The sequence below is a fragment of the Musca autumnalis genome, unplaced genomic scaffold, assembly GCF_047663935.1.
Source record: "Musca autumnalis isolate F117 unplaced genomic scaffold, ASM4766393v1 scaffold_4, whole genome shotgun sequence".
NCBI lineage: Eukaryota > Metazoa > Arthropoda > Insecta > Diptera > Muscidae > Musca > Musca autumnalis.
Genome location: NW_027411977.1, coordinates 214,888,853 through 214,960,941, shown reverse-complemented (window position 1 = coordinate 214,960,941; position 72,089 = coordinate 214,888,853). Strand labels below are relative to the sequence as shown.

General features: G+C 36.5%; 1 protein-coding gene across 4 annotated transcripts; it reads right to left on the bottom strand.

The window, feature by feature from the left end:
• Nucleotides 1–26,139: 26,139 nt before the first annotated feature.
• On the bottom strand, nt 26,140–68,433 carry LOC141400999 (ras-GEF domain-containing family member 1B). 4 transcript variants are annotated; one of them, XM_073980759.1, is made up of 6 exons: nt 68,247–68,433; nt 67,061–67,227; nt 32,309–34,393; nt 32,097–32,240; nt 31,826–32,028; nt 26,140–26,877 (listed from the first exon to the last, which is right to left on the bottom strand). In XM_073980759.1, the coding sequence occupies exons 3-6, from the start codon at nt 34,211–34,213 to the stop codon at nt 26,568–26,570; spliced, it is 2,562 nt and encodes an 853-aa protein (XP_073836860.1). In that variant the 5' UTR covers nt 34,214–34,393; nt 67,061–67,227; nt 68,247–68,433; the 3' UTR covers nt 26,140–26,567. The 4 variants fall into 4 exon arrangements, with proteins under 4 accessions (XP_073836860.1, XP_073836859.1, XP_073836858.1 ...); XM_073980758.1 differs by having other exon boundaries at nt 67,932–68,425; XM_073980757.1 differs by having other exon boundaries at nt 67,616–68,420.
• Nucleotides 68,434–72,089: the final 3,656 nt, after the last annotated feature.

Genomic DNA, 72,089 nt, shown 5'->3' with positions numbered 1-72,089 from the left:
AACACCTTCCCTTTGGGGAAGAAGAAGCACCCTTCCCTTTGGAAGTGGTCTATAGAAGCACCCTTTACTTTGGAAAGGGTCTTTAGAAGCACTCTTCGCTTTGAAAAGGGTATTTAGAAGCAACCTTCCCTTTGGAAATGGTATTTAAAAGCACTCTTCCCTTTGTAAAGGGTATTTAGAAGCACCCTTCCCTTTGGAGAGGGTCTTTAGAAGCACCCTTCCCTTTTGAAAGTGTCTTTAGAAGCAAACTTCCCTTTGGAAGGGGACTTTAGAAGCACACTTCCCTTTGGAAGACGTCTTTAGAAGCACCTGTCCCTTTGGAAAGGGACATTAGAAGCACTCTTCCCTTTGGAAAGGGTATTTAGAAGCACCCTTCCCTTTGGAAAGTGTCTTTAGAAGCACTCTTCCGTTGGAAAGGGTCTTTAGAAACACTCTTCCCTATGAAAAGGGTATTTAGAAGCACTCTTCCCTATGAAAAGGGTATTTAGAAGCACTCTTCCCTTTGGAAAGGGTATTTAGAAGCACCCTTCCCTTTGGAAAGGGTATTTAGAAACACCCTTACCTTTGGAAAGGTATTTAGAAGCACCCTTCCCTTTGGAAAGGGTCTTTAGAAGCACCCTTCCCTTTGGAAAGGGTCTTTGGAAGCACCCTTCCCTTTGGAAGGGGTATTTAGAAGCACCCTTTACTTTGGAAAAGGTCTTTAGAAGCACCCTTCCCTTTGGAAGGGGTATTTAGAAGCACCCTTTACTTTGGAAAAGGTCTTTAGAAGCACTCTTCCCTTGGAAAAGGGTCTCTAGAAGCACCCTTACCTTTGGAAGGGGTCTTTAGAAGCACCGTTCCCTTTGGAAAGGGCCTTTAGAAGCACCCTTCCCGTTGGAAAGGGTCTTTAGAAGCACTCTTCGCTTTGAAAAGGGTATTTAGAAGCAACCTTCCCTTTGGAAATGGTATTTAAAAGCACTCTTCCCTTTGTAAAGGGTATTTAGAAGCACCCTTCCCTTTGGAGAGGGTCTTTAGAAGCACCCTTCCCTTTTGAAAGTGTCTTTAGAAGCAAACTTCCCTTTGGAAGGGGACTTTAGAAGCACACTTCCCTTTGGAAGACGTCTTTAGAAGCACCTGTCCCTTTGGAAAGGGACATTAGAAGCACTCTTCCCTTTGGAAAGGGTATTTAGAAGCACCCTTCCCTTTGGAAAGTGTCTTTAGAAGCACTCTTCCGTTGGAAAGGGTCTTTAGAAACACTCTTCCCTATGAAAAGGGTATTTAGAAGCACTCTTCCCTTTGGAAAGGGTATTTAGAAGCACCCTTCCCTTTGGAAAGGGTATTTAGAAACACCCTTCCCTTTGGAAAGGGTCTTTAGAAGCACCCTTCCCTTTGGAAAGGGACTGTAGAAGCACTCTTCCCTTTGGAAAGGGTCTGTAGAAGCACTCTTCACTTTGGAAAGGGTATTTAGAAGCACCCTTCCCTTTGGAAGGGGTCTATAGAAGCACCCTTTACTTTGGAAAGGGTCTTTAGAAGCACTCTTCCCTTTGAAAAGGGTCTCTAGAAGCACCCATACCTTTGGAAAGGGTCTTTAGAAGCACTCTTCCCTTTGGAAAGGGTATTTAGAAGCACCCTTCCCTTTGGAAAGGGTCTTTAGAAGCACCCTTTCCGTTTGGAAAGGGTCCTTAGAAACACTCTTCCCTATGAAAAGGGTATTTAGAAGCAACCTTCCCTTTGGAAGGGGTCTATAGAAGCACCCTTTACTTTGGAAAAGGTCTTTAGAAGCACTCTTCCCTTTGAAAAGGGTCTCTAGAAGCACCCTTACCTTTGGAAGGGGTCTTTAGAAGCACCGTTCCCTTTGGAAAAGGCCTTTAGAAGCACCGTTCCCTTTGGAAAGGGCCTTTAGAAGCACCCTTCCCGTTGGAAAGGGCCTTTAGAAGCACTCTTCCCTTTGGAAATGGTATTTAAAAGCACTCTTCCCTTTGGAAAGTGTCTTTAGAAGCAACCTTACCTTTGGAAAGTGTCTTTAGAAGCAACCTTACCTTTGGAAAGGTATTTAGAAGCACCCTTCCCTTTGGAAAGGGTCTTTAGAAGCACCCTTCCCTTTGGAAAGGGTCTTTGGAAGCACCCTTCCCTTTGGAAGGGGTATTTAGAAGCACCCTTTACTTTGGAAAAGGTCTTTAGAAGCACCCTTCCCTTTGGAAGGGGTATTTAGAAGCACCCTTTACTTTGGAAAAGGTCTTTAGAAGCACTCTTCCCTTGGAAAAGGGTCTCTAGAAGCACCCTTACCTTTGGAAGGGGTCTTTAGAAGCACCGTTCCCTTTGGAAAGGGCCTTTAGAAGCACCCTTCCCTTTGGAAGGGGTCTTTAGAAGCACCCTTCCCTTTGGAAGGGGTCTTTAGAAGCACCCTTCCCTTTGGAAAGGGTCTTTAGAAGCTCCCTTCTCTCCGGAAAGTGTCTTTAGAAGCACCCTTCCCTTTGGAAAGGGTCTACGTAAGCACTCTTCCCTTTGGAAGGGGTCTTTAGGAGCATCCTTTCCTTTGGAAAGGGTCTTCGTAAGCACTCTTCCCTTTGGAAGGGGTCTTTAGAAGCACCCTTCCCTTTGGAAGGGGTCTTTAGAAGCACCCTTCCCATTGGAAGGGGTCTTTAGAAGCACCCTTCCTTTTGGAAAGGGTCTTTAGAAGCACCCTTCCATTTGGAAAGGGTCTTTAGAAGCACCCTTCCCTTTGAAAGGGTATTTAGAAGCACCTTCCCTTTGGAAAGGATCTTTAGAAGCACCCTTCCCTTTGGAAGGGGTATTTAGATCTTGGGATCTCAGCAGCTTGAGAGACATAGACTTTCCCACGGAAAAACTTTATATCGTTGTGATCAGGATAACAAGGACTATCTATTTAATAAAATTTCAAACCGTTGCGATGGACGCACAGTGGTCGAAACCACTGATCTAGCGGCGCGAAATTAATAACTTGGAAGCGAATGAAGATATCTTTCTGAAATTTTGCACAAACTCAATCTGTGTCTTTGGGTAATTATGGACTAAATATGAACAACATAGGCAAATATTTTGCCCATATAACGGTACCTCCTGATATTCGATATTTTGAGGATTTAAGCCACCTTTTCCTTCCAAATTAGTTGTAATTTGGTACTTAGGGTTCCTAGTGATCACTAAACCTTTCGTTTGGGTATAGGCCCCTTATAAGGTACCTGCCGACTTTCAGTAGTTTGGGGATTTAAAGCTACATTTTCTGACCAAATTAGGTGTAATTTTGTATTTGGGGTTCCCAGTGAACACAAAAATTTTCCACCAAAAATTGCGAACATAGGTCTACATTTTGATACAGCCCCCATATAACCGTACCGACAGATTTTGGGTATTTTCAGGATTTAAGCTATTTTTTAAGACCATTTATCAGCCAGATTTGCAGTTATTTGCAGCTAAATTTTGGTTATTCGGAATCTAGGGAGTCCAATTTAATTATTAAAAAAATAACTGGACCGAACCTCGGTGGACCTTTGTAGTTACGCTCCATCCAACAAAAGTATATTGCACTAAAAGCATACAAAAAATAATAATTTTTGAAAATTTATTGCTTTATAACTATGTAACTTCAGGCCCCAAACATTTTATTTTAATCTAACTTAAACCCTCCCCTTTCAATAAAAAATAAACTTTGTTTAGTTTTATTACGAATTTATTTAACAATTAAACAAATATGAGATCAGGTTTTTTAGCAACAATTTTATTAAAATCTGATCCGTCAAAATTTCTTGCACTTGACACTGAATAACTGAGTGAATATTTACAACAACAAAAAAGTAAAAACAAAATCTTAGTCAGCAGAGTGTCTGTAATCGATATAATGGAAAACATTTCGCAATTTTATACTTTGATTTTTTGACTTTCGCGCCGCTAGATCAATGATTTCGTCCTCTGTGGGACGGCCCGAAACAACGTAATGGTGATATATTGAAACATTTTCGAAAAGTCATGATCAATATCTCGGTAACTATGGACTGTATGTCGTTGTGATCAGTATACCAAGAACTATCTATCAGGCATGTCACTGATTCCGATCGAAATAATTTCAATTCCGTAATTTAATTTCGATCGTTTTTGTTTTAGATTCTTCACATTTCGATCGAATTCCTGAATTTCGAAAATCTCATTACTTAGTATAAATATGGCAAAATTAGAGGAATGAAAAGAAACGAAATAGAAAACACTGTAGAAGGGGGTATTGTGAAAATATTATTTTTAAAGAAAGATTGTTTGTGTGAAAATGAAGTTAATTTTTATTGGTATTCAACATTTCTATTGTTTCTGTTATTGAGGCGCAAGGTAATCAACATAACATTGAAAAATACTTTGTGTGAGTTCTTCCTTCTTTGGCTTCCTTTTATTTCTGCTTTAAGCTATCATTCGTAATGTCTGATTATGAAATAATGAAAATTTGCGAATTTTTTAAAAAAAATGATAAAAAAATATGAAATTAAATATGACTTTGTTAATAAAACAATATTGTTATAATTTTTAAGTGTTTTAAAGTGACATGTTTCCAAAATAAGTAAAAAAGGATCAGTCGGCTTTGAATCCAACCGGCCAATGTGAATTGAAACTTTCATCTACGTTCAGATCGAATGTATTTTTAGAATTTTCATTATTTTGCGGCCTTTTTGGACATTTGAACTTGCCGACGAAAATATGGGGAACAAATCTAGTTTAGTAATTTTTGAAATTTTTTCCAGAGGTAGGTATTTTTACGCTGATTACGGGAATATAAAATTTTCTTGGGGGACGGACCCGGTTACCCGGTTATTCGACCCGAAAGTCCGGGTACCCGGTACCCGATAGACCCGGTTCTACTGAACCGATTCTTACAAAATGGGTATCGTTGGAAGACTTTCTCCTATGGACAGGTTCAAATCTAGGGAATGGGAACAACATTTTCTTTTAAATTATAAATTTTCTCTAAGTAGCCGGCCTTCGGCCGGGGATTTAAGACTTTCTCCTATGGACAGGTTCAAATCTAGGGAATGGGAACAACATTTTCTTTTAAAGTATAAATTTTCTCTAAGTAGCCCGTAATCAGCGTAAAAATATCTACCTATGGAAAAAATTTCGAAAAAATCGGAGAGTTTTTACTAAACTAGATTTAAGCCAAATATGGATTAGGATTAAGGATCAAAAGTGTTGCAGAGGAGGTACTTAAAGGAATGGACCGACATAGTCATCGTATAACTAATGTATAACTTATAATACCGTTGTAAGCAGGACAACAACGAACTGCATCGACATACATTTTCAAAGGAGCTTCGAACAGACCTTAAACTGCACTTAGACACAAATGTTGAACTTTTGTGGGGGGGGGGGGGGGGTACCCTGAGGTACCTCCATTTTAGAAGTTAAAGTAAATTTGGCATAAGATGAGCTGACCAACTATGCTCGGATCGAAATGATCTCGTCACCCTGATCACAAATATATATATAACATTTGTTGCGGAAGCCCATACTTCCCGAGATATGGGCCTTTGAAGTTCCAAAAATTCCTTTGTTAAAGTCAAGCTGATAAGAGAAAAAATTTAAATTTAAAAAAAGTTGTTCCCTTGACCTATATTCGCACCTGTCCTTAGGAGAAAGTGTTAAATCCCCGGCCAAAAGCTGGCTACTTAAAAAAATACAATTTAAAATTTTTTGAGCATAGCGCGTCAATCCCACGGCAGGGGTTCTTTCGCACCGGATTGACCCGGAACAACACAAAACCAATGTTCCGGCCAGCGGCTGCCACCTCAGTGTGTACATGTTTGTATTTGTTTCGTTTTTCTGTATTGGGAGCAGCATATCCCGGAATGCCTGCTCCGAATTCTATTGGTCCGAGCCGGGACAGAGGAAAACCCAGGACCAATATATCTGTGCTCAGTTTGTCACATCCGCATCTTCACCCACATCCAACCTTCGGTGAGATGCAATAGATGCCTTTAACACCAGCCGTTGTTGTCCCAATCCCCGAAAATGCAGCCCTTTTGCAATTGAATTGCAATGGACTCCGAGGTAAGATCGAGGAGATAGTAGATTTTATGAGTCGGAAGAACATCAAGGTCGCGGCGGTGCAGGAAACCAAGCTGAACAACAACCACAGCTTAGAGCATTGTGATGGTTACAATGTTCTGAGGAAAGATCGCACCAGAAGTGGAGGTGGGGGATTGGCTTTCCTATTGCACCAGTCTGTCTAATACAGACCTATCTCGCTTGAGCCTGTCTCTAATGACCCGTACATGGAATGTATGGGGGTACCAGTCAGGTGTGGAGCTGCCGAGATAGAGTTGCTGAATGTATACATCCCGCCGAGAAATAGCTGTATCTCTGATTACAGGCCTGACATTAGCCCGCTCTTGCAAGGTCATAATCGTCTGGTCCTGGGGGATTTTAATGCGCATCATGAGATGTGGCATTCGGCCCTCGGAAACGACCAGAGAGGTACAGCGCTGGCTGAGCAGATTGATAGCTCTACGTTTTGCACGGTCAATGAGGACGCCCCGACCAGAATTAGAGAAGAGTGTCACAGTTCGCCTGGCATAACCACCGTGTCACCTGGTCTGACAAATGACGTCACCTGGCAACCCGTCATTTCCCTTGGATCAGACCATCTCCCCATAGTAGTCTCCATTAGCAGACCACCCGACTTCATCACCTCTGAACGCCGCACGTTCGTCAATCATAAAAAAGCTGATTGGCCGAGTTTCAGAGAGTCCTTCCTTCTGATGTTCGGGTAGCGGAAAGGACGTTCCGGGACATCATCACTGCTGCAGCCGCTCGCCATATCCCTGCTGGTCGAATACCCGAAGTAAGACCAAATTTCCCAGCAGAGGCGACGGGATTAGCAAATGAGCGTGATGAGCTTCGCCGTATCAACCCCAATGACCCCAGAGTCAGGGAGCTGACACTGGAAGTTAACAGGCTGGTCGGCGAGCATAAGCGGAACAAATGGTTAAATCATCTGAAGAGCTGCAACATTGGAGCCGGTATAGGTGAATTGTGGGCAACGGTTAAGTCACTCTCGAACCCTGGAAGAAGGGAAGATAGGACCTCAGTCACGTTTGGCGACTTTACGTTGACTGACCCGAAGAGGTGCGCAAGTAATTTCAATCGACAGTTTGTCGAGCACCCCGAGAGTGACAGGGCGAAGGGAAGAGTATTACGTCGCATCAGATCTCTTCCTGCCGAGGATGAACCACCACAATTTACAATGGATGATGTTGCCAATGCCATTAGGAACGCTAAATCATCCAAAGCGTTGGGCCCTGATGGAATATCCATTGTAATGTTGAAGCAGCTGGATGAGCCGGGAGTCGAGTATCTCACCAAAGACTTCAACTTGTCGCTAGCCACCCTCGTTGTTCCCGAAGTCTGGAAAATGGGCAGGGTGGTCCCTCTACGGAAGCCAGGCAAGGATGCCAGCAAAAATGAATCGTACAGACAGATTTCGCTTTTGTCGCCTGTAGCAAAGACACTTGAGGCCTTGGTCCTCCCCAGTAACAGAAATAGCTATCAAGTTGCCGATCATCAGCATGGATTCCGTAAGCAGCACATATTTAACACAGATCCGATGAGTGACCCTAAAGGACATTTAAGCCTAGCTCCTATAGTCAAGACCGATATCTAGAGAAGTATGGACTTTCTCCGGGTAAAGTGTATACCGTTGTGATCAGAATAACAAGGACTACCTATGATACAAAATTTCAAATTATTCCGAATGGTGGTTCTAAAAAATGCAAAGTTTGTAAGGTGAAGCATTTTCTAAAGAAAATCAAGGCCCTTATCTTGGAAAATATGTATTTCCCCCCGGAAAGACGGTATATCTTTGTGATTAAGATAATAAGGACTATCTATTATATAAAATTTCACAGCGATCCGAGGGGTGGCCCTAAAGATATTTAACTCCTAATGGTGAGGTTATGTTGTGCAACAACAAAATGGCTTTCACGCTGAAAGTAGCTCTACGACAGTTCTCTGCGGAGTTATGTTAGGTTTGGGGATGTGTAGTCAATATATATTGAAAAGACAAAAGAAGAGAAAAGAGAGAAAAGTAAAGAAAAGAGGATGGGGTTGGGAAAGTAATAATAGATGGATTATTAAAGATGAAAATGTAATAAGGAAAAGAGGGTGGTTTATTTGGTGATGGTAGAAAACTGTCGGAGATGTTTATGATTGTTGTTTATGATTGTTGGTTCCATGTTTGAGTAGAAGGTTAAGCTTGGAGGAAAGCATACGCCCGAGTTAACATCGGGCAACGACATAAAATATGCTCAATAGTCTCCGTTTCCTCCTCATCTTCTTAGAGCCTGCAATAGTCCACGCCATCATCCTGCCATTTGCCGATAAAAGCTCGGATGTTGCAATGACCGGTAATGACTCCCGTCAATACCCTGATTTCTGACTTGTTCAGATTTAAGAGTGAAGTTGTTCTGTTTGTTGCTAGAGTCAGCCAAATGGCCCTTGACACGTTGCACCTTGGTTCATTATGCCATAGTTCCTTGGCTCGTTCTTCAAAGAACGTATCCACTCTCCGAAAAAGGTGACATATGGGTGGTTTGATTGAGTCAGTGATTGCTAGACTTGTTGATTGAGATCCATGTCTTCGCCAGTTCATCTACCTTCTCATTTCCCAGAATGTCACAGTGTCCCGGTACCCAGCAGAGTCGGACAGCGTTTGTCAGTTTCGCCAAAGCAGTTCTACACTCAAGAACGGCCTCAGACTTGATATTGGAGGATTTGATGGCTTTAAGAGCCGGCTGACTATCAACGAAGATAGCCACCGGTTCAAAGATTTCTGCATCCATACTTTTTATCAACTCTGCGGCCATTTTGATCGCGAAGATTTCTGCTTGGAAAACACTACAGTCGCTGTTCAACCTATATGAGTATTCGAGGCAAAGCTTCTCGCAGTAGACGCCAGCTCCGGTACCTTCTTCCATCTTGGAACCGTCTGTATAGAAAGCCAGACCGTCCAGAGGAGGGTTACTATGGATCCAGTCATCTCTACTAGGGATAACGACCTCAAAATCATCAAATCTATGGATTGGTGATAAGTAGTCGCTGAATTTCTCCTGCTGATTCAACCTAAGGTTTGGCCCTAGCTCCCGAAGAATGCATGCATGACCATAGTTGCTGTCACGCCAACGATTCAATTCATGTAGCCTTAGGGCACTACGTGCTGCTTGACCTTTGATGCTAAGTCTCGTGGGCAAGAGGTTTAGCATCGCGTTCAGATCTGCTTGTGGTGTACTTCTCCAGTTATCAGGATCGAGGCTGCCCTTTACACCTTGTCTATGTTGCCCGAGTTCGATTTATGTCGAAGCGCATGCCACCAGACAAGACATCATAGGATAGGATGGGTCTCACAACAGTATTATACAACCAGTGTATAATAGCTCGATTTAACCCCCAACTTTTCCCAATCGAATTCTTACATGAATAGAGTGCGATCATACCTCTCTTCGTCCGTTCCTGGACGTTCCTTTTCCATCTCAATTGAGAATCCAGGATTGTACCTAGGTATTTGGCCTCAGGAGATAGATGTAACTGCACTCCATCCAATGTTGGTGGTATGAAGTCGCCGAGCTTACGCTTTCTGGTGAACAATACCAGTTCTGTTTTTGTTGGATTTACACAAAGGCCATTTGTGGTGGCCCAACGGGACAGCTTTGATAAGGCTCTTTGCATAAGCTCCGAAATTGATGACAAGAATTTGCCAGTTATTAGTATAACTACATCATTCGCGTATGCGACAACCTTGATGCCCTGATTGTCGAATTCCGCCAAAATATTGTCTATCACAAGTGGCCTCTAGTTACTGTCTTCCTTGTTGTCAACTCCCCAATGCTGGAATTAATGATCCTGCTCTCCAGCATTCTCTTTATCCAGCAGATCAGGGTTTCCGGGGTGTTGACCGCTCTAAGCGAGAGATGAATGGATTCAAGTTTTACGTTGTTGAAGGCTCCTTCTATATCCAGGAAAGCCGCCAAGGTAAAGTTTGAATTCTCCATGTTTCTCAATGAAACCCACGACCTCATGAAGAGCAGTTTCGACAGATTTACCTTTCATGTAGGCATGCTGCGAGTTGCTCAGCGAGGCAGTGTCTACAAAGCTCCTATTCTCCAGATCGATCAGTCGTTCGAGTGTCTTGAGGAGAAAGGAGGATAGGCTAATAGGTCTGTAGTCTTTCGGTGCAGAGTGACTGGCTTTCCCCGCCTTGGGGATATAAGTCACCTTTACCTCTTTCCACAGATCTGGTACGCAGGAAAGAAACAAACAGGCCCTAAAGATCTCGTCCAGAATTTGGTATATCTGCGGTGCGGCAAAATGAAGCATCGCAGGAATTACTCCATCTGGACCAGGTGACTTATAGGGTTTGAATGTACTTACTGCCCACTTTATTTTGTTTCTGATTACAACCTTATCAATGAGGCTCTCGTCCACTGACTCTTGGACTTGGAAGTTATCACATTCATAGTGAAGGTTACTGGCGTCCGTGTAGTCAGGGAAGTGGGTCTCAGCTAGAAGGTTTAGAGTCTCAAGACCTGAGTCTGTCCACGTACCGTCCGGTTTTTTTTTATCTTACGGAATCTGGCAGCGTCATTTACCCCTTCTACAGACTCACAGAAACAAACCCATGACTTCTTTTTGGCGCGCTTGATTTCACTCTTGTATTTGGTGAAATTCGCTTTATACGATTCCCAGTCACTGTCAAGTTTCGTCGAGTGCGCCCTGTTGTACAGCTTTTTGGTGTTTTTCCGCAGTTCGCCAAGATCCTTGTTCCACCACACCGGTTGGGATTTCTTCCCGGGATAAGTTAATGGACAGGCATCCTTATGACAGCGAAGAAGGACTTCTGTTAGGTTGGACACCTTACTGCTAAGCTCAGCAACTGTTTCTATCCTTCCGGAGAGTGACAGTTGATGGTTCGTCAGATCAGTGAACCTGCCCCAGTCCGTCCTTCTCGGGTTCCTATAAGGATTTTGGCGGACTCCGTCGAAAGAGATTTCAAAGTATATCCTCATATGATCCGAAAAGGAACATTCGTTGGATACCCTCCCGTTCTTGACGACAGAATCATCTAAATTTGACAGTGTTAGATGAATGACCTCCTCCCTGTCTCTAATTTTAAAGGTAAGGTCGTTTCCTTTATTACATATTCTTAGATTGTAAGATAATATAAAGTTGAAAATCGACTCACCTCTAGTGTTTGTATCTTTGCTGCCCCAGTGAAAATGGTGGGCGTTGGCGTCACATCCAAGGATTACGTTACAAACGCCCAGGTTCTCCTTTAGCAGCCTGTGTACCCCCTGATTTGGTGGATCAGGGTCCTCTGCCGTTCTCCAGTCGCACCGTGCACATGTCTCCATTACTATAATTAGATAGAAAGGTTAGATTGAGGTTCTTCCTACCTACCACACAGGTCCTCACCTTGTCCCCTTCGGACGATGCGAAGGCATTGTTCAGTCCAGAGACCTTATTTTTGTATATACAAGGTTCCTGGACTTGAACAATGTCTACCTCTGAGTTCGTGAGGGACAGGAGTAGTTCGGCGGCAGCTGCTTTACAATGATGCAGATTAATCTGCAAAATGCGTAGCACCTGCCGCCTACCTACTCCTACTGACTTTCGCGAGGTGGAAACAGTCGGAACCGAACCCATCCTGAACCAAAGTTCAGTTTTCCCTCACAAACCTTAAGGTACTCCTCTCCTGAGGAGTCTATCGCCATCTTGACATCCATCCCCCCATTCTCCTTACAAGGGGTTAGACTCATTACAGTCCAGTCCTTAGTAAGGAGACCTGGGTTCTGGAGCTCCAGCATCCTCAGCAGAAGTTCCTTATCCACGGTAGGTGGGGGAACCCATGCTGGGAATACCTTCCTAGACAGAATCTCCGTTATAGACACAGCAGCAATTTTTGCCCCCTCCCAAAGTTCATCAAAGCCATTAACGGTCTTCTTAAGGTACTCTTGCGAGCTCCTGTTGAGACATTTAATGACTTTAACTCCCTTATGAAGGAAGGCGCCACCAAACTGACGGTCACCCTGGTTCGCCTCAGTGGACACAATGACTAAACGAAGCCGAGTCTCGAAGAGCAACCAGTGACTTTCGCTGATTTTCCCGAAGGGGTCAGCTCGGTCGATGATTGCAACTAGGAGCTCGTCATCGTGTGCCACCGTGGCCGTTTTGGCGTAGGGTTTCCTACGTCCTCGATCACGGGCCTTGGTAGCAGCGTTTCCTGAGGAGGTGGACGCCTTCTCAGTACTGGTGCTACTCCCCTTGGCTTTGTGAGCAAGGACACCAGCATAGGAGTCCGCCGTGTTGACCGTCTGGGAGATCATCGTCTTCTTTGACGAAGGCTGTAGGCCTTCTGAAGAGCGAACACGCTTCACAGTCTTCGACTGCGAGGACTTGTTCGTCTTCTCCGAAGTCGATGGTGTCCCAGTCGATCCACCCGTCGTTGCTCCCGAGTGGCTTGCGCAGGTCTTAGACACCTTCTGTTCGTCCGCTTTACCCTTGTCAGTTGGGGTAGGATCCGGATCGGATTTGGGACAGTCACCTTCTCCAGTTGACTACTCTTACGAGAATCATTTGGTGTCGGATTATGCCCCTTATCCTTTTCCAGTCCTTTCTGGCTCGGGTTCGGCTTCGGAACAGCTTTAGGTTCCACCTTGCTGCCAGAAGCAGCAGGCTTCACCTCCACCTTTTTGCTAGTCGCCGCAGTCTCTTTTGAGTCTTTGGCTGAAGCAGGGTTCGGGAGGAAGATTTTGTCCACCAAGAGCTCGCATCTGGGTGCATCTGGATAAATTCTTTCGAATTTCCTGATGTACTTCAGCTTGCTCTTGATGAACATAATCTCCCTCTTAGTATGCGAGCTCGCGTCCCTTCCCACGAACGCAGATACGAAGCCGCACGTTTATAGTGCCTCGTATCTGAGTCCTCTTTGGCGGAGATTGCGGCTGCGTCGGTGTCCGTCGATGAGGTTTTCTTGGATTCCCCAACGCAGGCCGGAGACTCAGAGTCAGTGGCAATTGTTGGAGTTTCCGTTAATTCCTCCTCGACGGTCATCGACTTAGAGTCAGTGGCATTGACTCCGTGGCAATCTGCCTACGAAGCTTAGTATCGGCTAGTGCCGATACAGGACCAGTCTGGTTTCGACTTGTCTGTGATTGCGAACCAAGGTTCACAACCTCTTCGACCACATCACCGTCAGTGGACATGTCATCGTCAGACCTCCTTGTTGACTCAGCTGGGATCACCGTAATGTCCAGTTCATCGTGAGGGTGAGATTGTTTAGCATGTCCTCTGGTGGTATGGTCGGAACAAGTCTCTCCAGTTGGTCAAGGAGTTCCCTACTCTGTCTCTGAAGACTGTCTCCAATCACTTTGAGGTGTAGGTCGTCCCCGCCCAAAACTCCAGTCCTGTCAGCCGTGGACTGATTAGCACCAGTTTTGGCTGAAACATTATCCTTTTGAAAATCCGGTTCGTCAACAATAGTTCGGGTTGTATTTTCTGCACTTGTAGCAGTTACGGCTGTAGGTGCCAAGGCATCCACACCTGAGACAGCCGGATCACAAACGCTTGATCTCGACGGCACGTGGCTTGTGATCTCACCAACGCTTACCGCCGGTACTGGGTTATTAACTCCCTGCACCGTAACTTTACTCCTTTTTTTCCTTTTACCCATCTTAGTTGATGGGGTGCATCGAAGGATCCATCATTACACAATGTGTGCTTCTAAGGATCCTTCGTTATACAAAGGGTGCTCCGGAGGACCATTTCTTATACAAAGTTATACGTAGTTTGCATCTAAGGATCCATCATTATACAAAGGGTGCTGCTAAAGAGCCTTTGTTATGCAAAAGTTGGTTATACAAAGTGTTAAGGACCCTGTTTAATTCATGTACGGTGTTTTTAAAGTTTAGATCGACAAGTAGCCAAAGTAGGCGGGGCAAGTTCCGCCCATTTCTAGTTTTTTTTTTTTCGAAATATTCGAGTTAAGATATTCTGGAATCCTTGCATTTTAGGTATATAGTGTCTTTGGCAACTTTACAGAGGAGGATGTGGGCAATATTTTTGTTAAAAATGTTAACCCTCATGCGGTTCATCAAAGTGGTATTTTTGGTCCTTTTTCGAAAGTCTTTCAAAAACTCCTTTAAAACGTGATCATATCAAATCCAAATATTCTACAAAATTGTTCGCCACAAAATTTTACTATAGGTCTCAGAATACACCAAATCTGTAAATCTTATCTAATCGCCAGAAATCTCTAAAAATGAAAAACACATTTTAGGGCTAAAGTCGGACTTCCTCTGAGTTTAATCAAAATTGTCCCACAAAATATAATTTTAGACAGATGACGTCAAAGACAAAAATATTCTTCGTGAAATTTCACTGTGGGTCACCAAAGAGACGAAATGTCTATTTACATTATATATCAGTATCATAGCAGTATCAAAAACAAAACCTATATCAAACACAAGGGCTGCTAAGAATGTTATATGATATGGTTAGAGATTTCTTTTATTCAGAGACTCATAATGAAATTTCATTTGGAACATTTCTTTCTTTAACAATATTCCCAAAAAGTAAAGGATTTTGCTAGATTTTGATCCAGTATGGAATTATGTAAAATTAAGAGTCCAAATTTAAAACACATAATTTCATCCTAATATATATTCATTTGGAATCGATTTTTTTTAAGGAAATAGTATACCTAGATATATGGTTTGTTCTGAAACTCATAGTGAAATTTTATGTAGAATTTTTCATCTTTTGACACTTTTCACCTAGAACCGAGTTTCATATTACTTTCATGTATCAACTCGAAAAAAGAAGGAAAAAATTGTCATCAAAAAAATTGGGAAATATTTTAATGTTTTTATACCCTCAGCCTTTAGGCTAAAGAGGGTATTTACACTTTGATACGACCAAAAATGTGCCTCATCGAAATAATGGTTTTAGACCCCAAGTATGTTTGTACGATATCCGTTTCAGACAATTTTGAGTAGATCTAGCAATGTCCGTCCGTCGTCTGTCTGTCTGTCCGTCTGTCTGGCTGGCTGGCTGGTGCGCACGATAACACTCGAACGGATCAATCGATTCGGTTCAAATGTTAGGTATCGAAATATTTTGTCCAGATTCGATTTAAGTTCGAAGATGGGCCATATAGGTCCACTCCTTCAGGTACCTCCCCCACAATTGTTCAAAAATTGTCGCAAAACTTGTCCGCACGATAACTCTTGTAGGGAATAACCGATTTGGTCCATACTTTTCACATCGTGTAATTTCTACCAAACATAGATGAGGTTCCAATATAGACTCAATCGGTCCACTCCTTCGGGTACCTCCCACAAAAAATTTCGGAAAAGTTCGGTTTAGGACCTGATCTCGAATCGCTTTGATTTTTATTTACATAAGTTGTAATCGCTGTCCTCTATACGCCACTGTAAGTTTCATTAGGGGCAAGTCCATACTTCCTGAGCAAATAGCCTGAAAGTTACAAAAAACCCTATGACACAGTGTGTAGTGGTTGGAGCGCAAGATAACTCTCGAACGGATCTGCCGATTCGGTCCAAAATTTGGCTTTCGTAATATTTTGCCTAAACTTAGTTCAAGTTCAAAGATGGATTATATCGGTCCACTCCTTCCGGTACCTCCCCCACAAAAGTTCGAAAATGTTCGGAAAATTTGTGCGAACGATAACTCTTGAAGGAAGTAACCGATTTGGTCCATACTTTGCAAATTATGAAATTTCTACCAGACTTAGATGAGGTTCCAATATAGACTCAGTCGGTAAACTCCTTCGAGTACCTCCCACACAAAATTTCGGAAAAGTTCAGTTTAGGACCTGCTCTCGAATCGCCTTGGTTTTTGTTGTAACATCTTGTATTTTTTCAGGAAGTATGGACTTCCTCAGGGGCAAGTCCATACTTCCTGAAAAAATAGCCTGAAAGTTGAAAAACACACTCTATGACACCATGTTTATTGTCGGTTAATACGACCAACATTTTGAAACCCCCTAAATACATACTTTTTTTGTGAAAAAAGTGTTTCAATTTGCACAGGCTGAGGGTATATCTCTGTCGGCAAAGCCGACTGATACTTTTTTACTTGTTTTTTTTTTTTCAGTAAAATTGATACTGCTGTGATACTGATATATAATGTAAATGGACATTTCGTCTCTTTGGTGACCCATAGTGAAATTTGACGAAGAATATTTTTGTCTCTGACACCATCTCTCTAAAATTATGTTCTGTGGGACAATTTTGAATAAACTCCGATGAAGTCCGACTTTAACCCTATAACGTGTTTTTCATTTTTAGAGATTTCTGGCGATTAAATAAGAGTTACAGATTTGGTGTATTCTGAGACCTATAGTAAAATCTTGTAACGAACAATTTTGTAGAATATTTGGATTTGATATGATCACATTTTAAAGGAGTTTTTGAAAGATTTTCGAAAAAAAGGACAAAAAAGACGCCTTTGATGAACCGCATGAGGGTTAAAATTTTTAAGAAAAATATTGCCCACATTCTCCTCTGTCAAGTTGCCAAAGACACTATATACTTAAAATGCAAGGATTCCATAATATTATAACTCGAATATTTCGAAAAAAAAAGAACTAGAAATGGGAGGAACTTGCCCCGCCTACTTTGGTTACTTTCTGATTTAAACTTTATAGCTCTACTTTCATAATCTACTCAGTTTTTCTTGTCATTTTTTTTGTCGCACAGTGTAGTTAAACCAGATAAAAGGTTGAATCAATGTGCCTCTGCTCTGCAATCCTTCTCTTATATTAAAAATAAAAAAACTAGATAATTTAATATTATTATTTTTTATTTTATTTTATTTTTTTCGTATTTATTACATTTTTCTCGAATTATTATTCTTTTTGTTGTTGATTTTTATCTTTGTTTTGAAAAATATTTTACTTTATAAATTGATGAAGATGATGATGTTGCTGGTGTTGATGATGATGATGATGATTATGAGATTTTAGGTATTTTTTTTATATTCATGATAAGGATGATAAATTAAATATTTACCTTTTTCCGTTTTTTTTTTACTTTTCAAACCAAATATATAATTTTTTTTTACCCAAAAATATATGTATAAATATGTAATGTATGTATATGTTTGCTACCACACAAAATATAAATATGTATGCTTTTTTCTTATGAATTTATTCTCTGTTTTAATTCGGTTTTCGTTTTTTTTTTTTTTGGTTTTGTAATATCAAAAATATTACAAAGTAGATTTATTTTGGAGTATGTTTTTTTGTGTTTATTTATTTTTTCTTTGTAATTTTTTTTGGAAACTTTGGAACTAAATAGGTTGGGAATAAGTCCCAATTTACATTAGGCGAGTTTACTTGCGGCAATTGTCAGTTTGATGGAGAGAGAGGTGAGGCATATGGTAACCCTTTGCCTCTCAACACCCTCTCTCACCCACAAACTGACAATTGCCGCAAGTAAACTCGCCTAATGTAAATTGGGACTAAAGGCGTATAAAATAAAGAATTTTTCATAGACTAATCTCAGCTCTACACCATTTTCACATGTAATTCGATGAATTTTAGTTGTAATTCGAAACATTTCACTTGTAATTTGAGAATTCCAATTGATTTTCTAATTATTTTATTTGTAATTTAAGAATTCCATTTGAAATTCGAATTGTTTCATTTATAATTTGAATGTTTTCATTTTTTATTCGAATTATTTCATTTGTAATTCGATTTTTTTTTTCATTTGTAATTCGAATTTTTTGATTTGTAATTTGAAGTTTTTTCTTTTGAAATTACAAATGGACAACTTCGATTTACGAATAGAAAAAATCAAATTACAAATGGAAAATTTCGAATCATAAATGAAATAATTCGAATTACAAATTAAAAATTCAAATTATAAATGAAATAATTGGAATATCAAATCGAAATCTCAAATTACAAATGAAATAATTCGAAATTCAATTGGAATTTTCAAATTACAACTGAAATTCTTCGAATTACAAGTGAAAATGGTGTAGAAATGTGGGTTTCAAAATTCTCTACCAGATTGATAGGACTTGCGGTTTCTAAGCAAAATCGTGAAAACCTAAACAACCCCTTAAAATGTCAACTTGAATCGCGATTTATTTAAAAAGCGCTCCGGTGATTTTTTTTATTTTTTTTTATTTTTCTCATCTATGAACATTGTAGTTTCAGAATCCGCAAAAACTTTCCAGGTGTAAGCACCTTCCATTTAAATTTGATTCAAGAGCACCGTGGGAAATTAATTAATTCTCATCACAGGAGCTTTGAGAAGTTCACATGAGGCAGCTATAAAAATTGTGCTATTGTTGTTGTTTAAATGACTCTGATTCAATCTCGCGGTCTAGAAATGTGGGTGATTCAACAGGCTGTGACCATAAAGCTTCCCGAAGTTGTTGAGTATGATGCGCTGGCCAGTTAAAAATTCATTGATGATTGGAATCGATGCTTTTATATATGAAGACGGTGGAAGAAGCCGTAGTTTAGTACAAAAAATCCTGTACCTGACATAAGGCTGGCTTCCTACTGTTGCTGGTTGAATATCTGATGTGAGACCAAGGGTGAGAGTTTGAAAAGTGACAATAGCAGAATAATTGGTCAATGAGCACAACCGGGAACATTGGCGAAATCGCTTGTAGTACTGCGACATTGTAGCCGGAATATGAAAATTGTGGGCAACGGGCAAATCACTCTCGAACCATGGAAAAAGGACTTCAGTTACATTTGGCTAATCGAAAATTTGTCAAGCACCCTAAGAATGATAGAACGAAGAGAAGATTGCTTTAGATTGTTGTATAGCTACGAAAGAGAAAAATGCGGCATATAGGGCTATACTGCAACAGGTACCACACTAGAAAGGAATCGGTTGAAAACGAGAGCGGAAAAAGGTTCGAATAAATCGACATGTGCAGGACTTTGAATGCAGATCAAAAATTCCGATAAAAAAATTAAACATCAACCTCATGGTACAAAGCTTTATAAGGTCCTCTTCAATAAAAGACATCTTTAGTAGGTATTTTTCCTAAAGAAATTCCTTAGAGATTACTTCCACCCTAAGAGTAACCCCTCCGAAGGTCTACCATCCAGGAATACCCCTTTGGAAGACTTTTTATGCATCGAAGACCCCTTTAAGGGACTCTCTACCTACAGAGTACCCTTTTACAATGTATTCTATCCATGAAAGATTCCCAAAGGAGGTCTTCCATACATAGTGGACCCCTTTAGGGGGATTTCCAACCATAGAATTCCAATTTAGAGGACACTTTTAGTTCTGAAAGAAAAGGTGCTTTTATAAGAGTGGCCTTCTGCAGGTCTTTCCTGAAAGAAAAGGTGCTTCTATAGATCCTTTACGAAAGAAAGGGTGCTTTTACAGGTCTTTCCTGAAAAAAGAGTGCTTCTATAGATCCTTTCCGAAAAAAGGACGCTTCTGTGGGTCCTTTCTGAAAGAAAGGGTGCTTCTATAGGCCCTTCTTTAAAGAAAGGGTGATTCTATAGGTCCTTTCTGAAAGAAAGGGTGCTTCTATAGGTCCTTTCCGAAAGAAAGGGTGCTTCTATAGGTCCTTCCTGAAAGAAAGGGTGCTTCTGTAGGTCCTTTCTGAAAGAAAGGCTGCTTCTATAGGTCCTTTCTGAAAGAAAGGCTGCTTCTATAGGTCCTTTTTGAAAGAAAGGGTGCTTATATCGGTCTTTCTGAAAGAAAGGCTACTTCTATAGGTCCTTTCTGAAAGAAAGGGTGATTCTATAGGTCCTTTCCGAAAGAAAGTGTGCTTCTATAGGTCCTTTCTGAATGAAAGGGCGCTTCTATAGGTCCTTTCTTAAAGAAAGGGTGCTCCTATAGGTCCTTTCTGAAAGAAATGGTGCTTCTATAGGCACTTCTTTAAAGAAAGGGTGATTCTATAGGTCCTTTCTGAAAGAAAGGGTGCTCCTATAGGTCCTTTCTGAAAGAAATGGTGCTTCTATAGGCACTTCTTTAAAGAAAGGGTGATTCTATAGGTCCTTTCTGAAAGAAAGACTGCTTCTATAGGTCCGTTCTGAAAGCAAGGGTGCTTCTATAGGTTCTTTCTGAAAGCAACGATGCTTCTATAGGTCCTTTTTGAAAGAAAGGGTGCTTATATCGGTCTTTCTGAAAGAAAGGCTACTTCTGAAAGATAGGTTACTTCTATAGGTCCTTTCTGAAAGAAAGACTGCTTCTATAGGTCCGTTCTGAAAGCAAGGGTGCTTCTATAGGTCCTTTCTGAAAGAAAGGGTGCTTCTATAGGTCCTTTCTGAAAGAAAGGCTGCTTCTATAGGTCCTTTCTGAAAGAGAGGGTGCTCCTATAGGTCCCTTCTGAAAGAAAGGGTGCTTCTATAGGTCCTTTCTAAAAGAAAGAGTGATTCTAAAGTCCCTTTCTGAAAGAAAAGGTGCTTCTATAGACCCTTTCTGAAAGAATGGCTGCTTCTATAGGTCCGTTCTGAAAGAAAGGATGCTTCTATAGGTCCTTTCTGAAAGAAAGGATGCTTCTATAGGTCCTTTCTGAAAAATGGATCCTTCTATAGGTCCTTTCTGAAAGATAGGGCGCTTCTATAGGTCATTTCTGAAAGAAAGGGTGCTTCTGTAGGTCCTTTCTGAAAGAAAGGCTGATTCCATTGGTCCTTTCTGAAAGAAAGGATGCTTCTATAGGTCCTTTCTGAAAGAAAGGGTGCTTCTATAGGTCCTTTCTGAAAGAAAGGGTGCTTCTATAGGCCCTTTCTGAAAGAAAGGGTGCTTCTATAGGTCCTTTCTGAAAGAAAGGGTGCTTCTATAGGTCCTTTCTGAAAGAAAGGGTGCTTCTATAGGTCCTTTCTGAAAGAAAGGGTGTTTCTATAGGTCCTTTCTGAAAGAAACACCAATCTGTAGAAACTTCTATACTATTGTTGTGGGAAGCAAGAATTTGAAGCTACTGTCTAATATTCGGCTCTATATATTTAGATGTTGTCTAAGAGAATGTCAAAAGTTTTACAGGATATAACCCCTTTACACCCTTACCTATTTCAGTTCCACAATTCTCAAAAGAACGACTAAAAACTGATTTTAAAAATAATACCATTTTCCCTTCTTTTAGTTGGTTATCCTATCCTGTTGTTTATTTTTGATCTGTATATTATTGCTGTATAAAGGATTATTTATTTGTATAATTGTATATAGTTTTTAAGTGGCTGTGTGTAGGTATGTAGTATTTGACAGTGTATATATAGTTGTTTCCAAATGAAAAATATTTCATATTATTTATTATACCAGAGTGAGGATGTGAGTGTGAGAGGCATGTTAGAGAGACTTATGTATGTTCGCATCTTTCTTGGATTACAATACAAATATACAGGATCATTAGAGTTCGAGGATATTAAAATGGATTAGAATAGAGGAAAACAAGGTTTGTAAAAATCAAATTCGGCTTCGCAATCGAAATTGTGTAATATTCTGTTACAATTTTGAAAAAAAAAAAAAACAAACATTTATTTTGTTGTATTTTTTTAATATTTTACTTTTTTACTTTTGTTGTATTGTTTACATAATATAAATAGTATATAAATACATTTTTGTTGTTGTTGTTGTTTTTATATATAATATAAATACTGACATAACTTATAAGAGAGAGTGAGGGATTCTTATTTGATTTGGGGGTAGGAGGGGAGGATGGGATATGAGATAGGATGGAACAAAGGATGTTGAGGATGATGAGAGTGAGGGGACGTACTTAAACATAGGATGAAATATACAAATATTTATATAGGTATGTAGTAGGATTATTCGAGTTAGGTTGTAGGCATAATAAATAGACACACAGAAATGGTTTTGAGGGTAAACGTTTCTCTTTAATTATTTTAATAATGTCAATAAATTTTGGGAGTTAATTTGAAAATTTTTTTTTTTTTGGATTTTGAAAACGTCTTAATTTCAATTTAAAAATTGGAAGATTTTTTTTTTATTTGTAGTTTTCTTTTTTTAAATAATATTTTTCAAAATTATTCATATCATATTTATTATTTTTGAGAAACATTAAATTAGAAAAAAACTACATATTATTATTATAATTTTTTTTTTTTGAAAATTGTTTATATATAATGCAAAAAAATTAAAAACTCACCATTTTTCAAAATCTGAAAAATAGTACTAATTTTTGAAAATTATGTAAATAATGTCCTATAAAAATTTTTGTGGGAAAATTATTTTTTTCGATATTCAATATAAATTTCTGGAGGAGAATTTTGAAAAATGTTCATATAAAATTAACATTTAAAAAATGTTCAAATCTTGTAAAATAATAATTTAAGGAAAATAAAAACTGCCGGATAATATTAAATTAATAATTTTTTAAAAATATTTAATTAGAAAAATATAGAAAAGCTATAAATTTTTAAATTTTGAATTTTGAAAGTTGTACAAAAATTTGAAAAATTTAGAAGACTTTTTCTATGATGTTTTATATCAAAAAAATATGTTCAAATATTTTAAAATTATTTTTTCAAAATTCGATATAAAGGAAATATTGAAAATGTAACAGCATATTTCAATTTTATTAAGGGAATATTAATTAAATTTCAATATTTTTCGAAAATTTTGTTAGAATATTTGATTTTATTTTTCGATATTCAATTGCTCTGTTCCAGAACCTGCAAGAAGCTACTATTTTTTACTACGATAACATTTTTTCCTTTATGTTATCGGAAAAAATAGTACAAATTAGTAGATTCTATCAGTACTGGAACAGACCTAATATAAATTTTTAAAATGTTTCGGCATTATTTTTTTTTCTAAAATTGAAATTCAAAGAATATTAAAATTTTGGACCCAAAAAAATTATTTTCAGACATTTTGAAAAATACTTAATTAGAAAAAAAACTAGAATTAACTTTTAAAATTTTCGTTTTAAAATTTGTACAAAAACATATAAGAAAAGGTACAATTTAAATTCGAAAAATACCAATTTTAGAAAGATTTTCTCCTGCGACAATTTATATCGAAAAATTATGTTCGAATATGTTAAAATTATTTTTTCTATTTCATTTTAATTTAATTAAAAGAAATGTTTCTTGAATATTAAGATTAATTTCAAAATTTTTCGCAAAAAAACCAAACAACGCTTTTTATAAAAAATCTTTCAATCTTGAAAATCGTACAAATATATACATATTAAAATTTTTAGAAATTCGAAAAAAATTAAAAATTTAGATTATTTTTCCCTATAATAATTTAAATCGAAAAATTTATTTCGAATACTTTAAAATTATTTTGTTCGATATTCTTAAAAAAATGATATTAAATATTTTTATGAAGAAATTTATACCGAAAAAATAACTTTAAATTGCTCGGACTTAATTTTTCAATATAAATTGTTATAGGAAAAAATGTGAAATTGGTAATATATTATTTTTAATTTTAAATTTTATTTTTTAAAATTAAAATTTTTAAAATTAAAAAAAAACGTTCCAATTTTAGGGAGTTAGTGGATTTTATTCCTACTATAACCATTTATATCGAAAAATTGTTCTTCATATAAATTTCTTCAATAAAATATTCGAACATTTCGCAGAACTTGTTTTCAAAATTTTGAATTTAAAATATATTGACATTAAAAAATCCAAATCAAATATTTTAAAATTAGCTTTTTAGGAATGTGATATGAATAATTTTGAAAAAAAAAAAAATAGACTCACCACCAATTATAAAATTGTTTAATATTGAAAATCGTAAAAAATGTAAATTTTAAAATTGTAAATTCGAAAAAAAATAAAAATTCGAAAATGTTCGAATATTTTAACATTATTTGTTTCCGATATAAATGTATACAGGAAAATTCAGAAAATTTTTAAAAAAATATTGTTAATATTGAAAAAAAAAATAAAATCTTTTGAAATTTTAAAATAAATATTACCAATTTTAAGGACATAGTAGATTTTTTCCTATAACAATTTATATCGCAAATTAAGTTCGAATATTAAAAAATATTATTTTTAACAATTTATATCGAAAAATTAAGTTCGAATATTTTAAAAATAGTTCTGTAGCATTTTTTTCAATACTTTTAATTCAAAACACATTGAAATTAAAAAAAAAAACTCAAAAATATGTTAATTGATTTTATTATGCGATTTTAGGATAAATAATTTTGAAAAATAAAAACAGATTAAACAATCATTCTCAAACGTAAAAATTATTCAAAAATATACATTTGAACATTTTTCGAAATTCGGAAAAAACTTGAAAATATAAATGTTCTTTTTCATAATAATTTATATTGAAAATTTATATTCGAATATTTTGAAAATATATTTTTCGATATAAATGTATACAGGAAAATACAGAAAATATAGAAATATTTTAAAATTATTTTTTTGTTTTTTCGATAAAAATATTGAAAATTTCGCAGTATTTTTTTTTCAAAAATATACTTGCAAATATATTTATTTTAAAATGCGATTTTTAGTAGTAATTTTGAGCAAAAAAATTTAATTGAAAAAATCTGAAAAACAAAATTAAAAAAAAAATCTAATTTGAAATGTTTAGAATTTCAATTTTTTTCGAAATTCGAAAAACTTTTCTATTCAAATAAAAAAACCCAAAAAATTACGATTTTTAAATGTATCCCAAAATTTAGTGACATTAACATATGGGTGTTTGAAGAAGTTTTGATAGACATATCAATTCTTAAGTGTGAATTTGCGAAGATGGTGAAACTGTTAAAAGGAATAAAGGACTATTGATGAGCTGCAAACATGATATGCATGTTGTCCAGGATTTGAATAACGGCATGTTTGACTGTAAGATGCACATTCAATATAAAAGAAAGATTTTGTTCTCTGTAATCTCCTTCTTCCCTTCCTTCTGCTTGTCTATAAAGACTCGATGACTGAAAAGAGTTTTAGGCGTCTTTATAGACGACTGAAAGTCGTCGTTATAGACGAACTGAAAGTCGTCGTTATAGACGAACTGAAAGTCGTCGTTATAGACGAACTGAAAGTCGTCGTTATAGACGAACTGAAAGGCGTCTTTGTGGACGTCTGAACGGCGTCTTTGTGGACGACTCAAAGACGTCTTTATAGACGACTGAAAGTCGTCGTTATAGACGAACTGAAAGTCGTCGTTATAGACGAACTGAAAGTCGTCGTTATAGACGAACTGAAAGTCGTCGTTATAGACGAACTGAAAGTCGTCGTTATAGACGACTAAAAGTCGTCGTTATAGACGAACTGAAAGTCGTCGTTATAGACGAACTGAAAGTCGTCGTTATAGACGAACTGAAAGTCGTCGTTATAGACGAACTGAAAGGCGTCTTTATAGACGACTAAAAGGCGTCTTTATAGACGACTAAAAGGCGTCTTTATAGACAACTGAAAGGCGTCTTTATAGACGACTGAAAGGCGTCTTTATAGACGACTGAAAGACGACTTAAAGGCGACTGAAAGGCGTCTTTATAGACGACTGAAGAGAGTCTTTATGGACGACTAAAAAGGAAGCCTTTGTAAACGATTGAAAGGGAGTCTTTATAGACGATCTGAAGGGATTATTTATGGTACAGCTGAAGAGAGTATATTTAGACTAGCTGAAGAGAGTCACAAACTGATTGGTAAACCAAACTTGTTCAAACATCCTTTATAATTTCAGCACTTAAAGAAGTAATTAATTTTATAAATTTGTTATTAAAAATTAAATTTGTCATGCTTAGCTTTGTCTGTCTGTGTGTTGGTTAAAAACAAAAATGTCGCATTAAACTATTGTTTTTTTTTTTCTTAAGCAATTTAGGCTTTATCCAATAAAGATAAAAATTATTGAGATTATTTTTCAATATTGAGTCGCTTTGCAATTTTTTTCTTCATTTTTCGTTTTTAAAAATATTTTAGTTATTTTTTATAAATAAGTTATAAACAATATCTATAAATAAATGCATTAAGTACATGATTAATACGACAAAAAAGTTTATCTTCTTTACTGGCATCATTATTTGTGTGTGTGAGTGGGTTTTACAATATTACACAGAAAAAAATCGAAACTGCAATAAGCGTTTTTTTTTCAAAAATTATTTGCAACACTTCTAAGCAGTTTTTTTTTTCTTTTTTTCGCCTTTTGTTCTTGGCATTTTCAGTTTTTCTTGCAATTTTTAGTTTGTGTGTTGTCCAAAAAATTTACTCTTACATTCTAATATAAGCAATACGACTATAATTTGTTGTTACTTTTTTTAAAAAAATATCGCACAATAACTTTTGAAGTTATTGCCGTGATTGGCGACTTCCTCTTCTTCCTCCACTTCTTCTCTTAATGACAAATTACAAATAAAAACTAAAATTTGTTTTATATATAAAAAACACATACAAACAAACATCTACAATTGTTTGTTAATATCATTATTGTTGTACAGTGTAAGACGCGCGTACACTGTTTTTAAAAAAATTTTTGTATAAAAAATTATTTATGTATATTTATAAAAAAATAAAACATGGCAAGCTTGTTGAGAGTAGTTCGAAATAAATTGTTTAAAAATAAAACAAATAATCTAAATTTAAAATACTACTTTTAGTGTTGTGTTTGTTGTTGCTGCTGCTGCTGTTGCATTTGTTGTTCTTGCAATTGTTGTAAAAGTTGTTGTTTATTTTCGGCCTTTACCGTTTTATAGCGATCCTTCTCCTCTGTGTTTTCGGGCGGTTCACATTCAAATGAGGCCATCGACAAGGTATTCTCATTGAGTACCGGAATATTTTGCAAATAGGCTATCACATTGGATAACCTCTCAAAAGGACAAGATACCTGTTTCCATTCATTGAATTCCATAACTTGTTTGGCAAGTTGAGAACATTTTTCAAAGTTGATATGATTGTTGGGTAGCCTGTGGGGAGGAAGATAGAAGGTATATTTAAAATTAATTTAATTAATTAATGAAGGAAGTCTTTGTAGACGAGCTGAAAGGCGTCTTTATAAGCTGAGGGGTCATTAATAACGAGCTGACGACAGTCTTTATAGACGAGCTGAAGGCAGTTTTTATAGACGAACTGATAAGAGTGCTTATATATCGGGTGATTACGAATGCCAACTCATCGGGAGTTTGCCTCTCTGCCGTTTCAACTTAAAGGAGAAAGTGAGAAAACTCACGGGGTGTTGACATTCTTAATTGGTCTGTTTATAAACGAGCTGAAGTCAGGTGAAGGAAGTCCTTATAGACGAGCTGAAGGAAGTATTTATAGACGAGCTGAAGGGACACCCTTTACGAATGAAAAGGTGCTTCTATAGACCCTTTCCGAATGAAAGGGTGCTTCTATAGACCCTTCCCGAATAAAAGGGTGCTTCTATAGACGCTTCACAAATGAAAGTGCGCTTCTATAGACCTTTCCCGAATGAAAGGTTGCTTCTATAGACCTTTCCCGAATGAAACGTTGCTTCTATAGTCCCTTTCTGAAAAAAAGCATGCTTCTATAGTCCCTTTCTGAAAGAGAGGTAGCTTATATACTCCCTTTCTGAAAGAAAGCGAGTTTTTATAGTCCCTTCCCGAATGAAAGGGTGCTTTTATAGACCCTTCTCGAATGAAAGGGTGCTTCTATAGACCCTTCCCGAATGAAAGCGTGCTTCTATAAACCCTTCTGTAGACCCTTCGCGAATGAAAAGGTGCTTTTATAGACCCTTCACAAATGAAAGGGTGCTTCTATAGAATCTTCCCGAGTGAAAGGGTGTTTCTATAGAATCTTCCCGAATGAAAGGGTGCTTCTATAGACCCTTCCCTAATGAAAGAGTGCTTCTATAAGCCCCTTCCAAATGAAAGGGTGCTTCTTTAGACCCTTCCCGAACAAAAGGGTGCTTTTATAGGCCCTTCCCTAATGAAATGTGCTTCTATAGACCCTTCCTGAATGAAAGGATGCTTCTATAGACTCTTCCTGAATGAAAGGGTGCTTCTATAGATCCTTCCCGAATGAAAGGCTGCTTCTATAGACCCTTCCCGAATAAAAAGGTGCTTCTACAAACCCTTACCTAATGAAAAGCTGTTTCTACAAACCTCTACCTAATGAAAAGGTGCTTCTATAGACCCTAGAAGACTAGACTATTTAGACTATTTCTAAAGAAAACGGTGCTTCTATAGACCCATTTGAAAGAAAGTGTGCTTCTTCGGACTCTTTCTGAAAGGAAGGGTGCTTCTTTAGACTCTTTCTGAAAGGAAGGGTGCTTCTGTACACTCTTTCTGAAAGGAAGGTTTCTTCTTTAGACTCTTTCTAAAAGGAAGGGTGCTTCTTTAGACTCTTTCTGAAAGGAAGGGTGCTTCTTTAGACTCTTTCTGAAAGGAAAGGTGCTTCTTTAGACGTTTTGTGAAAGGAGGGGTGCTTCTTTAGAAACTTTCTGAAAGGAAGGGTGCTTCTTTAGACTCTTTCTGAAAGGAAGGGTGCTTCTTTAGACTCTTTCTGAAAGGAAGGGTGCTTCTTTAGACTCTTTCTGAAAGGAAGGGTGCTTCTTTAGACTCTTTCTGAAAGGAAGGGTGCTTCTTTAGACTCTTTCTGAAAGGAAGGGTGCTTCTTTGGACTATTTCTGAAAGGAAAGGTGCTTCTTTAGACTTTTTGTGAAAGGAAGGGTGCTTCTTTAGACACTTTCTGAAAGGAAGGGTGCTTCTTTAGACTCTTTCTTAAAGGAAGGGTGCTTCTTTAGACTCTTTCTGAAAGGAAGGGTGCTTCTTTAGACTCTTTCTGAAAGGAAGGATGCTTCTTTAGTCTCTTTCTGAAAGGAAGGGTGCTTCTTTAGACTCTTTCTGAAAGGAAGGGTGCTTCTTTAGACTCTTTCTGAAAGGAAGGGTGCTTCTTTAGACTCTTTCTTAAAGGAAGGGTGCTTCTTTAGACTCTTTCTGAAAGGAAGGGTGCTTCTTTAGACTCTTTCTGAAAGGAAGGGTGCTTCCTTAGACTCTTTCTTAAAGGAAGGGTGCTTCTTTAGACTCTTTCTGAAAGGAAGGGTGCTTCTTTAGACTCTTTCTGAAAGGAAGGGTGCTTCTTTAGACTCTTTCTGAAAGGAAGGGTGCTTCTTTAGACTCTTTCTGAAAGGAAGGGTGCTTCTTTAGACTCTTTCTGAAAGGAAGGGTGCTTCTTTAGACTCTTTCTGAAAGGAAGGGTGCTTCTTTAGACTCTTTCTGAAAGGAAGGGTGCTTCTTTAGTCTCTTTCTGAAAGGAAGGGTGCTTCTTTAGACTCTTTCTGAAAGGAAGGGTGCTTCTTTAGACTCTTTCTGAAAGGAAGGGTGCTTCTTTAGACTCTTTCTTAAAGGAAGGGTGCTTCTTTAGACTCTTTCTGAAAGGAAGGGTGCTTCTTTAGACTCTTTCTGAAAGGAATGGTGCTTATTTAGACTCTTTCTGAAAGGAATGGTGCTTATTTAGACTCTTTCTGAAAGGAAGGGTGCTTCCTTAGACTCTTTCTTAAAGGAAGGGTGCTTCTTTAGACTCTTTCTAAAAGGAAGGGTGCTTCTTTAGACTCTTTCTGAAAGGAATGGTGCTTATTTAGACTCTTTCTGAAAGGAAGGGTGCTTCTTTAGACTCTTTCTGAAAGGAAGGGTGCTTCTTTAGACTCTTTCTGAAAGGAAGGCCGCTTCTTTAGACTCTTTCTGAAAGGAAGGCCGCTTTTTTATACTCTTTCTGAAAGGAAGGGTGCTTCTTTAGACTATTTCTGAAAGGAAGGGTGCTTCTTTAAACTATTTCTGAAAGGAAGGGTGCTTCTTTAGACTCTTTCTGAAAGGAAGGGTGCTTCTTTAGACTCTTTCTGAAAGGAATGGTGCTTATTTAGACTCTTTCTGAAAGGAAGGGTGCTTCTTTAGACTCTTTCTGAAAGGAAGGGTGCTTCTTTAGACTCTTTCTGAAAGGAAGGCCGCTTCTTTAGACTCTTTCTGAAAGGAAGGCCGCTTTTTTATACTCTTTCTGAAAGGAAGGCTGCTTCTTTAGACTATTTCTGAAAGGAAGGGTGCTTCTTTAGACTCTTTCTGAAAGGAAGGGTGCTTCTTTAGACTCTTTCTGAAAGGAAGGGTGCTTCTTTAGACTCTTTCTTAAAGGCAGGGTGCTTCTTTAGACTCTTTCTGAAAGGAAGGGTGCTTCTTTAGACTCTTTCTGAAAGGAAGGGTGCTTCCTTAGACTCTTTCTTAAAGGAAGGGTGCTTCTTTAGACTCTTTCTGAAAGGAAGGGTGCTTCTTTAGACTCTTTCTGAAAGGAATGGTGCTTATTTAGACTCTTTCTGAAAGGAAGGGTGCTTCCTTAGACTCTTTCTTAAAGGAAGGGTGCTTCTTTAGACTATTTCTGAAAGGAAGGGTGCTTCTTTAGACTATTTCTGAAAGGAAGGGTGCTTCTTTAGACTCTTTGTGAAAGGAGGGGTGCTTCTTTGGACTCTTTCTGAAAGGAAGGCCGCTTTTTTATATTCTTTCTGAAAGGAAGGGTGCTTCTTTAGACTATTTCTGAAAGGAAGGGTGCTTCTTTAGACTCTTTGTGAAAGGAGGGGTGCTTCTTTGGACTCTTTCTGAAAGGAAGGGTGCTTCTTTAGACTCTTCCTGAAAGGAAGGCCGCTTTTTTAGACTCTTTCTGAAAGGAAGGGTGCTTCTTTAGACTCTTTCTGAAAGGAAGGCCGCTTTTTTAGACTCTTTCTGAAAGGAAGGCCGCTTTTTTAGACTCTTTCTGAAAGGAAGGGTGCTTCTTTAGACTATTTCTGAAAGGAAGGGTGCTTCTTTAGACTCTTTGTGAAAGGAGGGGTGCTTCTTTGGACTCTTTCTGAAAGGAAGGGTGCTTTTTTAGACACTTTATGCTTCTATAGACCCTTTTTTGCTTCTATAGACGCTTTCTAAATGAAACATAAATCCCTTTTTGCTTCTATAGACCCTCTCTCAATAGAAGACCTCAAGAGGTCTGCTGTTGACTATGAAAGACGTCAAGAGGTCTTCTGCTGTCTATGGAAGACCTCAAGAGGTCTTCTGCTGTCTATGGAAGATCTCAAGAGGTCTTCTGCTGTCTATAAAAGACCTAAAGAGGCCTTCTGATGTGTTCAGAGAGCCTCAGGAGGTCTTATGTTGTTTATACAAGAACTAATGAAGATTTTTCTTGTCTATAGAAAACCTCAAGTCCTAAAAAGATCTTATGTTGCCTATAAAAGTCCTCACGGAGATTTCTCTTGCCTATGAAATGCCTGCATGTCTATGAAATTCTGCTGTCTATAGAACCCTCATGGAGAATTATCTTGTCCATAGAAAACCTCAAGAGTTCCTCTTCTATCTATTAGAGGTTTTTGTTGTCTATTGAAACCCTCATGAAGATTTATCTTGTCTATAGTAAACCTCAAAAGGTTTTCTGCTGTCTATGGACGACCTCAAGAGGCCTTCTGCTGTCTTTGTGTATAGGGAACCTCAAGTGGTCTTATGTTGTCTATACAAGACCTTATCAAGATTTGTCTTTTCTGTAGAAAACATCAAGAGGTCTAATGTTGACTATACAAGACCTCAAAAGGTCTTATGTTAGTTATAAACGTCCCCTTGCAGATTTCTCTTGTCTATGAAATATCTCAAGTCTCTAGAAGCCAATTTTCTTCTCTGTAGAAGACCTCAATGGGTCTTCTGCTGTCTATAGAAGACCTCTTGCGTTCGCTTTTCATAGAGGACTGAATCTGGGGGCTTAATGATGATTGAAGGTCAGTTTTGTGATCGTTGCAAAGAAATCTTCCCGCAAAGAAAGGAAGTTGTGTCTCCCAAGACAAGTGAGTGCTTTTAAAAGTCTCTAAATCTCTTTTCTTAGAGTTTATGGGGTTCGAAAAATATGTAACATATAATATTTTTTGTTACTCACCTATTGGAACATCCCTCATTGAGAAAATACAAATCCTTAACAAATAAACTAAAAAATGGAATGATAATACGTTCACGTTCTTCGGTGGCACCTTCAGAACGCCACATGGCTGCTTTCAGGGTTGAGCGATAGCTATTAAAATTCGATGTTGGATCCATTTGATGTTCTAATACTGAAAATTTGGCCGATTGTACTTTAGACCACTAAAAGAAAATATGAAATAAAAATATTAGATTAATATTAAGGAGGTGAGAAGAAGAGGAAAACTTACCGTTTTCTTAAGCCTTGAAATGGGTGCCAAATTTAGACCAGCTATTATGGCCATTAGGCTATTAAAGTTGCCAATATTAAAACATTCACGGGCAGTTTCAATCCAATATTCAATGACACGGACGCGTTGTTTCTTTTTGGGATACTAAAAGAGGAGAAGAAGAAAAGGATTAGAAGGAACATTATATACAGATTTTCGGGCCCAAACCTTACCTTCACAATCTCTGATGCCGTTAAGTAACTCAAACGATTAAACCATTCCACATATGATTCCAGATTCCGGGTCTTTTTCATGTCATTCAATGAGGTATTCATTAGGTGACCTCCTCCGCCACCAGATGTTCCTGTATTATTGCTTGTGGCGGCTTCCTTGTTTGATATTGAATTCTGATATTCCTTGGCAAAGGCCTGTACAAATTCTTCGGGTCCTATGTGAGAGAGACGATCCAATTCTATGGCCGTTAATTGATGAGCTAATTGAGCACAACTTGGACACAAGTCCATAATACCAAAAACATCATGAGCATTGGGAGAATCCGAACCGGTACCGGTATTCGATGACGACGTTGATGATGATGATGAGGGAGGTGGCATATTAGAGTTATTGTGGTGGTGATTGCCGCCGCCAGTACCATATTGAGCATTCGATAAAAAGTTGTTTTTATGATGAGTTGCGTCCTGTTGATGACTATTGAGAGCCTGCACGGAGGCCTTTGTTAGTGAGTTATGGGCATTCGATGAGGATGAGGCCGATGACGAAGATGTTGATGAATAGGAGGCTGATGCTGAGGTGCTATAGTGGGGCTGTAGTGTGGTATTGAGATCATATTGCTGCAGGGATTGTAAAAATTCTTCATATTTTTCCAGGGTAGTTAGACGCTGCACCAGCAGCTGTAAAATCTTCGACACCTGCTTGCCCAAGGAGTTGTCAATGTAAACACATTTGCGGGTTAGAATGCGCACCTGTTGCATTAAACGTTCATCACGAAAATCATAGGGAAATGTTTCAATCCACTCCGCCAGCAGACGTATACAATTTTGGGCCGATTTTTGGGTTTGTGTTACACCACCACCCACTCCTCCTGTGTTGGGTTTTCTTTGTGTCAAGGGGGAATCTGTAGTTGTTGTAAAATGACCAGCATCATCCACCTGATCTTGATTACCACCAACAGCACCACATCCCTGATGAACAGTACCAGACTGTTGGGCCTGAGATAGTTGATGCTGCTGTTGTTGTCTTTCCCATGTTTGTGATATTTTGGCCAGCAATTCATGGGGTCTGATAAATAGCCTCGCACTTAGCAAAAATGAAAATGTATAAATTCTCTCTGGGTAATAATCATGTGTGGGCACCATGTGCTCTATTAAAGCCTCCAGGCTGCCACCTTCCAATTGACCATCATAATAGACCAATAAATCATTTTTAATTCCCTCACCGCTATAGGGTGAGGGTGCTGCCGCCGCCACCACACGATCTACTTCATCATGTGCCGATGAGGAAGATGTAGAAGTCCCCTCATCGGGCCGATATACCGTTTGTGGTCGTATATATCTATATTTAGAGGCATCTTTTAGGCTTTGTGGCACAATACCGGTATGGGTATTATGGCCACTCACATTGGAGCTATCACGTCTGTGTGTGGGTAATTTATTTACATTTACATTCACTAAAGGTTGATGATGATGATGATGAGACTGTGGTGTTGCATTAGTTGTGGTGGCGGCGGATGTTGAATTCGAGTTCATTGTGGATTTCTTAATATTTACATGTTGCTGATGCTGCTGCTGCTGCTGCTGAAGATGATGATGATGCTCGTTGTTATTCGACGTTTTCAAGGACATATGATGCTGTGTGGCTTTTCCATCCGGCAGTACTGTTGCAATTTTTGTTCGTATGTCATTTGTTTTAAGATTAATTGACGTTTTGGCTGTGCCGCCACCACCACCGCCGACACCTCCTCCACCACTATTACTGTTATTGCTACTGCTTCCTGCCATGTGGTTTGTTGTTGTGGTTTTATTGGCAATGACATTTGTTGTTGCTGCTGCTGTTGTATTGTTGGCACTATTTGTGCGCCCATTCGTAGCGCTATTTATGCCGTTATTCGACATTGACATTGGCTGTGACTCGGCTTAAAAAAGGTTCTTTCAAATTGCTAAAAGTATATTATCGTTGTTGGTCCACATATGAGTGTCTTGTGGTTGTTGTTGTTGTTTTTCTTCTTGTACAAAACATTGGGATGGCTTTTGACTTATAGACTATTTCCAAGTAGAAAAAATGTAGAGTGTATCAATTGACTGAAATGAGAAAGATAAGGAAAAAAATTAAAATTTATAATAATTGAATAATTTAAAACATAACCTCAGTTTTTTTTTCTAATTTTAAGGCTAGGGATAAAAACTTGGAAAACATATGTGCAAGAGGCGATCCAACAAGTCCATAATAATAAAAACATCATGAGCATAGGGAGAATCCGAACCGGTACCGGTATTCGCTGGCGACGTTGAAGATGATGAAAAGGGAGGTGGTATATTGGACTTATTGTGGTGATTGCCGACAGAAAACATAAAAAGATGTGGATAGTGAGCCTACCAACTTGAATATGTATCTTTAGACTCCACAGAACATAGGTGACTACGTAACTAAAGACTCTATATATGGTGGATAATTTACAGTCTATGGTCCATAAATTATCTATATACCCTTTCTAAATCAAAGGATGTTTCTACAGACCCTTTCTGAATCAAAGTGTGCTTCTATAGACCGTTTATAAAAAGTAAAAATTCTTCTATACACACTCTCTGAAAAAAGGGTGCCTCTATAGACCCATTCTGAATCCACGGGTGCTTCTATAGACCTTTTCTGAATCAAAGGGTGCTTCCACACACCTTTCTGAATCAAAGGATGCTCCTACAGACCCTTTCTGAAAGACAGACCCTTTCTATAGGACTTTTCTCAAAGAACGGGTGCCTCTATAGACCCTTTCTCAAAGAAATACTGCTTCTATACACACTTTCTGAAAGAAAGGGTGCTTCTATAGACTCTTTCTCATAGAAAGGGCGCTTCTATAGAACCTTTCCCATGGTGCTTCTTTAGAACATTTCTGAAAAAAGGCTGCTTCTATAGACCCTTTCTCAAAGAAAAGCTGCTTCTATACACACTTTCTGAAAAAAAAATACTGCTTCTATATACACTTTCTGGAAGAAGGGCTGCTTCTATACACACTTTCTGAAAGAAAGGGTGCTTCTATAGACTCTTTCTCATAGAAAGGACGCTTCTATAGACTCTTTCTCATAGAAAGGGCGCTTCTATAGGCTCTTTCTCATAGAACGGGCGCTTCTATAGGCTCTTTCTCATAGAAAGGGCGCTTCTATAGAACCTTTCCCATGGTGCTTCTTTAGAACCTTTCTGAAAAAAGGCTGCTTCTATAGACCCTTTCTGAATCAAAGCATGCTTCTACAGAACATTTCTGAAAAAAGGCTGTTCTATAGACCCTTTCTCAAAGAAAGGGTGCATCTATATATCCTTTCTCGAAGAAAGGGTGCTTCTATAGACCCTTTCTTAAAGAAAAGCTGCTTCTACACACACTTTCTGAAAGAAATACTGCTTCTATATACACTTTCTGGAATAAGGGCTGCTTCTATATACACTTTCTGAAAGAAAGGGTGCTTCTATATACACTTTCTGAAAGAAAGGGTGCTTCTACAGACTCTTTTTCATAGAAAGGGCACTTCTATAGACTCTTTCTTTAGAAAGGGCACTTCTATAGACTCTTTCTTTAGAAAGGGCGCTTCTATAGACTCTTTCTCATAGAAAGGGCGCTTCTATAGAACCTTTCCCATGGTGCTTCTTTAGAACCTTGGATAATGTATCTATGATAATAAAACTGCGTGGACAATGTGTAACCATAGTGTATAATGTATCTATGATAAACAAACACCGTGGAAAATGAACGTATGACAACCAAACAGCGTGGATAATGTATCTATGATAGCCAAGCAGCGTGGATAATGTATCTGTGATGTTCAAATGGCGTGGATATTGTGTCAAATAGCGTGGATAATATATCTGTAATAACCAAACAGCGTGGATAATGTATCTATTCTAAACAGAGTAGATAATGTATCTATGATAACCAAACAGAGTGGATAATGTATCAATGATAACCATACAGAGTGGATAATGTATTTATGATAACCAAACAGCGTGGATAATGTATCAATGATAACCATACAGAGTGGATAATGTATCTATAATAAACAAACAGCGTGTATAACGTATCTATGATAACCAAACAGCGTGGATAATGTATGAAATAGTGTGAATACTTTATCTTTGATATTCAAACAGCGTGGATAATGTATCTGTGATAACCAAACAGCGTGGCTAATGTATCTATGTTAACCAAACAGTGTGGATAATGCATATATGATAGCCAAACAGCGTGGATAATGTATCTATGGTGACCAACTAGCGAGTACAATGTATCTATGATAGCCAAACAGCGTGGATAATATATCTATAATAACCAAACAGCGTGGATAATGTATCTATGATAACCAAACAGCGTAGATAATGCATCTATAATAACCAAACAGCGTGGATAATGTATCTATGATAACCAGCAGAGTGGATTATGTGTCTATGATAACCAAACAGCGTGGACAATGTATCTATGATAACCAAACAGCGTAGATAATGTATCTATGATAACCAATCAGCGAGGATAATGTATCTATAAAAAACAAACAGTGTGTATAATGTATCTATGATAACCAAACAACGTGGATATTGTATCTATGATAACTAAACAGTGTGGATAATGCATATATAATAGCCAAACAGCGTGGATAATGTATCTATGATGACCAAATATTGTGTACAATGTATCTATGATAGCCAAACAGAGTAGATAATGTATCCATGATAACCAAACAGCGTGGATAATATATCCATAATAACCAAACAGCGTGGATAATGTATCTACGATAACCAAACAGCTTGGATAATATATCCATAATAACCAAACAGCGTGGATAATATATCTATAATAAACAAACAGCGTGTATAATGTATCTATGATAACCAAACAGCGTGGATCATGTATCTATGATAACCAAACAGCGTGGATAATGTATGAAATAGTGTGAATACTTTATCTTTGATATTCAAACAGCATGGATAATGTATCTGTGATAACCAAACAGCGTGGATAATGTATCTATGTTAACCAAACAGTGTCGATAATGCATCTATGATAACCAAACAGTGTGGATAATGTATCTATGTTAAATAAACAGCGTGGATAATGTATCTATGATAACCAAACAGGTTGGACAATGTATCTACGATAACCATACAACGTGGATAATGTATCTATTATAACGCAACAGCGTGGATAATCTATCTATGATAACCAAACAGCGTGGATAATGTATTTATGTTAACCAAACAGTGTGGATTATGTATCTATGATAACCAAACAGTGTGGATAATGCATCTATGATAGCCAAACAGCGTGGATAATGTATCTATGATGACCACATAGCGTGTACAATGTATCTATGATAACCAAACAGCGTGGATAATATATCTATAATAACCAAACAGCGCGGATAATGTATCTATGATAACCAAACAGCGTCGATAATATATCTATGTTAACCAAACAGTGTGGATTATGTATCTATGATAACCAGACAGTGTGGATAATGCATCTATGATAGCCATACAATGTGGATAATGTATATATGATTACCAAACAACGTGGGTAATGTATCTATGATAACCAAACAGCGTCGATAATGTATCTATGTTAACCAAACAGTGTGGATTATTTATCTATGATATCCAGACAGTGTGGATAATGCATCTATGATAGCCAAACAGCGTGGATAATGTATCTATGATGACCAAATCGCATGTACAATGTATCTATGATTGCCAAACAGCGTGGATAATATATCTATAATTACCAAACAACGTGGATAATGTATCTATGATAACCTAACAGCGTGGAAAATGTATCTATGTTAACCAAACAGTGTGGATTATGTATCTATGATAACCAAACAGTGTGGATAATGCATCTATGATAGCCAAACAGCGTGGACAATGTATCTATGTTAACCAAACAGCGTGGATAATGTATCTATGATAGCCAAACAACGTGGATAATGTATCTATGATGACCAAATAGCGTGTACAATGTATCTATGATAGCCAAACAGCGCGGATAATATATCTATAATAACCAAACAGCGTGGATAATGTATCTATGATAACCAAAAAGCTTGGATAATGTATCTATGATAACCAAACAGCGTAGATAATGTATCTATGACAACCATACAACGTGGATAATGTATTGTTACGAATGTAACTGATAGGTTTAAGTTAGTTTAGTTTAATTTCCGTTAATTTAAAAATTTGAATTGTAACGTAAAGTTTTTATTACGCAGTTACTTTATTTAAGCAACAACAACTACCATGTAGAACTCTCTTCATTATTCTAGATGTTACTTTACCGTTCATTAATGTGCTTTTATTTTGTTTTCCCATAATCATGTAATTATTGTTTAGTTTGTTACTTCTTTGCACTTGTTTGTTGTTGTTACGTCATTACTGCGCTTGTCGTCCAATTGTATTCCCCCATGTATGTATGTGAGTATGGTTGTTCGCTTAGTGCGAATGTGCGTCTGTGTGTTCGCTGCACAGATTCGAGATGTTGCCATATGTGTTCTGGAGGACTCTAGAACAGGGAGACTTTGGGGTATAAATACCGGGGAAATGGCAATGACGGAGTAGTTGTGTTTTAAGCGTTGAACTGAACAGATCGGTTAAAGAATAGCTGCGTGCTAACTAGAGACTTGCTGTGTGCTTAGTAATTAAAGTCGGTTCTGAATAAGTGTAATAAAGTAAATAAAGCATTGTAAAAACGTAATCTAAAACGAACCCTGTTTTATTTGGTACAAATCGTACTGGGGAATAAAACAACGTCTACACGGAGATTAGTTAAATCTAATTCCGTAACAGTATCTATGATAACCAAACAGCGTGGATAATGAATCTATAATAAACAAACAGCGTGTATAATGTAACTATGACAACGAAACAGCGTGGATAATGTATCTATGATAACCAAACAGCGTGGATAATATATGAAATAGTGTGAATACTTTATCTTTGATATTCAAACAGAGTGGATAATGTATCTGTGATGTTCAAATGGCGTGGATATTGTATCAAATAGCGTGGAAAATATATCATTGATATCCAAAAAGTTCGGATAATGTATCCATGATGATTCAATAGCGTGTATAATGTATCTATGATATCCAAATAGCGTGGAGAGTGTATCTGTGATATGCAAATTGTGCGGATAATGTATTTATTATACTCTAATAGCGTGGACAATGTATATATTATATCCTAAAAGCGTGGATAATGTATATATGATACCATAAAAGCGTGGATAATGTATCGCTGATATCCAAACATCGTGGATAATGTATCGATGATATCCAATTAGTGTAGATAATGTATCCAGATTATCCAACTAAATCGGATATTGAATCTAATAATAGGCTGAAATGTGTCTATCCCTTACATTCTTTACAAATATTGGTCTGTTCCAGAACTGCTAGAATCTACTAATTTTTACTATTTTTTCCGATAACATAAAGGAAAAAATGTTATCGTAATAAAAAATAGTAGCTTCTTGCAGGTTCTGGAACAGAGCATATTTTACACAATTTTATAAAAGGTGAGGCCGATCATTTTTGTTCCTCTACAGTTGACTATACCCTTTTGTATGCCTTTTATATAAGGAACCCCTCCTCTCTCCCTAATTTATCTTTTTCCATTTATCAAATTAAAACTAAACAACATTAATAATAAAGTGCACTCTTAATTTCATTCTTGTTTTTTTCTGTTTTCGATTACAACATTAACATCTTGATAAGAATATAACAAATTTATCGAGTCGAGAAATGACAAATGTGAAGAAATATTGGAACATCGCCCATGGCAAATAAATGAAAAGGTATCAACACAACAAAGGAAACAACATGGAAGAAGACTTTGAACGACCTACCCCCTCCACCCAACTACAGGCCACTAATTAAATAAATTCCCATTGGCCGTAGCTGTTGTCAGTCGGCCCCACTATGATGTATATGCTTGCTGATAGACTTGGCTAGTATGTTGCCTTTTTGCCCCCAAAGCAAATAGAGTCATAGAGTGAGAGAGCGAGAGGTATTTTAAAAATGTGTGTCAATGTGGCGTGTGTCATCCATTAATTGTTAATTAGTAAATGAACTTAAATACATTGTTGTAGGGAAAGTTCATCATCATACTTCTGTAGTCAATCAACACAAACATCAACATTTCCATTCTGCTTCGTTTTCATCTTCTGTTGCCGCCACCACTTGCCGCTCTCTCTCTTCACCATCATCATCATCATGTTCAAAAATATTACCCTCTCACATAACACTTTGCTGCACTATAAACTATTTCCATTTAATGATTTTGCCGCTCGCTCGTTCTTACCCACCAGCAACATTCGTTTGGTGGCAATAGGTATCCCATTCTATTTCTTTATGGACTGGAAAATCATTGGGTGATGTTTGTGTGTGAGCGAAAGAACACTTACCACTTTGTGTTTGTCTGATGTTTACTTTAAAATTGTTTGTTTACTTTGATATTAACTTTCCACAGTATGGGAAATACGGAAAATCCACTTACAAAGAAATGCGTAATTATTTTGCCGCAAATGATGCGCGCCACAAAATACAGTGGGGTATCATAATTAATGGTACATTAAAGTGGATAATGTAGCTACGACTGTGTGAAAAGTGAACAATGCAAAATAAGAAGTCAAATCCGTGGATAATGTATCTACATTATCCAAATGACGTAGAAAATGTATCTACACTATCCAAATGAAGCGGACTATGTATCTGCATTATCCAAAAGACGTGAAAAATGAGTCTACATTATCCAAAGACGTATATGTATATCCATAAGACCCTTTCCTTGGGAAAGGGGTTCTTTATAAGACCCTTTTCTTAGGAAAGGGTGCTTCTTAAGACCTTTTCCTTGGGAAAGGGTGCTTCTTAAGACCCTTTCATTAGGAAAGGGGTTCTTCATAAGACCCTTTCCTTGGGAAAGGGGTTCTTTATAAGACCCTTTTCTTAGGAAAGGGTGCTTCTTAAGACCCTTTCATTAGGAAAGGGGTTCTTCATAAGACCCTTTCCTTGGGAAAGGGGTTCTTTATAAGACCCTTTCCTTGGGAAAGGGGTTCTTCATAAGACCCTTTCCTTGGGAAAGGGGTTCTTTATAAGACCCTTTCCTTAGGAAAGAGTGCTTCTTAAGACTCTTTCCTTGGGGAAGGGTGCTTCTCAAGACCCTTTATTTAGGAAAGGGGTTCTTCATAAGACCCTTTCCTTGGGAAAGGGGTTCTTTATAAGACCCTTTCCTTAGGAAAGGGTGCTTCTGGAGACCCTTTCCTTGGGAAAAGGTGTTTCTTAAGATCTTTTCCTTAGGAAAGGGAGCTTCTTAAGACCCTTTCCTTGGGAAAGGTGCTTCTTAAGACCCTTTCCTTGGGAAATGTGGTTCTTAAGACCCTTTCCTTGGGAAAGGTGCTTCTTAAGACCCGTTCCTTGGGAAAGGGTGTATCTTAAGACCAGTTTCTTGGGAAAGAGTGCTTCTTAACACCCTTTCCTTGGGAAAGGGTGCTTCTTAAGACCCTTTTCTTAGGAAAAGGTGCTTCTTAAAACCCTTCCCTTGGGAAAGGGTGCCTCTTAAGACCCATTCCTTGGGAAAGGGTGCTTCTTAAGACCTTTTCATTAGGAAAGGGTGCTTCTTAAGACCCTTTCCTTGGGAAAGGTGCTTCTTCAGACCCTTTTCTTGGGAAAGGTGCTTCTTAAGACCCTTTCCTTGGGAAATGTGGTTCTTAAGACCCTTTCCTTGGGAAAGGTGCTTCTTAAGACCAGTTTCCTGGGAAAGAGAGCTTCTTAACACCCTTTCCTTGGGAAAGGTGCTTCTTAAGACCCTTTCCTTGGGAAAGGGTGCTTCTTAAGACCTTTTCATTAGGAAAGGGTGCTTCCTAAGACCTTTACATTAGGAAAGGGTGCTTCATAAGACCCTTTCCTTGGGAAAGGGTGCTTCTTAAGACCTTTTCATTAGGAAAGGGTGCTTCTTAAGACCTTTTCATTAGGAAAGGTGCTTCTTAAGACCCTTTCCTTGGGAAAGATGCTTCTTAAGACCCTTTCCTTGGGAAAGGTGCTTCTTAAGACCCTTTCCTTGGGAAAGGTGTTTTTTAAGACCCTTTCCTTGGGAAAGGTGCTTTTTAAGACCCTTTCCTTGGGAAAGGTGCTTTTAAGACCCTTTCCTTGGGAAAGGTGCTTCTTAAGACCCTTTTCTTGGGAAAGGTGCTTCTTAAGACCCTTTCCTTGGGAAATGTGGTTCTTAAGACCCTTTCCTTGGGAAAGGTGCTTCTTAAGACCCGTTCCTTGGGAAAGGGTGTATCTTAAGACCAGTTTCTTGGGAAAGAGTGCTTCTTAACACCCTTTCCTTGGGAAGGGTGCTTCTTAAGACCCTTTTCTTGGGAAAAGGTGCTTCTTAATACCCGTTCCGTGGGAAAGGATGTATCTTAAGACCAGTTTCTCGGGAAAGAGTGCTTCTTAACACCCTTTCCTTGGGAAAGGGTGCTTCTTAAGACCCATTCCTTGGGAAAGGGTGCCTCTTAAGACCCATTCCTTGGTAAAGTGTGATTTTTAAGACCATTCCCTTATAAAAGGTCACTTCTTAAGACTCTTTCCTTGGGGAAGGGTGCTTCTGAAGATCCTTTCTGAAAGAAAGGGTGCTTCTTAAGACCATTTTCTTATGAAAGGGTGCTTCTTAAGACCATTTCCTTATGAAAGCGTGCTAATTAAGACCATTTCCATATGAAAGCGTGCTTCTTAAGATCATTTCCTTATGAAAGGGTGCTTCTTAAGATCATTTCCTAATGAAAGGGTGCTTCTTAAGATCCTTTCTGAAGGAAAGTGGGTTTCTATAGACCCTTTCTGAAAGAAAGTAGGCTTCTATAGACCCTTTCTAAAATAAAGGGTGTTTCTATAGACACTTTCTAAACTAAAGGGTGTTTCTATAGAACCTTTCTAAACTAAAGGGTGCTTCTAGAGGCCATTTTAAAAGAAATGGTTCTCCTATTGGCCCTTTCTGAAAGAAAGGGTACTTCTATAGACACTTCTTAAGCAAAAGTTTGCTTCTATAGAACCTTCATGAAAGAAAGAGGGCTTCTACAGACCCATTCTGAAAGAAAGTGGGTTTCTATAGACCCTTTCTAAAAGAAAGTGGTCTCCTATAGACCTTTTCTAAAAGAAAAAGGGTGCTTTTATAGTCCCTTTCTGAAAGAAAGGGTCCTTCAATAGTCTGTTCTGAAAGAAAGGCTGCTTCTATAGATCCTTTCTGAAAGAGAGGGTGCTACTATAATCCCTTTCTGAAAGAAATGGTGCTTCTATTGTCCCTTTTTGAAAGAAAGGGTGCTTCTATAGTCCCTTTCTGAAGAAAAGTGGGCTTCTATAGACCCATTCTGAAAGAAAGTGGGCTTCTATAGACCCTCTAAAAGAAAATGGTCTTCTATAGACCCTTTCTGAAAGAATGTGGGTTTCTATATACACTTTCTGAAAAAAGTGGACTTCTATAGACCCTTTCTAAAACAAAGTGGTCATCTATGGAACCTTTCTGAAAGAAAGGCTGCTTCTATAGACCCTTTCTAAAAGAAAGGCTGTTGCTATAAACCCTTTCTGAAACAAATGGTACCTCTATAGACCCTTTCGGAAAGAAAGGCTGCTTCTATTGACCCTTGCTAAAAAAAGGAAGCCCTTTTTATTTGTTTGTAAATATTTTGAAGGGTATATTAAGTTTATCAAAATGTTTACTGCTCCAAACTCTAAAAAGGCATTCATTACATATTTCAAACAAAGTTTTGAAAACGTTTGTCCCTTACTGTCCGGACAGCACTTCATATTTCACACATTTATGCAATGTTTACGTTAGAAAATTACAAAGCAAGTACGGCCCGCACACAACACACACCACTCACATCAGATGATTCCCTAATAGGTGAATATGAAGAGTTTTTTTCTGTTTTTGGAATGCATAACAGTTGGTCGTTTGGTCGTTTAGTCGTCTGTCCACAACAACAACATCAGCAGCATCATTAATGCCATGAATGTTAATGACGATAATAATCGTAATCATCATCATCGTCGTCGTCGTTTGTTGTTTTGACTTGGCACTTTGTTTATGCTCTGCACATATGAAGCATTCAGGCGGCCGCCAGTGGAATACACCCAACCAACCTCATCTCATCTTCATTATCCGCGAGTCATTTCTCCTCTATGTGGTGGTTTACATCGCCATCGTCTCTGTGTAGACACCACATCCATATAGAAAAACAAATATTAACATGTCAAATTGTAGTTAATATTTTCTTCTTTGCCGTTTTTTTTCATGAATAGAAAATAAAATTCCAGCCATTCAAGTTGGCAAAGTCACATTTGTTGGTCGGTCGGTTGGACTCTTGAGCATCATTACGTCGAATGCGGTGCGGTATTTTGTGTATTTTGATTTGTTTGTTTCATTTTTTTTTTCTCTTTTTCATTTGGAGAAATGTTGTTTTCTGATATTCAGGGGGTCATCATCATCGACAACAACGGCGATTTATGGACGGATGGGAAATTGATGTTTGTTTTTGAACGGGAAATGGAGTAGTATTTGAACAACGGTGATCTAGTAAATATAATGACGACAGTTTGGTTGTTGTTGTTTTTTTTTACTTTTGTTTGCTTTGTCTTTCACTCATTAACGTTTGATTTTTGGGAATGTGGCTTAAGTGTTGGTTGGAGTAGGCCGATGCTTCTTCTTTTAATGTATGTACAATCTTGACCATAATATGTGGGCCATAAATTTTGATTTTGAGGGGATGGCTACGCCCACCAGGAAATTAAGAAAGGAGAGTTGGGAGACATTATTTGTTGATAATATGTGATAGTGAAAGTTTTGAAGTAGAACTTCCATATACATATTTGAGCTTCTTAGTCAGTGGAATAAAAATTTCTTGCAGAAAGGGACTATAGAAGCACCCTTTCTTTCAGAAAGTGATTATAGAAGCACCCTTTCTTTCAGAAAGTGACTATAGAAGCACCCTTTCTTTTAGAAAGGGACTATAGAAGCCCCCTTTCTTTTAGAAAGGGACTATAGAAGTCCCCTTTCTTTTAGAAAGGGACTATAGAAGCCCCCTTTCTTTTAGAAAGGGACTATAGAAGCCCCCTTTCGTTTAGAAAGGGACTATAGAAGTCCCCTTTCTTTTAGAAAGGGACTATAGAAGCCCCCTTTCTTTTAGAAAGGGACTATAGAAGCCCCCTTTCGTTTAGAAAGGGACTATAGAAGTCCCCTTTCGTTTAGAAAGGGACTATAGAAGTCCCCTTTCTTTTAGAAAGGGACTATAGAAGTCCCCTTTCTTTTAGAAAGGGACTATAGAAGCCCCCTTTCTTTTAGAAAGGGACTATAGAAGCCCCCTTTCGTTTAAAAAGGGTCTTTAGAAGTCCCCTTTCTTTTAGAAAGGGACTATAGAATCACCCTTTCTTTTAGAAAGGGACTATAGAATCACCCTTTCTTTTAGAAAGGGACTATAGAAGCACCCTTTCTTTTATAAAGGGACAATAGAAGCACCCTTTCTTTTAGAAAGGGACTATAGAAGCACCCTTTCTTTTAGAAAGGGACTATAGGAGCACCCTTTCTTTTAGAAAGGGACTATAGAAGCGCCCTTTCTTTCAGAAAGGGACTATAGAAGCACCCTTTCTTTCAAAAAGGGACTATAGAAGCACCCTTTCTTTCAAAAAGGGACTATAGAAGCACCCTTTCTTTCAGAAAGGGACTATAGAAGCACCCTTTCTTTCAGAAAGGGACTATAGAAGCACCCTTTCTTTCAGAAAGGGACTATAGAAGCACCCTTTCTTTTAGAAAGGGACTATAGAAGCACCCTTTCTTTCAGAAAGGGACTATAGAAGCACCCTTTCTTTCAGAAAGGGACTATAGAAGCACCCTTTCTTTCAGAAAGGGACTATAGAAGCACACTTTCTTTTAGAAAGGGACTATAGAAGCACACTTTCTTTCAGAAAGGGACTATAGAAGCACACTTTCTTTCAGAAAGGGACTATAGAAGCACCCTTTCTTTTAAAAAGGGACTATAGAAGCACCCTTTCTTTTAGAAAGGGACTATAGAAGCACCCTTTCTTTTAAAAAGGGACTATAGAAGCACCCTTTCTTTCAGAAAGGGACTATAGAAGCACCCTTTTCTTTCAGAAAGGGACTAAAGTAGCACCCTTTCTTTCAGAAAAGGGACTATAGAAGCACCCTTTCTTTCAGAAAGGGACTATAGAAGCACCCTTTTTTTCAGAAAGGGACTATAGAAGCACCCTTTTTTTCAGAAAGGGACTATAGAAGCACCCTTTCTTTCAGAAAGGGACTATAGAAGCACCCTTTCTTTCAGAAAGGGACTATAGAAGCACCCTTTCTTTCAGAAAAGGGACTATAGAAGCACCCTTTCTTTCAGAAAGGGACTATAGAAGCACCCTTTCTTTCAGAAAAGGGACTATAGAAGCACCCTTTCTTTCAGAAAGGGACTATAGAAGCACCCTTTCTTTCAGAAAGGGACTATAGAAGCACCCTTTCTTTCAGAAAAGGGACTATAGAAGCACCCTTTCTTTCAGAAAAGGGACTATAGAAGCACCCTTTCTTTCAGAAAGGGACTATAGAAGCACCCTTTCTTTCAGAAAAGGGACTATAGAAGCACCCTTTCTTTCAGAAAAGGGACTATAGAAGCACCCTTTCTTTCAGAAAGGGACTATAGAAGCACCCTTTCTTTCAGAAAGGGACTATAGAAGCACCCTTTCTTTCAGAAAGGGACTATAGAAGAACCCTTTCTTTCAGAAAGGGACTATAGAAGCAACCTTTCTTTCGGAAAGGGACTATAGAAGCACCCTTTCTTTTAGAAAGGGACTATAGACACACCCTTTCTTTTAGAAAGGGACTATAGACGCACCCTTTCTTTCAGAAAGGGACTAAAGAAGCACCCGTTCTTTCAGAAAGGGACTATAGAAGCACCCTTTCTTTTAGGAAGGGACTATAGAAGCATCCTTTCTTTTAGGAAGGGACTATAGAAGCACCCTTTCTTTTAGAAAGGGACTATAGAAGCACCCTTTCTTTTAGAAAGGGACTATAGAAGCAACCTTTCTTTCAGAAAGAGACTATAGAAGCAACCTTTCTTTCAGAAAGAGACTATAGAAGCAACCTTTCTTTCAGAAAGGGACTATAGAAGCACCCTTTCTTTCAGAAAGTGACTATAGAAGCACCCTTTCTTTCAGAAAGTGACTATAGAAGCACCCTTTCTTTCAGAAAGTGACTATAGAAGCACCCTTTCTTTCAGAAAGTGACAATAGAAGCACCCTTTCTTTCAGAAAGTGACTATAGAAGCACCCTTTCTTTCAGAAAGTAACTATAGAAGCACCCTTTCTTTCAGAAAGTGACTATAGAAGCACCCTTTCTTTCAGAAAGTGACTATAGAAGCACCCTTTCTTTCAGAAAGTGACTATAGAAGCACCCTTTCTTTCAGAAAGTGACTATAGAAGCACCCTTTCTTTCAGAAAGTGACTATAGAAGCACCCTTTCTTTCAGAAAGTGACTATAGAAGCACCCTTTCTTTCAGAAAGTGACTATAGAAGCACCCTTTCTTTCAGAAAGTGACTATAGAAGCACCCTTTCTTTCAGAAAGTGACTATAGAAGCACCCTTTCTTTCAGAAAGTGACTATAGAAGCACCCTTTCTTTCAGAAAGTGACTATAGAAGCACCCTTTCTTTCAGAAAGTGACTATAGAAGCACCCTTTCTTTCAGAAAGTGATTATAGAAGCACCCTTTCTTTCAGAAAGTGACTATAGAAGCACCCTTTCTTCCAGAAAGTGACTATAGAAGCACCCTTTCTTTCAGAAAGTGACTATAGAAGCACCCTTTCTTTCAGAAAGTGACTATAGAAGCACCCTTTCTTTCAGAAAGTGACTATAGAAGCACCCTTTCTTTCAGAAAGTGACTATAGAAGCACCTTTTCTTTCAGAAAGTGACTATAGAAGCACCCTTTCTTTCAGAAAGTGACTATAGAAGCACCCTTTCTTTCAGAAAGTGACTATAGAAGCACCCTTTCTTTCAGAAAGTGATTATAGAAGCACCCTTTCTTTCAGAAAGTGACTATAGAAGCACCCTTTCTTTCAGAAAGTGACTATAGAAGCACCCTTTCTTTCAGAAAGTGACTATAGAAGCACCCTTTCTTTCAGAAAGTGACTATAGAAGCACCCTTTCTTTCAGAAAGTGACTATAGAAGCACCCTTTCTTTCAGAAAGTGACTATAGAAGCACCCTTTCTTTCAGAAAGTGACTATAGAAGCACCCTTTCTTTCAGAAAGTGACTATAGAAGCACCCTTTCTTTCAGAAAGTGACTATAGAAGCACCCTTTCTTTCAGAAAGTGACTATAGAAGCACCCTTTCTTTCAGAAAGTGACTATAGAAGCACCCTTTCTTTCAGAAAGTGACTATAGAAGCACCCTTTCTTTCAGAAAGTGACTATAGAAGCACCCTTTCTTTCAGAAAATGACTATAGAAGCACCCTTTCTTTCAGAAAGTGACTATAGAAGCACCCTTTCTTTCAGAAAGTGACTATAGAAGCACCCTTTCTTTCAGAAAGTGACTATAGAAGCACCCTTTCTTTCAGAAAGTGACTATAGAAGCACCCTTTCTTTCAGAAAGTGACTATAGAAGCACCCTTTCTTTCAGAAAGTGACTATAGAAGCACCCTTTCTTTCAGAAAGTGATTATAGAAGCACCCTTTCTTTCAGAAAGTGACTATAGAAGCACCCTTTCTTTCAGAAAGTGACTATAGAAGCACCCTTTCTTTCAGAAAGTGACTATAGAAGCACCCTTTCTTTCAGAAAGTGACTATAGAAGCACCCTTTCTTTCAGAAAGTGATTATAGAAGCACCCTTTCTTTCAGAAAGTGACTATAGAAGCACCCTTTCTTTCAGAAAGTGACTATAGAAGCACCCTTTCTTTCAGAAAGTGACTATAGAAGCACCCTTTCTTTCAGAAAGTGACTATAGAAGCACCCTTTCTTTCAGAAAGTGACTATAGAAGCACCCTTTCTTTCAGAAAGTGACTATAGAAGCACCCTTTCTTTCAGAAAGTGACTATAGAAGCACCCTTTCTTTCAGAAAGTGACTATAGAAGCACCCTTTCTTTCAGAAAGTGACTATAGAAGCACCCTTTCTTTCAGAAAGTGACTATAGAAGCACCCTTTCTTTCAGAAAGTGACTATAGAAGCACCCTTTCTTTCAGAAAGTGACTATAGAAGCACCCTTTCTTTCAGAAAGTGACTATAGAAGCACCCTTTCTTTCAGAAAGTGACTATAGAAGCACCCTTTCTTTCAGAAAGTGACTATAGAAGCACCCTTTCTTTCAGAAAGTGACTATAGAAGCACCCTTTCTTTCAGAAAGTGATTATAGAAGCACCCTTTCTTTCAGAAAGTGACTATAGAAGCACCCTTTCTTTCAGAAAGTGACTATAGAAGCACCCTTTCTTTCAGAAAGTGACTATAGAAGCACCCTTTCCTTCAGAAAGTGACTATAGAAGCACCCTTTCTATCAGAAAGTGACTATAGAAGCACCCTTTCTTTCAGAAAGTGACTATAGAAGCACCCTTTCTTTCAGAAAGTGACTATAGAAGCACCCTTTCTTTCAGAAAGTGACTATAGAAGCACCCTTTCTTTCAGAAAGTGACTATAGAAGCACCCTTTCTTTCAGAAAGTGACTATAGAAGCGCCCTTTCTTTCAGAAAGTGACTATAGAAGCACCCTTTCTTTCAGAAAGTGACTATAGAAGCACCCTTTCTTTCAGAAAGTGACTATAGAAGCACCCTTTCTTTCAGAAAGTGACTATAGAAGCACCCTTTCTTTCAGAAAGTGACTATAGAAGCACCCTTTCTTTCAGAAAGTGACTATAGAAGCACCCTTTCTTTCAGAAAGTGACTATAGAAGCACCCTTTCTTTCAGAAAGTGACTATAGAAGCACCCTTTCTTTCAGAAAGTGACTATAGAAGCACCCTTTCTTTCAGAAAGTGACTATAGAAGCACCCTTTCTTTCAGAAAGTGACTATAGAAGCACCCTTTCTTTCAGAAAGTGACTATAGAAGCACCCTTTCTTTCAGAAAGTGACTATAGAAGCACCCTTTCTTTCAGAAAGTGACTATAGAAGCACCCTTTCTTTCAGAAAGTGACTATAGAAGCACCCTTTCTTTCAGAAAGTGATTATAGAAGCACCCTTTCTTTCAGAAAGTGACTATAGAAGCTCCCTTTCTTTCAGAAAGTGACTATAGAAGCACCCTTTCTTTCAGAAAGTGACTATAGAAGCACCCTTTCTTTCAGAAAGTGACTATAGAAGCACCCTTTCTTTCAGAAAGTGACTATAGAAGCACCCTTTCTTTCAGAAAGTGACTATAGAAGCACCCTTTCTTTCAGAAAGTGACTACAGAAGCACCCTTTCTTTCAGAAAGTGACTATAGAAGCACCCTTTCTTTCAGAAAAGGACTAAAGAAGCACTCTTTCTTTCAGAAAGTGACTATAGAAGCACCCTTTCTTTCAGAAAGTGACTATAGAAGCACCCTTTCTTTCAGAAAGTGACTATAGAAGCACCCTTTCTTTTAGAAAGGGACTATAGAAGCACCATTTCTTTCAGAAAGTGACTATAGAAGCACCCTTTCATTCCGAAAGTGACTATAGAAGCACCTTTTCTTTCAGAAAGTGACTATAGAAGCACCCTTTCATTCGGAAAGTGACTATAGAAGAACCCTTTCTTTCAGAAAGGAGCTACAGAAGCACCCTTTCTTTCAGAAAGAGGGCTGTAGAAGCATCCTTTCTTTCAGAAAGGGAGTATAGAAGCAACCATTCTTGCTCAAAAGGTTTATAGAAGCACCATTTCCTGCAGAAAGGGTCTATAGAGCCACCATTTCTGTAAAAAAGAGTCTATAGAAGCACCTTTACATTCACAAAGTTTCTGTAGAGGCAACTTTTCTTTTAGAAAGGTTCTTTTAGAAAAGGCCTATTGGATCTATTCTTAAAAATCACACATATCTGTAACTTTGATTATTCCCTGAAAATAGTTTTCAAAACTCTAAACATTTGCTTTGCCAAGGCACGTTGCATTTGAACAAAATTAATCATATTATTTACGACTTGTTAGACATTTATTGTCATTATAAAAATTTAAAATTTTCCGCTCTTCATAAATTTACAATGCCCTTCTTATATCCCGCATATTAGATAATAAAAATTGAAAAAAAGTCTCAGCCATAAACACACTATGGTCTTTAAGTATCTAATAAAAATTCGTTAGAAAATGCTTGACATTGTGTGAAAATCCTTCAGTCAGTCGGTGCTGAGCCTTAGCTGAGTGGCATTTGAAAAGTGTTTAGCGCAATCCCCTAAGGGTATGACCCAACCAACAATGGCACAAAGTGATACGAAGACGAAGTGACCCCTTGTCTTTGATAAGATACTCAAATTTCACACTGCTGCTTCTTCTTCTTTAACAATCATCTTTCAAAGTGGGTGACAAACAAACCTTGGACGATTGTGTGACAATGGCAAAGGCTGGAGTGGAAGTAGAGGAACAACAACAAACAAATTATGTGATAATGTTAGTGTCCCATTTACTGGTCGGCCTAGTCGTTCGTGGCCGGCTTCTGCTGGGTTTTGTTCTATAGCCTAAAGGAATGTAAATATGTAGGCCCACACATACACACTCCATCATAAGACAACTAAACACATATCTATTAACACAAAATTCCATTTAATTAACAACAAATAGTTAAGCAACAAAAACAACAACAACATGAGTATTGTAGCAACGTACTTATTTAAAATATATTAACACAGTAAAATATTTAATGAAGACTCAGCAGCATGTAATTAAGCAATCCAATTGCCGCTGCAGTTGTTGTTGTTGTTAATACCAGAAGAAGCAGAAGTAGAAACACAATCCACAATTACAACAAAAAAACGAGGTAAATTAAAAAAAAAGTATCTACAAAACGGCTCTATAATCAACCAACCAGCCAGAACTGAATGGTAAAGAATTAAAAAATAAACAACTAAAACAGCAGTCACTGTGAAAGGAATGCCGCGCGCCAAGTCACAACATCAACACCACCCGCCGCCTCCTTCTTCTTCCCATCGACCAGCCAACCCAGTCAGCCAGCCAGCTAGCCGTCCATTGAACGTAATAAGCAAAGTAACATGTCGAACAAATCTCCATCTCCTCCCACCTCCTCCTGCTGCTTGCCGTTTGCCATTAATGTGCCATACAGCACATCACACACATGTTTAATTGTTCGCCGCCGCTGTCATCGTCGTATTAAAAATGCACGTATGTTTTATGGAGTACTCGTGTCTTGTTGACGGTACCACCACGTACAACTGTAACGACAATGTGATGTACTTAAAAAAAGTATCTTTGTTGTATTATGTACTTTTAAATACAAACAACAATTACTACGACGGCGAATGGCGGGGCCAACGAAACAGATTTACAAAGTCAGCAACGGCACTTTGTTGTCCAGTCAGTCAGTCAGCCAAGCCAGCCTGGCAGGCAGCCAATCGACCAGCCAGCTACAACCAACCGCCCGTTCATTTGCCCATCCATCTGTTTGAATATTTTTGTTTTCAAAACAGTGAGAACTGACTGACAATTCCATGCCAAGTCATACTGGGCATTCTTAAGCACATCCAACACACATAGTTCTACATTTTAAAGGTTGAACTGGTCTCTCACTTCTAACATCTACCACCCATTGGGCTGTAAAGAGGCTAAAATGTGAGAATCTTAAATTGCTAACAATGGGGAGTATGGGAAAAGCTAACTTGTGGCCCTTTTTGGGTCTGTTTTCAACAGGCGGACTTTCTGAAAAAAAAATAAAATTTTCCTCAAAGTCTCCTTGTCTCTGTGTCCTTGCATGGCTTGATTTTTTAGAGAACCTCAGCCTTTAGACTAGTGTGCCCCATCGAAATAACGATTTTGAACCCCAAATATATTTGGACGGAATCTGTTTCAGACAATTTGGAGTGGAATTAGCCGCTTCATTCCGCCTGTCTGTACCTCTTAGATTTTGTTCAAACTACGATGGGGGACATGTCAATACTTCCTGAGATAGTGACCCAAAATCTCTAAACTTACTAAAATGATTGATGAGCACAATTACAGTTTACGGATATGGCCAAAAACTTTTCCCATCGAAAAAAATTTTCGATAGCTTTTCTATAGAAAATTTTTGATAAAATTTCTATAAAATTGTTATAGAAAATTTATCGATTTTTTTCGATAAATTTTCTATAGAAAGTTTATAGAATTTTCTTCGATAAAATTTCGATAGAAAATTTTTCGAATTTTCTTCGGTAAAATTTCGATAGAAAATTTATCGATTTTTTTTTTTCGATAAAATTTCTATAGAAAATTTATCGACTTTTTTCTAGAAAATTTATCGATTTTTTTCGATGAAATTTTAATTAAAAATTTATCGATTTTTTTATATTGAAATTTATCGATTTTTTCGATAAAATTTCTTAGAAAATTTATCCATTTTTTTCGATAAAATTTCTATAGAAAATTTACATATTCTTTCGACAAACTTCTATAAAAAATTTATGGATTTTTTCGATGAAATTTCAATTAAAAATTTATCGATTTTTTTTATATTGGCTCTTTTCGCCGAATTTTCTATAGACAATTTATCGATTTTTTCTATAAAATTTCTACGGAAAATTTAACAATTTCTTCGATAAAATTTCTATTAAAAATGTATCGAATTTTTTTCGATAAAATTTCTATTGACTCTTTTTGGTGAAGTTTCTATAGAAAATTTATCACATCTTTTACTCTTTTCGGTGAAGTTTGTGTAAAAAATTTATAGATTTTTTCTATAAAATGTCTATAGAAAATTTATCGATTTCGATTTTTCGATTTATCGATTGTTTCGATAAAATTTCTATTAATGTGTTATCGTTTTTAGCATAAAATTTCTATTGACTCTTTTCGGTGAAGTTTCTATAGAAAATTTCTTGAATTTTTCGATAAAATTTCTATAGGAAATTTATCGTGATTTTATTCAAAAAATTTCTATAGAAATTTTATCGAAAAAAATTCGATAAATTTTCTATAGAAATTTTATCGAAAAAAATTCGATAAATTTTCTATAGAAATTTTATCGAAAAAAATTCGATAAATTTTCTATAGAAATTTTATCGAAAAAAATTCGATAAATTTTCTATAGAAATTTTATCGAAAAAAATTCGATAAATTTTCTATAGAAATTTTATCGAAAAAAATTCGATAAATTTTCTATAGAAATTTTATCGAAAAAAATTCGATAAATTTTCTATAGAAATTTTATCGAAAAAAATTCGATAAATTTTCTATAGAAATTTTATCGAAAAAAATTCGATAAATTTTCTATAGAAATTTTATCGAAAAAAATTCGATAAATTTTCTATAGAAATTTTATCGAAAAAAATTCGATAAATTTTCTATAGAAATTTTATCGAAAAAAATTCGATAAATTTTCTATAGAAATTTTATCGAAAAAAATTCGATAAATTTTCTATAGAAATTTTATCGAAAAAAATTCGATAAATTTTCTATAGAAATTTTATCGAAAAAAATTCGATAAATTTTCTATAGAAATTTTATCGAAAAAAATTCGATAAATTTTCTATAGAAAATTTTTGATAAAATTTCTATAAAATTGTTATAGAAAATTTATCGATTTTTTTCGATAAATTTTCTATAGAAAGTTTATAGAATTTTCTTCGATAAAATTTCGATAGAAAATTTTTCGAATTTTCTTCGGTAAAATTTCGATAGAAAATTTATCGATTTTTTTTTTCGATAAAATTTCTATAGAAAATTTATCGACTTTTTTCTAGAAAATTTATCGATTTTTTTCGATGAAATTTTAATTAAAAATTTATCGATTTTTTTATATTGAAATTTATCGATTTTTTCGATAAAATTTCTTAGAAAATTTATCCATTTTTTTCGATAAAATTTCTATAGAAAATTTACATATTCTTTCGACAAACTTCTATAAAAAATTTATGGATTTTTTCGATGAAATTTCAATTAAAAATTTATCGATTTTTTTTATATTGGCTCTTTTCGCCGAATTTTCTATAGACAATTTATCGATTTTTTCTATAAAATTTCTACGGAAAATTTAACAATTTCTTCGATAAAATTTCTATTAAAAATGTATCGAATTTTTTTCGATAAAATTTCTATTGACTCTTTTTGGTGAAGTTTCTATAGAAAATTTATCACATCTTTTACTCTTTTCGGTGAAGTTTGTGTAAAAAATTTATAGATTTTTTCTATAAAATGTCTATAGAAAATTTATCGATTTCGATTTTTCGATTTATCGATTGTTTCGATAAAATTTCTATTAATGTGTTATCGTTTTTAGCATAAAATTTCTATTGACTCTTTTCGGTGAAGTTTCTATAGAAAATTTCTTGAATTTTTCGATAAAATTTCTATAGGAAATTTATCGTGATTTTATTCAAAAAATTTCTATAGAAATTTTATCGAAAAAAATTCGATAAATTTTCTATAGAAATTTTATCGAAAAAAATTCGATAAATTTTCTATAGAAATTTTATCGAAAAAAATTCGATAAATTTTCTATAGAAATTTTATCGAAAAAAATTCGATAAATTTTCTATAGAAATTTTATCGAAAAAAATTCGATAAATTTTCTATAGAAATTTTATCGAAAAAAATTCGATAAATTTTCTATAGAAATTTTATCGAAAAAAATTCGATAAATTTTCTATAGAAATTTTATCGAAAAAAATTCGATAAATTTTCTATAGAAATTTTATCGAAAAAAATTCGATAAATTTTCTATAGAAATTTTATCGAAAAAAATTCGATAAATTTTCTATAGAAATTTTATCGAAAAAAATTCGATAAATTTTCTATAGAAATTTTATCGAAAAAAATTCGATAAATTTTCTATAGAAATTTTATCGAAAAAAATTCGATAAATTTTCTATAGAAATTTTATCGAAAAAAATTCGATAAATTTTCTATAGAAATTTTATCGAAAAAAATTCGATAAATTTTCTATAGAAATTTTATCGAAAAAAATTCGATAAATTTTCTATAGAAATTTTATCGAAAAATATTCGATAAATTTTCTATAGAAATTTTATCGAAAAATATTCGATAAATTTTCTATAGAAATTTTATCGAAAAATATTCGATAAATTTTCTATAGAAATTTTATCGAAAAATATTCGATAAATTTTCTATAGAAATTTTATCGAAAAATATTCGATAAATTTTCTATAGAAATTTTATCGAAAAATATTCGATAAATTTTCTATAGAAATTTTATCGAAAAATATTCGATAAATTTTCTATAGAAATTTTATCGAAAAATATTCGATAAATTTTCTATAGAAATTTTATCGAAAAATATTCGATAAATTTTCTATAGAAATTTTATCGAAAAATATTCGATAAATTTTCTATAGAAATTTTATCGAAAAATATTCGATAAATTTTCTATAGAAATTTTATCGAAAAATATTCGATAAATTTTCTATAGAAATTTTATCGAAAAATATTCGATAAATTTTCTATAGAAATTTTATCGAAAAATATTCGATAAATTTTCTATAGAAATTTTATCGAAAAATATTCGATAAATTTTCTATAGAAATTTTATCGAAAAAAATTCGATAAATTTTCTATAGAAATTTTATCGAAAAAAATTCGATAAATTTTCTATAGAAATTTTATCGAAAAAAATTCGATAAATTTTCTATAGAAATTTTATCGAAGAAAATTCGATAAATTTTCTATAGAAATTTTATCGAAAAATATTCGATAAATTTTCTATAGAAATTTTATCGAAAAATATTCGATAAATTTTCTATAGAAATTTTATCGAAAAATATTCGATAAATTTTCTATAGAAATTTTATCGAAAAAAATTCGATAAATTTTCTATAGAAATTTTATCGAAAAAAAATTCGATAAATTTTCTATAGAAATTTTATCGAAAAAAAATTCGATAAATTTTCTATAGAAATTTTATCGAAAAAAATTCGATAAATTTTCTATAGAAATTTTATCGAAAAAAATTCGATAAATTTTCTATAGAAATTTTATCGAAAAAAATTCGATAAATTTTCTATAGAAATTTTATCGAAAAAAATTCGATAAATTTTCTATAGAAATTTTATCGAAAAAAATTCGATAAATTTTCTATAGAAATTTTATCGAAAAAAATTAGAAATTTATAGAATTATAGAAATTTTATCGAAAAAAATTCGATAAATTTTCTATAGAAATTTTATCGAAAAATATTCCATAGATTTTCTATAGAAATTTTATCAAAAAAAATCGATAAATTTTCTATAGAAATTTTATCGAAGAAAATTCGATAAATTTTCTATAGAAATTTTATCGAAAAAAATTCAATAAATTTTCTATAGAAATTTTATCGAAGAAAATTCGATAAATTTTCTATAGAAATTTTATCGAAGAAAATTCGATAAATCTTCTATATAAGTTTTATCGAAAAAAAAATCGATAAAATTTTCTATAGAAATTTTATCGAAGAAAATTCGATAAATTTGGAAAATGGAAACAATTTAAATTTACAATATAAAATGTTGAATCTAGAAAACCTCCACGACGAGTTATGAACTGCATGTAACCTTGGAACATTAAGTTTCCAAGGTCCATAATCTACAAAAATTTAAAAAAAAAAAATCTAAAGAAAACCTTACAAATTTCGAAACAGTTTGCATTTACAAATTCGCCACTTCGAATTACTTCCGATTAGAATTTAACTTTTGATTTACACCGAAAAAAAGGCAACCCAAATAAATTCTTTATCACACCGTGTTCTAAAAAGACGAAATAGTTCATGAAACCAGCTCAGACAATGCTATGTGTTCCCCCACACACAAAAAATGGTGATAAGAAAATGTATTTGGGGTATTTCATTCAAAGATATATTTTTCTAAAAAAAAAAAATAAATAAACATACTTCCGCAAAAAATAGTTTTGTCATCATGCCAGCGGGCACGTTTTACAGAAAACAAAATAAACAAATTGAAACAAGCAACAATTATTTCGATAATTATAGCTAACACCGTGTTAGGCGGCCCAGGTGACAATGGGCTCAAAGGCTACCAACAAAAACAAGGACGACGCACGCACATGTGTTTGTCGTTCAAAGTAAAACCACCGACTAATTGTGGGAAATACCCAAAGTAAAGAAGAAGACAAAAAACTGCAAACATTTTGGGACAGGTAGTTGAAAGGAACAAAAATAATAATTCTCACGTTTCAAAACCGCAGGTTTATCGATAAACAAAAGGCGACATACAATTTTGGTGTTAAGTAAATTTGGATTAGTTAGGCACACATGGCAATACAAAGTGATTAACGAGGCACTTCTACTTTGGTGGTAATAATACACACATATACCGACATCATAAGAATTATGGAGTAGGTCTTTTTACATAAGCTGCTAAACTGCCAGGGCTATGTGAGAATCTCTTACCCATGTATATATCTAGTGGAGAACATATCGTGTCACAAGGGACTTAAATGACAAATTGGTAGGCATTCATCAACCTTCAGAAAAGCATAGCCGTCAGAGTTTACGAAGTCGGGTGGTCTGTTAACGGAGACGATAATCGGAATATGGTCTAAGCTAAGTGAAATGACGTTTTGCCAGGTCACGTCATTTATCAGACCGAGTGTCACAATGGTGATGTCTTAGGGGCTGTGGCAAACTCTTCTTACCCTCGTCGGAACTCTTCTTTCCTCATGCAAAAGGTATAGCTGTCAATTTGTGGAGCTATCAGCGCATGACGCTTCCGATCATTAGATTGAAGTCCCCTAGCAGCAGACTATTATTACGATCCAAAAGTGAATTAAAATCCGGCTTATAAGGAAGTAAAGGAAAGGGTACTTCTATAGTTCCTTTCTAAAATAAAGGGTGCTTCTACAGACACTTTATGAATGAAATGGTGCATTTATACGCCCTTTCTGAAATAAAGTGTGCTTCCTTAGGCCTATTCTGAAAGAAAGGGTGCTTCTATAGGGCCTTTCTGAAAGAAAGGATGCTTCTATAGACCCTATCTGAAGGAAATGTGATGGTATAGACCCTTCCCGAGAGAAAGGGTGCTTCTATGGACCACTTCTGATAGAAAAGATCCTTCAAAGACCCTTTCTGATAGAAAGGATGCTACAAAGACCCTTTCTGATAGAAAGTATGCTTCTAAAGACCCTTTCTGAAAGAAATGTGCCTCTATGGACCCTTCCTGAAAGAAAGTATGCTTCTAGGGAACCTTTTTGTAATAAAGGGTGCTTCTAGGGAACCTTTCTGTAAAAAAGGGTGCTTCTTGGGAACCTTTCTGAAAGAAAGGGGGCTTCTGTGGACCCTATCTGAAAGAATGGATGCTTCTATAGATACTTTCTGAAAGAAAGGGTGCTTCTATAGATACTTTCTGAAAGAAAGGGTCCTTCTATAGATCCATTCTGAAAGAAAGGGTCCTTCTATAGATCCATTCTGAAAGGAAGGGTCCTTCTATAGATCCATTCTGAAAGAAAGGGTGCTTCTAAAGATCCTTTCTGAAAGAAAGGGTGCTTCTAAAGATCCTTTCTGAAAGAAAGGGTGCTTCTAAAGATCCTTTCTGAAAGAAATGTTGCTTCTACAGATCCTTTCTGAAAGAAATGTTGCTTCTATAGATCCTTTCTGAAAGAAATGTTGCTTCTATAGATATTTTCTGAAAGAAATATTGCTTCTATAGATCCTTTCTGAAAGAAAGGGTGCTACTATAGATCCTTTCTGAAAGATAGGATACTTCTAGGCGACCTTTCTGAAAGAAAGGATACTTCTAAGGGACCTTTCTGAAAGAAAGGATACTTCTAGGGGACCTTTCTGAAAGAAAGGATACTTCTAGGGGACCTTTCTGAAAGAAAGGATACTTCTAGGGGATCTTTCTGAAAGAAAGGACACTTCTAGGGGACCTTTCTGAAAGAAAGGATACTTCTAGGGGACCTTTCTGAAAGAAAGGATACTTCTAGGGGACCTTTCTGAAAGAAAGGATACTTCTAGGGGACCTTTCTTAAAGAAAGGATACTTCTAGGGGACCTCTCTGTGATGAAGGGTGCTTCTATAGTCCCTTTCTGAAAGAAAGGGTGCTTCTATAGTCACTTTCTGAAAGAATAATTGCTTCTATAGTAATTTTCTGAAAGAAAGGGTGCTTCTATAGATCCTTTCTGAAAAAGGGTGCCTCTATAGATCCTTTCTGAAAAAGGGTGCCTCTATAGATCCTTTCTGAAAGAAAGGGTGCTTCTATAGATCCATTCTGAATGAAAGGTTGCTTCTATAGATCCATTCTGAAAGAAAGGGTGCTTCTATAGATCCATTCTGAAAGAAAGGGTGCTTCTATAGATCCATTCTGAAAGAAAGGGTGCTTCTAAAGATCCATTCGGAAAGAAAGGGTGCTTTCTAAGGAACCTTTCTGAAAGAACGGGTGCTTCTATAGATCCTTTCTGAAAGAAAGGGCGCTTCTATAGATCCTTTCTGAAAGAAAGGGCGCTTCTATAGATCCTTTCTGAAAGAAAGGGTGCTTCTATAGATCCTTTCTGAACGAAAGGGTGCTTCTATAGATCCTTTCTGAACGAAAGGGTGCTTCTATAGATCCTTTCTGAAAGAAAGGGTGCTTCTATAGATCCTTTCTGAAAGAAAGGGTGCTTCTATAGATCCTTTCTGAAAGAAAGGGTGCTTCTATAGATCCTTTCTGAAAGAAAGGGTGCTTCTGTAGACCCTATCTGAAAGAAATGGTGCTTGTATAGACCCTTCCCGAAAGAAAGTGTGCTTCTATAGACACTTTCTGAAAGAAATGGTGCTTCTATAGATCCTTTATGAAAGAAATGGTGCTTCTATAGATCCTTTATGAAAGAAATGTTGCTTCTATAGATCATTTCTGAAAGAAATTTTGCTTCCATAGTCCCTTTCTGAAAGAAGGGGTGCTTCTATAGGTCCTTTCTGAAAGAAGGGGTGCTTCTATAGGTCCTTTCTGAAAGAAGGGGTGCTTCTATAGGTCCTTTCCGATAGAAAGGATCATTCTAAAGACCCTTTCTGAAAGAAATGGTGCTTCCATAGTCCCTTTCTAAAAAAGGGTGCTTCCAAAGTCCCTTGCTAAAGAAAGGGTGCTTCTAAAGATCCTTTCTGAAAGAAGGGGTGCTTCTATAGTCGCTTTCTGATAGAAAGGATGCTTCTAAAGACCCTTTCTGAAAGAAAGGGTGCTTCGATAGTTTCTTTCTAAAAGAAGGGTGCTCCCAAATTCCCTTTCTACCAAAGTCCGTTTCTAAAAAAGGGTGTTCCCAACGTCCCTTTCTAAAAAAAGGTGCCTCCAAAGTCCCTTTCTAAAAAAGGGTGCTTCCAAAGTCCCTTTCGAAAGAAAGGGTTTTTCTATAGTCTCTTACTGAAAGGACACTTGTCTCGGCCATATCAGATGTTTTTTTTTTTTTTTTTTTTTTTTGTAAATTATCTGCTTAGCAGCGACTTTTTGTTGTTGTGCAGTGGATTGATATATCTTATCCGGTTCTTTTCGTGTTCATACAAAGAGACGTACTATATTCAAATTCTTTTCCCAAAACATCTACATTGCAGAGGGCTGGCTATTTCATTTGGGGTAATTCAAACACAAAGCATTACCGTTTATTACGCCATAATTCTGGGAAGAAAAGTTTCACTTTCTAACGGTGGTAGCTACAAATAAATTTTATGCTTTAATTTCAAGTGTTACTTTTTATGTTTTACATACCAAAATCTGACCATAATAGTTTGTTATTATACAGCGGCAGCTACTGGCTTTTTTGGTTTACATTATTCATAAAGAATAGCAAGCAAAGCAGGCTGACTGACTGGTTGGCTAACAATAATACAAAACTACTCGATACTTGTAATAAAAGCAACAGCGACAACATAAATTTATTACAGCAACAACACCAATAAAAGTGGCGGCTGCTGTCAAGGAGTACAACAAAACGTGATCTTGAACTATTTTTGGAGATTTCTTTATAAAAATAAAACCAAAACAACCACCTCCTCTCTATACTAGAGGTGGGCGCGTGTCGTGCCGTGAGTAGTGCGTGTTCGTGCCTTCCCGAAAATCGCCGTGTTTGTGCGTGTCGTGTCGTAATAAATTTTTGGCCGTGCGTGATCGTGTTTTTTTGTTCGACACGATTTTGCACGACACGACTAAACACGACATGCACTATGTGTCACGATCGTGCTAAATTTTTAGGCTCCCTTTAGAAGTCGTGCAATACACCATACTAAACAAGAAAATCGAACAAGAATATAAAACCGACCAAAAAATTCACCAACTGTAGTTTTCCCAAATTTATTTTCTTTGTTTTTGTATTTCTTGCTTGTTTTGTAAAGTAGAGAGAGTATTTTCATAACTAAACAGGGACAAGTGGAAAGAGAAATCATATGGTTTTGCTTTTACTTTATTGAAGTAAGAACATATTGTGCAAAAACAAAAAAACTGTTATATCGACTCCCTTTTTATAGCCTCAGCATTTATGCTAACGAAGTTATATACACTTTCATACGGGCAAAATGTGCCTCATCGAAAAAATGGTTTTAGACCCCAGTATGTTTGGACGAAATGGGTTTCAGACAATTTGGAGTCGATTGAGCAATGTCCGTCCGTCTGCCTGGTTGGCTGGTGCGCACGATAGCTCTCGAACGGATGAACCGATGAGGTTCAAATTTTGGCTTTCGTAATTAGTTTAAGTTGAAAGATGGGTTATATCGGTCCACTCCTTCCGGTACCTCCCCCACAAAAGTTCGAAAATGTTCGGAAAATTTTTGCGCACAATAACTCTTGTAAGGAGTAACCGATTTGGTCCATACTTTGCCCATCGTAAAATGTGTACCAGACTTAGATAATGTTTCAATATAGACTCAATCTGTCCACTCCTTCGGGTACCTCCCACACAAAAGTTCGGAAAAGTTCAGTTTAGGGCCTGCTCTCCAATCGCTGTCCCCCCCCATACGACGGTAAAAGTTTCATTAGGGGCAAGTGCATACTTCCTGAGAAAATAGCCCGAAAGGTACAAAAAACCCCTATGACACCGTGTGTAGTGGTTGGAGCGCAAGGTAACTCTCGAAAGGATCTGCCGATTCGGTCCAAAATGTGGCCTTCGTAATGTTTTGGGCAAACTTAGTTTAAGTTCAAAGATAAGCCATATCGGTCCACTCCTTCAGATACCTCCCACAAAAGTTCAAAAATGTTCGGAAAAATTGTGCGCACGATAACTCTTGATGGGAGTGACCGATTTGTCCATACTTTACACATCCTAATATACCTGTCAGATATAGATCAGGTTCGAATATGGACTATATTTGTCCACTCCTTCTGGTACCTCCTACACAAATTTTTGAATAAATTCACTTTAAGACCTGCTCTCGAATCACTTTGATTTTTATTGAAGCATCTTGCGTTCTCCGCCTCAATTACGACAGTATAGTTTTTTTCAGGCGCAAGTCCATACTTCTTGAGAAAGCAGCACCAAAGTTGTAAAAAAGTACTATGGCACCATATGTAGTGGATGGAGAGCTCGAACCGAATACTGCGTTCGTCCACACTTTGGATATTGTAATATTTCTTCGAATACTAGATGAAATTCTAAGGTATGCTTTTGAGCTTTAATCCTATCCATACTTTTCATACGCCCAAAAATTTTGAAAACCCCCCTAAATACACACGTTTTTTATTACAGTGTTTTATTTAACTTGCTTTGCTGTGTGTTTAGTTCAAATCTGGTTACTCATTTTTAACACAGTTGTAATTGACCAAGCGAACTAAAACTTTGCACACTTTTCAGATATGGATGACAATACATGAATATGAAATCAAAACCAATATTGGCCCATTTTTACACTGTTTTACAGTTGTTTATCTAATTTGCTTTTCAAATCTGGTAACTCATTTTTCACACAGTTGTAGTTGACCAATCGAACTAAAACTTTGTACACTTTTCAGATTTGGATGACAATACATGAATATGAAACCAAAACCAATATGGGTCCATTTTTCCTGTAGCTCCCAACCAGCGGTACCACTCGATTTAAGGTATTTTATCGTCATTTTGAGCCCGTATTGGCTGTTTTTGACAACTAGATGTTCCAATGGTAACTTGGCATTTGGAGATCCCAGTGGTACAGAAATTTCTCCACCAATAATTGTGACATAGGTCCAGGTGTTGTGACATAGGTCCGATTTCAGGTGTTTTTTGCCTTAATTTTTGGGCCGAAATGGCTGTAATTGCATTTTGAGTTTCAGTGTTCTATTTTTGAATGCACTCAAAACTAGAAAATAAGTATATAATTAAAAAAAAAAATAAGTAACAATGTTTTATTTATAAATGCACTTAAAAGTAGAAAATAATTTTGCATGATGGAATCTCTCAAATAAAACGCTTGTCGTTCAATATTGTCACAATTTTTAATTCAAATGCAAGCGTTTTATTTGAGAGATTCCATCATGAAAAATTTATAAATAAAACACTGGTACTTAATTTTTTGTTAATTATATACTTATTTTTTGGGAAAAAAGTATTTCAATTCACACAGACTGAGGTATATCTCTGTCGGCAAAGCCGACTGATACTTTTTTACTTGTTGTATTTGCCTTTTCATGAATAACACATCAAGCATTAGTTCTATTGGCGTTTCTAACCAAAGCTGGAGTTACACACTGCTTATATTTGATTCAGTTGATTTTTAAATTCTTAAGTGTTTGGTCAAATAAAATACGAAAGTGATGATAATGATAATTTTGAACTAAATGTAGCACTTTTAGGAGTAAGAGAATTTTTGGACGAGAAGAAAACGGGAGAAAACATTCTTGCTAACATAACTACCATTCTTAAAGAATTTGATATTGAAGACAAGTGGGGGAATTCTGTATTTGTAACCGACAATTGTTCCGTGTATCTTGCGCTTGTCACAATTTGAATTTAGTTATGGATGATGTTATTGTAAAACACCCTCTTCCCGAATTGGGAAAACTAATTGACTGCTCAAAAAAGCTTGTAAAATATTTTAAACACTCAGAGCTAAACAACATTAAAACAAGATATAAGAACACGTTGGAATTCAACAAATATTATGCTTGAGAGCATATACTAAGTCCAGAATGAGATTAAGAGTATGTTGCTAGAAAAGAATCTGACTTAAAGTTTTCATTGTTAGAACCTCTTTTGGCTTTTCTCAAAATTTTCAAAGAGTGTTCCGAAAAATTATGCTCGGAAAAATACCCTACTATGCATATTTTTACCCTTTGGTCTGAAAAGCTATTGAAAGTTTGCTCAATTGATACCATTGACTCTCAATTCATGAAAGATTTGAAAGCTAAAACCAAACAATCATTGCTTAAACGCTTTGTGCCAACAATGGCACATCTTATAGGGACGTTTTTATTTCCGCCATTTAAGGAGATGAATTTCTTATTAGAAGATAAAAGCAATGACGTAATAGCTAATGTAAAAGCAATGTTACTTGATATACAAGGTGAGAACATAGAGTGTTCTAATGATGAGGAGGAAATTTCAATGCCACATTTACACGAATTTTCAGAGTTTTTGGATCAAAATTTGGCAAAAAGACGAAAAACTGAAAAGTCTCCAATTGATACAGAAATATATACATATTTAGGGAGTGCCGTTTCTAGCCAGACTGATGTTTTAAACTTTTGGAAACAGTCGAACCTAAAATATTTAAAACAATTAGCCAGGAAAATTTTGGCTATACCCGTCAGCTCAGCAACGAGCGAGAGATTTTTTTCCACATCTGGAAATATTCTCAACGAAAGACGAACTAGACTTTTGAGCTCTAACTTGGACAAAATAACGTTTTTAAATAAGAATATGTAAATGTTTGTTTATAAGTAATTTTGCAATATGTATATTTTAGAACATATGAATTTTTTGAACAAATAAATGTACAACTATATCCATATATATTTTCTTTAATTTCGTGCATGAGTGTGCGTGTTCGTGCCTTCTCGAAAAACGCCGTGTTTGTGCGTGAAAGTGCATAAAAATTTTGGTCAGTGTTCGTGCATGTTCGTGCCTAATTTTTTATGCACGCGCCCATCTCTACTCTATACTCCCCCCAAACACCCACCTCCACACACACACGCGTTACAGTGGCCGGCTTATATGACTTCCCCCTTTTCACAATGTTGTAGTACAACAACAAGTTTTGCATTTTATTTGTTGCAGAACAAACAACCGGAATGGAAGTAGTAATATTCAGGATGTGAATGCTGTCTGTGGAGTGATTCCCTGGTGTACAAAATTTATGTGAAATATAAAAATTGTTATTTTTGTTGTTGTTTTCTTAAAGGATCTTAATTAAAATCCCCACAGATGTTAAAGTGTGATTAACAAAAACAACCACCACCGCCATCCAACAGGCTGGCAGTCAGACAGCCATCCAGCACCCAATAATAATAACAGCCAGCCGACCGGGCGAGCTCCCTGCATAATAGAAGGAAATAAGAAGGAAGTAATAGGGTGGGTAAGCTGGGCTGCATAATTATTGGTATTGTTTGGTTTTTGTCCCGTGCCACACAAACACACTCTCCTCATTCACACGAACTCACACACACACGACAAACTCTTAAAAGAAATAAATTAAGACTTATTTTTATGGCCATGACATATAGATGGATATTGATTCTATACATACCTTCTTTAAGTGTTGCTGATCCTGAAAATGTTGATTACACACATACTCCCCATTTACTCCACAAACATGAGTGCTTGGTTGGTTGGTTGTTTTCCTTAGTGGTGTTATCCGGGCTTGGATTCGTTACAATTCAATGAAAAAGTTTACATTTTTCTTATTTCACGGTGCTTGGAAGAGGGAAAGAGGATATTACAAAAAAGGGATTCAGTTTAGCTTGTTGTTTGGCCGCTTGTTTGGTTGGCTGTCAAGCAAAAAATATCCAGCCAGAAGGTCAGCGACGTTTTTGGTAAGAAACATAAACCAGGAGTTAGTGGTAGGACGAGTTAAACACACCTAACAATTCTGCAACACACACTAACACACATATGATGGATCAACAAGAAGTAGTTGGGAGTTGGTTGAGGGAAACTATTTTTCAAGATTTGTTTTTTAAAATTTCTTCAATATTTGGCACTTTTTTATGGACAATTTATAACATATTTTTATTGCTTTTCCCGGTGGTCCTGTCCTGGTGTGTGGTGTGGTCGGTTGTTTTATGTCAATACTAATATTTACTTTTCAGCTTTAACAGGAAAAACATTGCTTGTATTCACAATTCCACCTTCCCTCCCACTCCTTTCTAAAAAATTGCCAGAGCGCGTTGTTGTCTCGTCTCGTAGCTAGCAGAAGAAGAAGAAAAAAATAATTGCGCACCAAGTAAAAAATATGCAATCGTTTTTCTTTTCAAACGCAGCAGTTTAGTTGTCTGGGGAGCATTAGGGGGGCTATGCTTTTTCTTTTCGTGGTGTACATATCATATATCGTTTTACGTTATGATAATAGTTGGATATCGGTGTTTTTTTGGTTGGATTCACATTCCAGCTTCTTTTACCTGGCCATTAGTAAGGCCTGTTTTATTATTTCATTTACAACTTTTCTCCCAACACAACACAATAATGAAGAAGGCAAGCTGAATTGTGATTTTCCTTGCTTAGCAGCTCTTTCATCTCTCACTCTCACTACAGTTTCACATTTTCCTTGAAAATTGCAAAGCAAGTAACATATGGCCAAACAATTATTTGTTTCTATTTGTTAACATCATTCACTTTTATTTTTCATTTCTTCTTTTCTTGTACACTATTAATTATTTGTTTGTAAACTTTCTTTTGTTTATTTTTTTAATTGTATTCTCTTTGAAAATACACACAACAATCATTTCGGAGAGAGCGCGACGAAAGCCCAAACAATCTCGACCGGTTTTTAATAGAAGAAAACAATTTAGATTTTTTGTTTTATATATAACATCAACATCTTTACACTATTTATTGTTTGGCGCTTGCTTTCTTCCGTCGTTCGTACGATTTGTGTCTACAAAAAAACTAAACTGAAATATTGACAATGTTGCCGCATTTCATGGAAACGCGCCAAACAATGTGGTAACTCTTCTAAAGTAATAGTAAGGTTATCAATTCGGGGTGATTTAACGAAAGAAAGCGGAATTCGAACTTTTCGTAGTACTAGCTGGTTTACACTTATGCTGCGAAATCCACTGGATTTCACGAAATCCTAAAACGCATTTTACATTTAACTTGTTTTATAAAACATGCATCATTTCAGTGGTCAATTCCATACAATATCTGTCAAATGACGTAAACTACCAAAACACCTGTTTTAAGTGCAAATGTAAAATGCGCTAAAATACTACAACAACTATCAATAGCTCTGTTCCTTTACGTGCAAGAATCTTCAAGTTTTACAACTTTTTACTCGAAAAGCGTTCCTTTACTTCAGACACCATACAATTCATATGGAAGCAGATTGCAACTTTTGCTACTTTTGCCGGTTTTACCACTTTCAAAAGTAAAGGAACAGACCAAATAACAACATGGTTTATGGGAACTAAATGGTTTAATGGCAACATTGGAATACTAGGGTCTTTCCAAAATAGTTCAGAAAAATTTACAGGTAATATGTAAATGAAAAGATTTAAAATCTTTGTGTTTATTTCAGCTTGAGTCCATATTTTGTTGTACAGTAGTTTTCGCTTACCTGCACATTGAAAAATTGCAGACATTTTTGTGCATTTAAGCCAAAAATGCAGCTATCTCAAATAAATTTAATAAAAAAAATAGCATATTTGTTCTACGCAAGAAAGTCGATGGTCAGACTAGCAAGGTTTCTTGAAACCAATTTCGTTAAAATTTCTTTTCAAGTTTCGTTAGTGTCCACACACGTTAACGTGAAATTTAAGATTTTTTCGTGTCCTCTTTATTTTACCATTCGCGTTTGTTGTGTTTCTCATACCACTAAAAACAAAACAAACATAAATAAACAGCACAAAATAATTAACATTTATAATTAAATTAATATTAATACATAGTTAAATTTTCACTATTTCATTAATTTAATGTTTTTATTAAATCTTTTTATGCTTGCTTTGTTGTTAACGTTTGCTTGAGAATATAAAAATGAAAGAAAATGGAAGAAAAAATCTTGCAACGAACAACAAGAAGAGGCAACACAACAAACACAGAAAACCATGTACATGGGTTTCACTACTTCATACCCCTCGCCTATAAACTTGACGTCGCCATGTTGAAATCGTGCTAGTCTGACCATCGACAAAAACGAAATTGGGTAGCTAACTCAAAAACGCAGCTACAACTAATGCAGCTAAGTGAAAACTACTGTATTCAAGTATTCGAATAACAACAAAATGTTTTACAGTGGATATGAAATTGATTAGTTGCGGGCGGAGGGTAGGGAATACTATAGTTTCAGTTGTCACCAAACAACTTCACCAGTTCCCTTTTCCGCCGACTCTGTATCGATAAACAGGCCAATAAGCCCATCCAGCAAATTAAACAAAATGAGAAATTTGCTGTATGGCCCTAAAGCTGATTACCCTACAATTTGAGTCGAACTAAAGAATTTCATATCCACCACTGTTTTTATGTCGTCTTTGCTTTGCAAAGAATACGAACATAGGTTTGATTGTTGCTTCAATAAGCGTTGCTTCAATATGTTCGTATTCTTTGCAAAGCAAAGACGACATAAAAACAGTGGTGGATATGAAATTCTTTAGTTCGACTCAAATTGTAGGGTAATCAGCTTTAGGGCCATACAGCAAATTTCTCATTTTGTTTAATTTGCTGGATGGGCTTATTGACCTGTTTATCGATACAGAGTCGGCGGAAAAGGGAACTGATGAAGTTGTTTGGTGACAACTGAAACTATAGTATTCCCTACCCTCCGCCCGCAACTAATCAATTTCATATCCACTGTAAAACATTTTGTTGTTATTCGAATACTTGAATACAACAAAATATGGACTCAAGCTGAAATAAACACAAAGATGTAAAATTCTGCAGTCCAACAATAAAAAACGCCAACAAAGATTTACCCCCTGTTTTTGTAAAAAACTTTTATGTTCTCACACGAATTGTCAAATTTTGTAGATCGATTTACTCGGCTTAGCGCAAATGTGGAACGCTGATTTTTGAATGAGGAATTCTTATCTATATATAGAACGTGCCTACGAAGAATTAGATCTGTATGTCGTCTAGGTGCTGAGCTATGAATGCCTAAATTATTACGAATATAGACGAACGAACAAAAAATAGTTACAAAAACAGGGGGTTAAAATTTAATTTTAATTGACATCGAAATTACTCTATACATATGGTCTGTTCCTTTGCTTTTAAAAGTGTAGCAACAGTAGTAAATGTTGTGAACTGGGGCTGGATTCTTGTTCTATGAAAATTTGAAATGAAAAATATTTTCTTTATAAAATTTTTCATTTGACATTTGGTCTGTTCCTTTACTTTTAAAAATGGTAAAACCGGCAAAAGTAGTAAAAGTTGTAAACTGCTCCCATATGAATTGTATGGTGTCTGAAGTAAAGGAACGCTTTTCGAGTAAAAAGTGGTAAAACTTGAAGATTCTTGCACGTAAAGGAACAGAGCTATTTATTTCTTTTATAAAAGTTTTCATTTCAAATTTTCATAGAACAAGAATTGGGCCCCTGATCTCATATCAATTGTATGCTTACATCAAGTAAAAGAATACACAGAGCTAAGCTGAAAACACATCCAACGCTTGAGTAAAAGGAGTGTCCAAAATTCCAAGAATCTGTTAAAAAAAAAAGAAAAACAAACTAAGTTTGCAAACATTGCTGTGATTCACGAGACGCAAATTATTTTTGGAGTGAAGTTGGAGTTATGCTAAGTTTACATTTACGAAATCCACTCGTTTTCAACTGTCAATTCCATAGCTCAAACGTCAAATGAAATCTCATCTGGATTTCATTTGACGTTTAACCTATGGATTTGACAGTTGAAATCGAGTGGATTTCTTAAATGTAAACCAAGCATTACTTTGGAAATCTGAACTGGAGTAGGAGGAAAATATAGAACCATTTGGATGATAAAGCAAAATCAATTGCGGTGTAATTAATAAAATGCAGAGCAGAGGAAGTAAACTCAATCACGATTAAATTTAATGGAAAAATGGTAACCTCAGGTGTAAACCCAGCAAAAAAGTTTGGAAGTAGTGCAATGCAGAGCATGGTAGAACAAATACAAGGTAAAGTTAATACTACAACAAATACAACTCGAACAACAACCACAAAGGAATTTGTTTTTGTTTGTAAACCTTAGTGTCAACGTAAATGTAAACAAAACAAGGAAATGTCTATAAATTATTGGAATTTAAAAAACTAATATTTTTTCACATTTGATTGAATATTTTGGAAAACATGAATGAAAACTCGTTAGATTTTCAATTTCAATGTTTCCATATCATTCCACTAAATGCATAATTTCTCGCAGAATGTAGAATACTTGCAAAAATGTTTCGAGTCGCTGGTAATTCATTGAAAAAAGAGAAGATGTTTCAATCATTTGCTTTTGAAAACAAAAAAGCACATGTTTATTAGGGCTTTATTCTTTTCAAGTTTAACAAAATACCACACATATTAACAAATATTGTACCGCCTCTATAAGCGGTGTTTTAGTGTGCGGCATGTCGTTCGGACCTGGAGGAGGTTACA

Bases quoted from the DNA above. Each gene is read 5' to 3' on its own strand.
- LOC141400999 (XM_073980759.1), bottom strand. From the start codon at position 34,213: ATGTCAATGTCGAATAACGGCATAAATAGCGCTACGAATGGGCGCACA. The intron at 32,029-32,096 runs GTAAGTTTTCCT...ATTTTCTTTTAG, and splicing joins TTTCAAGGCTTAAGAAAACG to TGGTCTAAAGTACAATCGGC. The intron at 26,878-31,825 runs GTGAGTAACAAA...TCCTCCCCACAG, and splicing joins AATGAGGGATGTTCCAATAG to GCTACCCAACAATCATATCA.